Raw genomic sequence first — 72,089 nt, 5'->3', positions numbered from 1 at the left:
CAGTGTTCTACTAATATCACCTCTACAGCTATTCTACTAATCACAGTGTTCTACTAATATCACCCCTTTACAGCTATTCTACTAATCACAGTGCTCTACTAATATCACCTCTACAGCTATTCTACTAATCACAGTGCTCTACTAATATCACCTCTACAGCTATTCTACTAATCACAGTGTTCTACTAATATCACCTCTACAGCTATTCTACTAATCACAGTGTTCTACTAATATCACCTCTACAGCTATTCTACTAATCACAGTGTTCTACTAATATCACCTCTACAGCTATTCTACTCATCACAGTGCTCTACTAATATCACCTCTACAGCTATTCTACTAATCACAGTGTTCTACTAATATCACCTCTACAGCTATTCTACTAATCACAGTGTTCTACTAATATCACCTCTACAGCTATTCTACTAATCACAGTGTTCTACTAATATCACCTTTACAGCTATTCTACTAATCACAGTGCTCTACTAATATCACCTCTACAGCTATTCTACTAATCACAGTGCTCTACTAATATCACCTCTACAGATATTCTACTAATCACTGTGTTCTACTAATATCACCTCTACAGCTATTCTACTAATCACAGTGTTCTACTAATATCACCTCTACAGCTATTCTACTAATCACAGTGTTCTACTAATATCACCTCTACAGCTATTCTACTAATCACAGTGTTCTACTAATTTCACCTTTACAGCTATTCTACTAATCAAAGTGTTCTACTAATATCACCTCTACAGCTATTCTACTAATCACAGTGTTCTACTAATATCACCTTTACAGCTATTCTACTAATCACAGTGTTCTACTAATATCACCTTTACAGCTATTCTACTAATCACAGTGCTCTACTAATATCACCTCTACAGCTATTCTACTAATCACAGTGTTCTACTAATATCACCTTTATAGCTATTCTACTAATCACAGTGCTCTACTAATATCACCTCTACAGCTATTCTACTAATCACAGTGCTCTACTAATATCACCTCTACAGCTATTCTACTAATCACAGTGTTCTACTAATATCACCTCTACAGCTATTCTACTAATCACAGTGTTCTACTAATATCACCTCTACAGCTATTCTACTAATCACAGTGTTCTACTAATATCACCTCTACAGCTATTCTACTAATCACAGTGCTCTACTAATATCACCTCTACAGCTATTCTACTAATCACAGTGTTCTGCTAATATCACCTCTACAGCTATTCTACTAATCACAGTGTTCTACTAATATCACCTCTACAGCTATTCTACTAATCACAGTGTTCTACTAATATCACCTTTACAGCTATTCTACTAATCACAGTGCTCTACTAATATCACCTCTACAGCTATTCTACTAATCACAGTGCTCTACTAATATCACCTCTACAGCTATTCTACTAATCACAGTGCTCTACTAATATCACCTCTACAGCTATTCTACTAATCACAGTGTTCTACTAATATCACCTCTACATTTATTCTACTAATCACAGTGTTCTACTAATATCACCTCTACAGCTATTCTACTAATCACAGTGTTCTACTAATATCACCTCTACAGCTATTCTACTAATCACAGTGCTCTACTAATATCACCTCTACAGCTATTCTACTAATCACAGTGTTCTACTAATATCACCTCTACAGCTATTCTACTAATCACAGTGTTCTACTAATATCACCTCTACAGCTATTCTACTAATCACAGTGTTCTACTAATATCACCTCTACAGCTATTCTACTAATCACAGTGTTCTACTAATATCACCTTTACAGCTATTCTACTAATCACAGTGCTCTACTAATATCACCTCTACAGCTATTCTACTAATCACAGTGCTCTACTAATATCACCTCTACAGCTATTCTACCAATCACAGTGTTCTACTAATATCACCTCTACAGCTATTCTACTAATCACAGTGTTCTACTAATATCACCTCTACAGCTATTCTACTAATCACAGTGCTCTACTAATATCATCCCTACAGCTATTCTACTAATCACAGTGCTCTACTAATATCACCTCTACAGCTATTCCTACTAATCACAGTGTTCTATTAATGTAATATTATGTCCAGACTAAGGACTTTGCCAGACTAAGGACTTTGAATAGCCCACATGGAATTGGTTTGGTTCCCACTGTCTCCCCATCAAAGCTCTATCATTGCTGATGTACATGTTCATAGAGAAAGGGGTTCGTATGTCTGCTTCAAAAGGTCACGGTGACAATTCAACTGGCTGGGAGTTTACAGAGGAGCCCGATACGCTCCCATTACCATGACAAACATGTAGTCCGAGTGTGTGTGTTATTCATTAAAGATATGGGCCTCGGATGTATTTCCCTTTGTATTTGACATTCAGTGCGTAGAGCAGCACAACAAAAGAGAATCTGGAATGGCCATAGAGTGAATGTGTGATGATGCGTCAACGTAGACAGGGTCAATGCAAGGTTAGAGAGATGAATTCCATTCTGGAACAGAACTTATTCTCTGTGTGTCTCACCTTAGACTGACCCATAGTTTGTACGCATCATCATTATCAGCCTCCTCATCATCGCACACACACACACACACACACACACACACACAGCACACACACACACACACAAACAAATTCCTTGGAGTGGTGTAACTGAATTTCCATTGATCCAAAATAGTAACAGTAATCCAAAATAGTTTTACAGTAATCAAAATAGTTTAACAGTAATCCAAAGCATGAAGTGAATTACCCTTTTCTAATCACCAGACTTTTCTAAACATAGAGAACTTTGAGAAGTGGGGGGGGGTTGATAGCAAACCAGTAAATTATACATTTAAAAAATCTAATTTTCCAAAGTAAATTTGACTAAATGTCTTATCGGTTTAGTTGTTTATTAGCCAGAAGTCAGGATTCAGGAATGTTTGTGTGAGCGGATCTTCTTCCCGCTTAACGCTGCTAAAACAGGAGTTTTCGTCAGTGATGACTATTCCTACATGGAAGGGAAGGAGGCTCCTGTTGTCTGTTGTTAGACTTTAACGTCTTCCTGTGTTATGGAATTTCTGTATATTTTTTTTACCATCTTTGATCCAGCCGATGATGCCTCTGCGTTTGGTATTTTTCCAACACACTAGCTGTCTCCTGGTCCTATTTTAGGGTTAATTGCCAAGGTCAAGTTTCTCACTCTGTGAACAAGAACAGACAAAGCATTCACTGATCTACGTAGACTGCTTCCTCTGACAAACGTGCATAATTACTCTATTCTAACGTTGCTTTGACCTTTTAGGGGGAGAATTTTTATACAGACGCAGATCTCTGAGTTTGGATACTATACTGGCTGCTTCCCCTGACTTCGTTTCGATATGACAGCTGCACACCTAAAATCTACAACACTAACATTAACAATAGCCTAGTCAGCAGAACAGGCCTCTGGGACAGTGTTATAGTACAGTCAGTGACTCACGGTAGAGTTTACCCACAGACACTGTTCAACATTGTCTTCAACCCTAAAGAAGGCACTGCACCGAAAACGTGGGTTTGAGGTTTACCCATTAAATTGTTGGGAGGATATATAGTGTCCTTATTTTTAAATACAACATGGTCCTCAACAACATTTGAACAGGTCTCTCTAGCGAAATATGTTTTTTATCTCAAAGTAACAAAACAATAAATTGTCTTTGATTCCTCCCTCAATGGAAACTAACCTACTGTACTGACATTGTATTCAAGAAGCATTTAATGCATGTCTGCTGTTCCTTTTTCTCCATGTAAACGAACCTACTGAACAGACTTACAGCATTCCAAAGCCAAGGCGCAAACATGACCGAGACTTTATCACCCATAATGTGGAGTTTGAATGTTCATGTTGTGTCGAGACCGTCCCTGTATGTCTAACCCGAGTCATGGTGTGTGTTTTCTCCTTTGATGTAATCTGTTCTAACTATAGATAGCAAAGGAGGGTGTGTCTCTGTTCTGTAGTTCACAGTCTACTCAGGACACATGACTCAGTCTAACCCTGTCTGGCAGAAGTAAATTACACACAGCTGGGAGAGACGTTGAAGTGCTGAAGAGAGCAACTATGAAGCACACAGGTGAACCCTGTACTGAAAGTTTCACACAAGAGCTAAGAACATGATTATGAATGAACTCGCAAAACTGAAAATGCAGATTTGTCTGTGTTAGTTTTGAAATGTATTGAATTACTTTGTAACACAACATTAATACAATCCATGCATTTTCAACACATTTTTTAAACGTATATAGTCTTACAGTAGGCCTAGGTGAGGACAAGGGAGTCCTTAGTATTAGGGGTGTCAGGTAGCCTAGCGGTTGAGAGCGTAACCGAAGGTTACTGGTTTGAATCCCGTGCCGACTAGGTGAAATATTGTCAATGTGCCCTTGAGCAAGGCACTAAATGTAAAATGATTAGGATTCATCTGTGGATGATTGTTCTCGTCAGGGTGCGCTATAATCACCAGAGACTGTATGGAGGGGGGATGAACACAATGTGAAAGGAACTAGGACAAGAGTGGCTCCCTCTCACCGGAGCATAGTGAAATATCACACGTTGGTACGGTTACTAAGCCAGTAATGAGAGGTTATTAATATCATCAGTGTGTTTCCTGTGTCTTGTCAGGGCCACTGGGAGTGGGAGAGAGCTGGCTGGCTCACCTGTCTGCCTGCTAGAAAGCATGGGATCCCACAGGGTGGAGGCAAAGCCAGCATATGCAGTCAGACAAGTATCTCTGACAACACTTCTATTCAACGTGAAACAATAATGCACATACTGTCTAGTACAGACTCTTACCTGTTTGTTATAGAACTATATTTTGATCAATTCAACTGGAGAAAAAAAACTGAAACTGAAAACCGAAACCAACTACTAATCACTTTTTTTCAACATCTATAAAGATATGGTTCATGATCTGTCACAAAGAGGCAAATGACTCCATAGGGGTTACAGTGAAGCTAATGACAGACTATTAATCAATATTTCAAGGCTCTCAAATGCTTGAGATCATTTTGAAGTGGTAAAGGATGGAAGTGCTGGAAGTGTCGCGAAACAGTCAATGAAGAAAGGGGCTTTCAAGAAAACAGCCCAGACAAGGTGACATCATTCATTTGGAATCAGAATGGAGGTATTCCCTCTTGGCTTGTCTGGGAAGAATTGAATCATTGGGCAGTAGGCAGCACTACAGATGTTAGGGGAATGTTAGGGATATTCAGCACAGCCCCGGGTTTAAATAAAGTTCAGGCATTGGATTTGCAGGAGGAGGATTCACATTTTTTATATTTTTTTCATTCATTGCTAAGGCCACCGTCGCAAAGTCCAAATATCCCTATTCTGGAGGAAGATCAAGACAACCTTGTTATCACATTAAAAGCAGTTTCTCTCAAACGATTACACGAGGCTTCTATCTAAAGTCCTCCTGTCCTAGCAAATGTGTTAATTTTAGCACTGAGTAGGAGATCTGCGTTTTTTCTAGCCATGAAGTTCAAAGCCCTCTGATGTCATCATCCTGCATCCAAGCCCCATAGAGAAAAACCACCGAGTCAGTCAGGAGTCCTTTGATGAGTGGCTGGGCCTGTTATTAAAACTGATCTTCAATGTTTAACTGTCTTCAATGCACTTCCTGACTGTGTAAAAATGTCTGTTGTGTACACTGCTGTAGTTTGGGATGTTTACAGTGTACCGAATGGACTTGAATCCTATACACTTTATAAGGCCTTATTATACGGAAGAGTCCTTTTTTATCTCACACGCGGCATCAAATAGTGAAGGGGGACTTCCAACCAACTCACCCCTCCGCCACGCCAAACCTCAATAACGACAGGCCACGAACCCTCAGACTATTAACACAATGGCATTCCCATCCACAGAACACATAATGTACCTTTACCCGGACAGACCTAGCAACTACGGCAGGGAGCGCCTTGACACACACGTATCAATCTTCATCACTCATCATCCTCAGTTAAAATAATCTCTCTCTACCATGGGGAATCTTCTCAAGATGAGAAATTCCACTTTGTAAGTTTAGACGAACAAGAACAAATATTTTCCCTTTTGCTTTTGATTAGCTGCATATGGATTTTATTTATTTAGCGAATGCAAATTCCCTAAATCAAGTCCTTTAAATTGCTTCGGTCCTGCTGGAGAATGTGGAATCACACACACATAACAGACAACAAAACTTTGTTTTGCTCTTGTTGTTTCTAAATGGATAAAATAGCATATACAGTGCATTCAGAAAGTATTCACACTCGTTGAATTTTCCACATTTTGTTGTGTTACAGTGCGGGATTAAAATGGATTGATGTAATTGTATTTTTTTGTAACGATCTACGCAAAATACTCTGTAATGTCAAAGTGGAAGAACAATTCTAACATTTGTAAAAAAATACATGCATAAAAAATACAACATTAATATATCTTGATTAGCAGTGGTGTAAAGTACTTAAGCTAAAATATTTGCTTTCTTAAGTTGTTTTCTGGAGTATCTGTACTTTACTATTTATAGTTTTGACTACTTTTACTTTACTACATTCCTAAAAGAAAATAATATACTTTTTACTCCATACATTTTCCCTGACACCCAAAAGTACATGTTACATTTTGAATGCTTAGAGGTCAGGAAAATTGTCCAGATTCACACACTTATCAAGAGAACATCCCCGGTCATCCCTACTGCCTCTGATCTGATGGAATCACTAAACACAAATGCTTAGTCTGTAAATTATTTCTAAATGTTAGTGTGCCGTTTGGTTATCCGTAAATAAATACAAAATAATGCATAATTGTGCCTTCTTTTTGCTTAATATAAGCAATTTGAAATTATTTATACTTTTACTTTGATACTTAAGTATATTTTAGCAATTACATTTACTTTTGATACTTGGTAATATTTAAAACCTAAATACTTTTAGACTTTTTACTCCAAAGTAATATTTTACTGGGTGACTTTCACTTTTACTTGAATCATTTTCTATATACAGTGGGGAAAAAGAAGTATTTAGTCAGCCACCAATTGATTGCAAGTTCTCCCACTTCTAAAAAGATGAGAGAGGCCTGTAATGCTTTCATCATAGGTACACGTCTACTATGACAGACAAAATGAGATTTTTTTCTCCAGAAAATCACATTGTAGATTTTTTATGAATTTATTTGCAAATTATGGTGGAAAATAAGTATTTGGTCAATAACAAAAAAGTTTCTCAATACTTTGTTATATACCCTTTATTGACAATGACACAGGTCAAACGTTTTCATTAAGTCTTCCGTGTTTCACACACTGTTGCTGGTAATTTTTTGGCCCATTCCTCCATGCAGATCTCCTCTAGAGCAGTGATGTTTTTGGGGCTGTCGCTAAGCAACACAGACTTTTTCAACTCCCTCCAAAGATTTTCTATGGGTTGAGATCTGGAGACTCTTCAGGCCACTCCAGGACCTTGAAATGCTTCTTCAAGCCACTCCCTTCGTTGCGGCGGTGTGTTTGGGATCATTGTCATGCTGAAAGACCAGGCCACTTTCATCTTCATCTGCCGCCTGATGGAAGGAGGTTTTCACTAAAAATGTCCAACGATACATGGCCCCATTCATTTATTTCCTTTACACGGATCAGTCGTCCTGTCCCTTTGCAGAAAAACAGCCCCAAAGCATGATGTTTCCACCCCCATGCTTCACAGTAGTATGGTGTTCTTTGGATGCAACTCCAAGCATTCTTTGTCCCTCCAAATACGTCACGAGTTGAGTTTTTACCAAAGAGTTTATTTGGTTTCATCTGACCATATGACATTCTCCCAATCCTCTTCTGGATCATCCGAATGCACTCTAGCAAACTTCAGACGGGCCTGGACATGTACTGGCTTAAGCAGGGGGATACGTCTTGCACTGCAGGATTTGAGTCCCTGGCGGCGTAGTGTGTTACTGATGGTAGGCTTTGTTACTTTGGTCCCAGCTCTCTGCAGGTCATTCACTAGGTCCCCGTGTGGTTCTGGGATTTTTGCTCACCGTTCTTGTGATCATTTTGACCCCACGGGGTGAGATCTGCGTGGAGCCCCAGATCGAGGGAGATTATCAGTGGTCTTGTATGTCTTCCATTTCCTAATAATTGCTCCACAGTTGATTTCTTCAAACCAAAGCTGCTTACCCTATTGCAGATTCAGTCTTCCCAGCCTGGTGCAGGTCTACAATTTTGTTTCTGGTGTCCTTTGACAGCTCTTTGGTCTTGGCCATAGTGGAGTTTGGAGTGTGGCTGTTTGAGGTTGTGGACAGGTGTTTTTTATACTGATAACAAGTTCAAACAGGTGCCATTAATACAGGTAATGAGTGGAGGACAGAGGAGCCTCTTAAAGAAGAAGTTACAGGTCTGTGAGAGCCAGAAATCTTGCTTGTTTGTAGGTGACCAAATACTGTATTTTCCACCATAATTTGCAAATAATTTCATAAAAAAATCCTACAATGTGATTTTCTGGATTTTTTTTTCCTCAATTTGTCTGTCATAGTTGACGTGTTCCTATGATGAAAATTACAGGCCTCTCTCATCTTTTAAGTGGAGCTTGCACAATTGGTGGCTGACTAAATACTTTTTCCCCCACTGTAGGTACAGTGAGGGAAAAAAGTATTTGATCCCTGCTGATTTTGTTACGTTTGCCCACTGACAAATAAATGATCAGTCTATAATTTTAATGGTAGGTTTATTTGAATAGTGAGAGACAGAATAACAACAAAAAATCCAGAAAAACGCATGTCAAAAATGTTATAAATTGATTTGCATTTTAATGAGGGAAATAAGTATTTGACCCCCCTCTCAATCAGAAAGATTTCTGGCTCAGGTATCTTTTATACAGGTAACGAGCTGAGATTAGAGCACACTCTTAAAGGGAGTGCTCTTAATCTCAGTTTGTTACCTGTATAAAAGACACCTGTCCACAGAAGCAATCAATCAATCAGATTCCAAACTCTTCACCATGGCCAAGACCAAAGAGCTCTCCAAAGATGTCAGGGACAAGATTGTAGACCTACACAAGGCTGGAATGGGCTACAAGACCATCGCCAAGCAGCTTGGTGAGAAGGATGACAACAGTTGGTCGCGATTATTCGCAAATGGAAGAAACACAAAATAACTGTCAATCTCCCTCAGCCTGGGGGCTCCATGCAAGATCTCTACCTGTGGAGTTGCAATGATCATGAGAACGGTGAGAATCAGCACAGAACTACACGGGAGGATCTTGTCAATGATCTCAAGGCAGCTGGGACCATAGTCACCAAGAAAACAATTGGTAACACACTACGCCGTGAAGGACTGAAATCCTGCAGCGCCCGCAAGGTCCCCCTGCTCAAGAAAGCACATATATGCCCGTCTGAAGTTTGCCAATGAACATCTGAATGATTCAGAGGAGAACTGGGTGGAAGTGTTGTGGTCAGATGAGACCAAATGGAGCTCTTTGGCATCAACTCAACTCGCCGTGTTTGGAGGAGGAGGAATGCTGCCTATGACCCCAAGAACACCATCCCCACCGTCAAACATGGAGGTGGAAACATGCTTTGGGGGTGTTTTTCTGCTAAGGGGACAGGACACTTCACCGCATCAAAGGGACGATGGAGGGGGCCATGTACCGTCAAATCTTGGGTGAGAACCTCCTTCCTCAGCCAGGGCATTGAAAATGGGTCGTGGATGGGTATTCCAGCATGACAATGACCAAAAACACACGGCCAAGGCAACAAAGGAGTGGCTCAAGAAGAAGCACATTAAGGTCCTGGAGTGGCCTAGCCAGTCTCCAGACCTTAATCCCAAGTAGAAAATCTGTGGAGGGAGCTGAAGGTTCGAGTTACCAACGTTAGCCTCGAAACCTTAATGACTTGGAGAAGATCTGCAAAGAGGAGTGGGACAAAATCCTCCTGAGATGTATGCAAACCTGGTGGCCAACTACAAGAATCGTCTGACCTCTGTGATTGCCAACAAGGGTTTTGCCACCAAGTACTAAGTCATGTTTTGCAGAGGGTCAAATACTTATTTCCCAGATTAAAATGCAAATCAATTTATAACATTTTTTGGACATGCGTTTTCTGGATTTTTGTTTTGTTTTTTTGTTTCTCACTGTTCAAATAAACCTACCATTAAAATATAGACTGATAATTTCTTTGTCAGTGGGCAAACATACATCATCAGCAGGGGATCAAATACTTTTTCCCTCACTGTATTCTCTACCATAAACTGCCTCCAACATCAAGAATTTGGCAGTATGTCCAACCCGGCCTCACAACCGCAGACCCTGTGGGTAACCACGCCAGCCCAGGACAGACTCCACATCCGGCTTACGTCTAAGACCACCCACCCGGACAGCTGATGAAACTGAGGAGTATTTCTGTCTGTAATAAAGCCCTTTTGTGGGGAAAAATTCATTCTGATTGGCTGGACCTTGCTCCCAGTGGGTGGGCCAGTCTCCCAAGTGGGAGGGCCTATGCCCTCTCAGGCCCACCCATGGCTGCGCCCCTGCCCAGTCATGTGAAATCCATAGATTAGGGCCTAATGAATTTATTTCAATTGACTGATTTCCTTATATGAACTGTAACTCAGTAAAATCGTAGAAATTGTTGCATGTTGCATTTCTATTTTTGTTCAGTATATTTTACTTTTTGTATTGAAAAATGTATGAAGGCACCTTTGAAGAAATATATAAAATAGTTTGAAAATCGTTTATGTTAGATCAAATGCAGTTAGTCTGAGTCAGTCTCATGGTTTCTTTGTCATACATGTTCCTATTCCTTGTGTCGCTTGAACTACACTGAACCAAAATATGAAATGCAGCATGAAAGTGTTGATCCCATGTTTCATGAGCTGAAGAAAAAAACACAGACATTTTCCATGCCACAAACAGCTTATTTCTCTCAAATGGGGGGGGCAGGGCAGTATGAAACATAAAAAAATAATGTATGTACTCACTAACTGTAAGTCCCACCCATGGCCTGCACCCCCTGCCCAGTCAAGTGAAATCCATAGATTAGGGCCTAATACGAATTTATTTCAATTTCCTTATATGATCTGTAACTCCGTAAAAACGTTTAAATTGTTGCATGTTGCGTTTTTATTTTTTGTTCAGTATATAACGTGCATAATTTATTTAGCCACATTATTGAATACACCAATAGGTGGATAGAAAACGGACATTTTCCTCAATAGTATTGATATTGAGGCTATAGGTCTACAGACAGAAAGCAGCAGAGTTGTCCAGGCTCTGTCGCAGCCGGCCGCGACCGGGAGACCCATGGGCGGCGCACAATTGGTCCAGCGTCGTCCAAGGTAGGGGGAGGGTTTGCCCGGCAGGGATGTGGGTTTGTTTCCAACGGGGGCCAGTATGAAAAAAAAAAAAAAACATGTATGCATTCACTAACTGTAAAGTCGCTCTGGATAAGAGCGTCTGCCTAAAGGTGACTAAAATGTAAATATGTCATGTAAATGAGTTATATGGTGATTGCCACCTGCTGTGTCATAATGCGGGTGTAACCAGCAGGCTGTACTATCGGGAGCGTGTAGAGAGGCACGCGCTGCAATAATATCTGCCCGAGACGGTGATACATTGTAGCAGTAGCATGCCGCGCATACAGTTCTTTTGTTACAACAAATGTGGCGACATTGTAGCAGCCTAGTTTTCATATTGATATCCAACAGCTCGTATTCAACACACGTTGATTTTAGACGATTTGACGAACCATTTGTCCCGAACTGTTTTTAAACTGTAAACTCTAAAGAGTCAACAACCTCGCTCTCTTCCTGGTGCTGTGTTCTTAAAGCTTAAAAAGAAAGCATGCGTGTGACATGGGGTTAGCTCTGCTGCGGAATGACGTCAACACTTCAAAACACAGGCAAGTCCAGCACACACTACCGTCCGATTCTGTCGGGTACGATGTACGCTTTAATTTATTCTTAGCCAACTAACTGAGGATATTTCTATCACGTTGCATGCGAATGAAGCTGGAAATTTGAAACGTTAACGACTGTTTTGGATATTTTCGAAGGAATATAATTTTTGCGCAATTGTCCTGGACATTGACATTGTGAACCTAACGTCATAGAATCTAGGGTCTGTACTTGTTGTTGACACGACGCCGATGGGGTTATTTCTGTTCTTTACATGCCCCGAGGATGACTTAGCCTTGAGCAGCCGCGATCATCGGCAACACCGATCGTGTTAAAATTCTATTACAAAGCGGAGTGGACGTCAACGGTGTAAACTGCTTTGGACGGACACCCCTGCAGGTTGTTCTGCGCTACGCTATATCGTCGTGCTAATATTGGAAGACTGTGCCGTGATTATTGTAAAAGAGGAGCCACTGTTCAACGATGCCACCAATGACTTTAGCGTTGCAGATGGCCTTTGTTCAAAAAAAAATACATCGACTGTGTTTATTGAAACCGTAAACCTTAAACCAATAGCATACTGTGAAGAATTGGCATGGGATCTATAGATACCTTGTTATATATGCTATATGTTTTAACGTGCTTTATTTACGTTATAGCTTAGTCTGTTGAGCTCAGCACCGAGTGCGCATGATGGGTTGCAGCAATTGCAAGCGTGGCTTCTGTAGGCCTTCCATTACGTTTTTATCAAGTCCAAATTGATACTTCTATTGTTGGAAATATTTCCATTAGTTTGCCTTTCAAATAAACATAGAACACCTGATATTATACTCTATCAAAATGGTCCATGGCATTACCAATGTAGGCTATATAGGGCAAATGAAGGATGCATGCGAGTTCACCAAATGCACCTAATGTTCCAAACTCAAAAATGATCTCCCCAAAAATGGCCAAAGTTATCCATAACATGATCTATTTTTGTAAAGGAATGTGTTCATATTTAATGACCTAATTAAAACCCTAATTTTGGGCTTATCAAAATGTCTTAGCTGACTCTTCATATTTTGCCTTTAACACTTTGAGTAGAACTGCATTGCGATGCTCTTTAGGTTTAGCTAGCATTACAAATATGTGGCCTACAATTAAAATAAGTAACTAACTAATTGGTAAGATTAATTGTAGGTGACTTATACCTATAAATAAAGTAGTAGCATCAGTTGGGCCTAATTACTTTTTTTTTTTATGTGGATACATTATTATATTGTTATTAGCAAATTGTTAAGTGAATTAAGCAGCACAGATATTTTTGATAATTAAAAACACTTTTCGCAATCCGAAACGAAAAGCATGCGCTTTTTATGGTCTGACAGAACTTTATAGACAAACTGTATTATTTAGTGGTTACTCTGAAATAACTTATTATACACCTATGGCAACATTATTTGCTTGCAACCATAGGCATAATTATTGAATATCCTGTAGCAGAAGGTTTGCAAGTAAAATCAACTGCATTTGTATTTCAGGTGATGATGATGGCAGCTCACCGTTGGCGCAGTTGTTACTAACCGCAAGGAGCGGATCCTAATATCGCAGACCGACACTCCGGGACCACGTTACACGATGCCGCCAGATGGGCTTTTTGGACACGGTAGAAGATCCTTGTCCAATTTCCTCGCTGGACCGGCCAGCCGGGACGGTGAGGAACTGCCGGCCAATCGATTTGGCAAAAGAAAGTGGACACCAGAAATGTCGTTGCGTTTCTGCAGGCTTTATGAATTCAAAGATGCGTTGTATTTATTTGTTTGACGATTTTATTGTATGAACACGACGTATATCCTAGACCCGTTAAGTTCTTAAATACTTTTTTAATCGATAAAAAAATGCTTTATTTATGCTTCTTCTCTATAGACATTGCACACTTTATGCACTTAATCAACGGTTTGTTAATTAGGCTTAAGAGTGCTACAGGTACAATTTTTAATTTTTAGGTGTTAAGTTGTAATTAGGCTATTTATTGTTTTTTAAAATATTAACTCAGTGTGAATAAATCACAGATAGACTGGTTTAGCGTTGCTATAGGAAAATATATACTCTGACGGATGCAGTATTGATAAGGTAAGGAATTTACTGAAAAAAAATAAAAGCAACAAGGTACTGTATGCCTTCCAATACACCCGTTTGAACTTTTGATTAAATGAATAATTGTTTTTATCAGATTGCATTAGCCTTTAAGATGAGTTATTAGAAATCTAAAAGTAAACATTTAGGTAGGGTAAGGGATTTGGTGTATTTTGGATACTAATCTATGCATCGTTTATATTAAGACAATGTTATTGTGGAAATGGGTCTTGGACTTCCTGCATATAAAGCTGACATGATTTGTAGAGTTTTGTATTTTGAATAACTCCCGAGAAAATGGCTGCAATAATGTCAACCCAAGTTGGTCACTTCGATTCTGGAATTATTACTTAAGTACCTACCTACTTAAATATGTATTAATTTAGGCTATACTGGAGCATTTATGGAGCCCAATTTGAAAAACATGCTTCTGCTACAATGTGACGACATTGAATTCAAATGTTTAACTTTTGCTGGCAGGAAATAATCTTAAATAATGGAAGGATCTAGACCACAAATGAATTAGCGTTCCAGTTTGTGAGAAGTAAGGTGATCCCCTTCAGCTCGATAAACTATTGATCTTAATTATTTTTACAACTTAAACATACCTTTTTATTTAGGCCTTTAACTATAATGGGAACATACTTTTTCTGTTGAAACGAATGTTTGGATAGGCTGCAAGACCTAGCTGTGTTTCCTTAACATAGCCCACACACCTAAAACTCAACTAGGGACCCCATTGTTGCCCTCTAATCAGGGACTGGTTTATACCTGGGACACCATGGGTGCGATTAATTTAATACCAGGTAAATAGAAAACCAGCAGGCTCTTTGGACCTCGTAGGGTAAGAGTTGAACGCCCCTGGCCCTACACAATATTCCAAAATCATATATCATTAAACGTATTGGCTTTTCACTGTGGAACAAACACTCACCAGACTGCGTGTAACTTACTGTACAAGAGAAGGCAGCAAGCGGGGCGTTCCTTGAAAATCTCAAATAGTACATTGCGTGAGAACGAATGATCAAGATTTTGGTTCAGTGGGAGTTCAATAGGCCCACGTTGTTAAAACGAATATAAATGTTGTTGTTAACTCAGTCATTCCGCCATTTTGCTTCATATTTATTTGGAAATGACTCAAACTAGACCACTGTAATATTAATTGGTGAATTTTATATACATATATATATATACATATATCTATTTGGGGTCAAAACACACTTGTACTTTGTATAAGGAGAGATGCCTAAAGCATAGATGCGACGTTTGACGCTTGTAAGTTTCTCTTATCATTTCGCACCAGGCCAGCTGGAAGCCACAAACACAACTATTGGAACGCTGGTGCAAAATCATTGCAAATGCACGATCAACAAGGCAGGAATGAATGCAAGAACCCCACACTTGTCCTCCGAGTCCGGAAATGACTCGAGGCATGTATTAGGCTATTGGAACTGTCAACACTAAGCAGTCATTACAATGTATCCATTTTGTCTTAAGGATACATTTTTAGTAGTGGCAATTTATTATTGGAAATGTTTAGTAGACAATCAACATGAGGGAGCCAATGCAAATATTTGAAGAAGCCTAATAATTAAATGGAAAAAATATATCATTTGTGTATTTTGAAAGTAGGCTATATTTAAACCATGGTGTACTTCTTGAAGCTTGTTACGCTTTGTAATTTCAAAGTCCATTTACTTGCAGAAATGCTGCATCATGTTTTCGACTTCCAGACAGTATGCTTTTCCGGAAAGCCTCATGTTTCTCTAACTCAAACGTATTTGAATGGTGTACACAACTTGTCACTAAAGTGCACAGTACAGTAGCGTAGATGTAGCGATAAATGGAGAATATTGATTAGCATCTGGCATAGATGGCACACGCACTTTGCGAAGGGCACTGTCACTGTCACTGAGCAACAGAAGTGAGCACACATTATGCAGAAACAGAAATGATAGGAAGTCCAATGTTGAGCACATGGTGCAGTTGTCACTTCACAAACAAGTGTTAGGTTAAGATTCTAGCTAACTTCCTGATTTTTTAAAATGAAAAGCACATTTCAAATCTACAAACTTTATTGATTTTGTCACACTTGCAAACACATTTGACATGTACATGCAGTCAAACACATAATCATAACAGAATATCAACCATCATGTTGACAGTTAGGCCTACTTACTGAAGTGAACCCTTTAGGATCCCATTGATAATACTGTAGCTCTGAATCCATGTAAGAAGAAATGCTTCGTTAAAATGAAGGAAGTAATTTTGAAGATAGTTTGAGATTATGTCACATGATATGGTACAGATCGATCATGCTCTCGGTGGGAAGTTTCTTAATGAAACAAGGCATTTTATTGAATGGAAAATATATTTATGAGCTATGAATCCAACTATTCCCCATTAACTCACTAACCCAATACTTAGAAGTAAAGAGCCTGGAATCTATCAACAATGTAGTTTGACCTTTGTTTCTGGGCATAAACACAGTGGATTAACAGAGTAGGGTAAAGTTAACCCTAGTCACTGATCTTGGGTCAGTTTTGCATTTTCCCCACTATGAATGGTTATGGTTAGGATTGTGGGAGGAAGCTGATCCCAGATCTGTACCTAGGTGAAACTTCACCCCCTGAGCCGGATAAACAGGACTGAGGCTTTATGAACGAGTGGCAGCTGCTTTTGATTGAATGTCCTGTTCCAAATATACTGCAAAAAGTCTAGGGTTCGTCACATAGACCTACATGTATCAGATCATATGGGCTACAAAACAATCCCTGAAAACAACCCGACTAACTCATTTTCTTTTCAGAAGACATTAGAGACATACCAAAATGTGTGTAATTACTCATTAAAGTATCTACAGTATGAAAACAATGGCTGAAATCAACAGCATATAAAACCACGGTAAAATACTGACAGTTAATGTATATATATAAAAAACATATTTGACCCCCAATCTTATCAGGGATCTTTGAAGTGACCAGAGTCTGACACCCATTTAATGTCCCATCTGGAAAGACGGCACCCTACACAGGCGCAATTTCTCCCAATCACTGCCCTGGGGCATTGGGAACTTTTTTACCTAGAAGAAAGAATGCCTCCTATTCGCCCCCAACCCCCAGCAGCAAGATCTGGTTTCCTATCTGGGGACCCCACCCTAAGCGAGATGCAAAAGCAAGCCAGCAGTGGGATGCAGTGGTGGTATGTTGCTGGCAAACGATGTAATGTTACTCAAATGTGTTGTGAAATCCTGGCGAATGTACAGTACTGAAAAACATGCAGATCAGAGCACTTCGGTGATTCACTGATGAGGAATCGAGAGAGAGATTAATCCATTGTCCGTATTGGTGGCTGGTGTAAGTTGCAAGTCATTCTCTGTTCTACGGGGGTGAAGAGGGCTGGCTTCGTGGTTCTCAGTGTTTCTGGTAGCATTATTAGAGGATTGCGCTGTTGTCTGGAAAAAGAAACCAAACACCAAAACACACACTAAATAGTAAAGCAGAGGTACTAAAAAAAACAGTTTTTGGAAAATACACATATTGCTAATCTGTTAGTAAAACAAACATAATATGTTAGTTTTTAGCGTTTGCGCGCATGAAGTCATGTGCCATACTGGAATTTCTGTTTAGCATCGCCAAATTGCAGTCCCACTCTCATTGACTGGAAGTGTCGCTGAGGGATGAATAGTGAAGAGAATGTAAGACTAAGGGCCTTCACATTATGGCTCATTGGGTTCAGAGCCAGGTGTCCTGGAGGAGAGGGAAATCACCTTGAACACCAGACCTAGGTTCAAATATAATTGATTTCTTTATCACTTTTGGGACTATTCCATTAGTTCTTATATAAGCAGGATTCAGTATGTTCAGAGCTAGAACGTCCTGAAAGACATCACCTTTAACACCACGCTTATATACAGACCAGAAGCCTGACATGTTTTGAGAAGCATCAGACAGGTCATCATTTTATCACCCAATAACTATCCAATGTTAATGCACCGACTCACCGCACTCAGTGAGAATCAGCATCTGAGAATGAGCAGCGAGTAACTTGAGTGAGAATGTGCTAACTGAGCTCCAGACCTGATAGAAAGTGCTACATACTGAACAGCACCCAGCTCTCCTACGTGTCTTACATACCCATGCAAAGGTGACACGCTAATGTATGTTGTACATTGCCATGTTAGTCTGGGAGGTTGATATTTAGTAAGATTGAAAAAAATAAGTACTAAATTGCCCGAGATGATAAATAAAGTTGAATTATACTATTCTATTCAAACCCACCTGCAGAGATTAATCCTGGTCACATTACAATGGCAAGCCCTACCTTCAGAGCCTTTATGGGGTGGGTCCAGTCCTCCTGGGTGCAGATCAGGGGGAATACAGTGAGCAGGATACTGCTGGCCTTATGTTGGTATTCTCCTTCATGGTCTTCAGACGCTTGTCGACGCACACCTGGGACAAGCAGGAATTACATTTAATGGAGAAAACGGATACGTATTTTTTTTGTGGGATTGAGGTGTTTATTTTGTGAATTACGCCTCCAAAGACGGAGAAAGATGCCGGACAGACAGCCTTAAAACACTCTGCGAGACCAAAGGACGTGCCTTTCACAAGGGGGAGACTCAAACACTTATAAAATACCGTCTCAAACAAGTGTTAGGTTTTTAATAAATGAGTACATGCTGCTGTAAATATTCTCGTAAGCACCATTTTTTTCACACACCATTTTTTTCGCTTCATTTTTAGAAGAGTAATAGTACCATTCAAAGTTTGTTTTTACAGTATAACCAAGTCTGTTTGAAGCGGTGGCGGTTCATACAGATAAATACTTCTCGTGGAAACGGACAACAAACACGCCCTCCTTGTTGATGTGTAATTACATGCGTTTACCCATATTATCGCCCATTGTTATTGTGGATGCAATCCACACTCTCAGGTAATCTGACAGAGTCACGCCAATGACAGATCGTAGTGCCACTGCCTGGACAGTCAGCAGAGCCAGTTTGACACGTTAACACATTGCGCTACGTCAATAGCATTCCTTTCTACCTTCCTTTCTTTTTTTACCCGTCTTGTGATTGTCCCCAGGCAACGGCATTCAAACGTCAACATTTTGAATTTGAGCGCAACTAATGTTTTTCTCAATCAAGCCTCAATTGAAATATTGTGAGAAACAAAATAAGCAAACACGCCAGTGAATCAAAGCTCCTCTCTTCTTGCCAGTTCACACAGGACATTCCTACACTGTACTGTGAGCCTATAGGTTCAGTTTGAGCTTGAGCTTGAGTTTGAGTGCTCAATGCACATGGCTTAATTGTTCAACAGCAGGGCATTTGTTTCCATACTAAGTTTCTAAGTGTGTTGTGTGTATTAATGCGTTTTAGGCCTTACATCTTGCAGGGGTTGAAAACTGGGTGCTGGAAAGCTGGGCCCATCTTGTAAAACATATGGCAGCTAGCCCGGGGAGTGATTTCTATACGAACCGTTTGCTTACACTATAAAATAACACACCTGTTCTCCTGATGTACGGTAACACAACAGCCCAAGTCAAAGGGAGTATTAAATGCACTAAAGATAATCTAATAGTCTGTTATATCACGATAATCCTTGTTTGTTGTGTAATAATTACCTTCGATTACGATTTAACAGACATTACTGCCTATTGTTATCAGTGGTCATGACAACACGAAACAATAACTGAAACACATTAGAGAGAGCGTATATCTATCTGATCACGGGAGGGGACTCTGTCAGACAGACAGACAGTGATGTGGCCATGGAGACTTTGGCCACAGGAGCTCCAACGACATCAACTCTGCGTCCCAAATGGCACCCTGTCACCTATTTAGTGCCCTACTTTTGACCAAGCAAGGGCTGCATGAAGATGTGATAAATATTGATCCTTACAATACAGTAGATTCAGTAACTGATGATAGAAACCTATTATAAAACTTAAGGCTATAAAGCCATGATAACCATGTTGATCTTATCCAATGGAAAGGCAATGCAGGTAATAAGGCAATCCTTTTTCACTATTAACAACATCTAGGATGGAGCTAAACTTGTAAACAATTTGATCTAATCATACATTTATGATGGGTATGTATTTTATTGGCTACATTGAGATAACTTAATTACAATGATGAAATCAGACAAATTGTTCTACACTCAATGTCAACTAGGCTAAATGCCATGCAGCTCCAGATAGCATGCCGTTTATAACAAGACGATACAATCTTGGGTGGCCCACCCCAACTGTATGTTACCATGGTACTCCTCAAGGGACATTAACTGATATAACCTTCTAATGTCATGTTGATACACTACGACATGAGACCAGGTTCGTTTCTGAAATGGAGCACAGTGACCACAACATGTGACCAGCAAAACATGAATTTATTGTTGTGTGCCCTAATGAACACACCCCTGAACTGAGGGGCTGTTGTGTTGTGATCTCTTCCCAGGCCCCGTGGACAACTGTATACCGGTGACTCCACCTCTGCTGGCAGGATTCACACCGGAGGCTGGCAGGCTCACAGCGGAGGCTGGCACGCTCACAGCGAGGAGGGCGGGAGCCAGGGAGGGAGGGTGTAGAGCAGCCGGAAGGATGTGGCGAGAGGGTGTGCAACAGGAGGGGAAGGAGGGGGAGGCGGCCAGGAGGTCAGCTGCAAGAACTAGGAAGGGGGATGTCGGGTAAGGGCACGGAAGCCGAGCTCCCCAGACATAATATATCAACTGGATAGTGGGTGGCAGTCACTCACTCGGAAGCTGGTGTGTGTGTGTGTGTGTGTGTGTGTGTGTGTGTGTGTGTGTGTGGGAGGTACTTCAGAGCGATATAATAATCAGGCGAAAGAATTGGAAACGTCAAACAGTTGCCTGTAAAATGCTGACGGGGAGGAAATTTACACTGGACAAATGTCATTGTGCAATTTCAAATCCCTAAAATACTATTTGAAAGAAGTTACATTTGTTTTGCTACAGCTTTGTGACAGAGGCATATTACTATTTAGTTATTATTAACTGGATAGACACATTTTGAATTCCTGCTTTGATTATGTAAGAATATAAATGCATTTATTCAAATTGAGTTGACCTCTAGGTCAGTGTGACAGCTGGAGTACACTTTGGGAGCCATTTCCAGAAACGGAATGGTCACTTCAACCCTCATGTCACGGACATTTTAGACACCACTAAACAATGGCTCCTAATGATGGGGAAGTGACTAACCTTCGCACACAGGATATAAAAAAAATCAATTTCATAATTCAATTACCTTATACTACGAACTTTCTTGATAAATCTTTCTTTCACCCCTAACCTATTAGGATTTAGTTTTTCCTAAAGACAGTGACGGTGACAACACTCACCACGAGTGGGGGGAAATATTCTCTCACCGCCCCCAGAATGAAGTGGGAGAGACTGGAGCTCTGAATCGAAGTGGTAAAATAAAAAGCTCTGACGCATTTCAGTTCTTATTTTTGCTTAATATTGCAGTTGGACATGTCCAACCGCTGTGAAAGCGGATGCAAGACATATGACCAAGTAACCACATGCAGTACATGAATGTGCCATCTTAGTGAAACGGGCTCATTTGCATAACATAATTTTCCAGATAGCCTGTGTTGTGGTTCAACTGAAACTTGGGGACATTCCTAAACACATCACTCCTCGAAACAGTTACAGACCCTTTCACACACTTGTGTAAACGCCTCTTCCCTGTTGCCTGGGTTGCTGTCTAGAGGTTCCACGCCACTGCCGGCGTGGGTGTCGATGCGCATCCGTCCCACTGCGTGTTTGACACGCTCTCCTCCTGTCTTCCCTGTCCTGTCTACTAACTTTCCTATCAATAAAACATGTAACGTAATGAAGTCTCCGCACACTCAGGATCAATGCACACATTTCATTGAATAAGGCTAAGCTTTCGGTCGCAAGACCTTCATCAGAGCATACAATCAATAAAAATATAAAAATATACGATAGTGGAGGGAATTTCCACACAAAAAAATAACTCACCGCCTCCTCATGCTCCTTCCAGCAGTCGTAGTCGGTGGCCATGGCGATGCTGGCGTAGCAAAGACCCGCCTCCTTGGCGAGGACCACCTCGGGCACGCTGGTCATGTTAATGACGTCGGCGCCCCACTGGCGGAACATCAGGCTCTCGGCGCGCGATGAGAAGCGAGGGCCCTCGATGGTGAGCACCGTACCCTGCGGGTGGCACTTCACCCCCAGGCCCCGCGCCACCTCCAGCAGCACCTGGGCATGGGGGAGGGAGAGGCGTGACTTCATTTTCTGGGAGAGAGTGGTCAGTGTTTTTGTCAATGCCCATGTTTTTGTGTTTTATGAACACTTGGAAAGAAGAAAATAATTGTAACTATGCAAAGCCTCATTACACACCAACAACCAAAAAGTTCAAATACACAGGTGGCTGGTAGCACCTTAATTTGGGAGGACAGGCTCATAGTAACGGCTGGAACGGAAGGAATGAAACAGTATCAAACACAAACACATTGTTTCCAGGTATTTGATACCATTCCATTGATTATTATGAGCCGTCCTCCCCTCACGAGAATCCTGTGTTCCAATGCCATAACATTCACTCTCTCCCCAACAGGCAACACTTGATGTACATTACAATAACATTTATAATGTAGTGGCGGGGGTTGATTTGGAACCAGGCCCCAGACACCAGTCTAGGTGCTAGTGGTTGATTTGGAACGGAGCCGTGGACACTGACCTCCCTGGTCCGGGTGCAGAAGGGCTCAGCCATGGGGATGTGAGACACGCCTGGGGGACTGGTGGGCCTCCCGTCGTACAGCGTCTGGGCTCTCTTTGTTGTCCTGGGAGGGAGGGAGGGAGGACACACAGGAAATGACAGGTCAGTGACAAGGGTTGGGTTCAACAACTCTGTTACCATGGTTCGTCTCACTCAGGGTCCAAAACAAGAGGAACATGCACCTGCTGGCAGTTATTCTGGAGAATTTCTCTCTTCCGTTTAACACGTCAATTCTTGTCTGACTTTGTTTCCTCGCAGTGCAAAAAAATACTTTATCAAAAACATTCTAAGATATTATAAATAGGCTACATTCTTAAAGGGTGGGCTCAGAGTGACTACATTCTAGGTCAAATATTGGTATTCTTTTCTCTTTTAAGGTTTGAGTTGGTGTCTGAATGTGAAAGGCATTCATCCTGTCACTGTAGGGAAAACAAAGTGTTTCTAATCCACAGCCACAAGTAGTCATCATTGCAATGACTAATACATGCTGAATGGATCAGGGTATTTTAATAACAATCCTGGGCTTTGCAACAGCTGGCCCTCACAATACAATGACAAACAGATCCCCATAGTCACTGAGGAGAAGAAAAAAAAGAACTTAAAATATTTCATGGCTGGATACATAGAAACGAGCCACAAACTGTTAAGCAATGTGGACTAAATCTGGGAATTACGGCATGGAATCCCCCAAAACCTTTATAGGAGGAGGAGGAGGCTAGCTATTAACCCTTTACACTCGCACCCGTATACAGATTGGAAATGGCAGATTTGGCCACTGATAAAAGCCTAAATTGGAACGGAGTGGCTGTATAAGTAACATACTATAAATGACAGAGCTCAGCACTGTATGTTTTGGACTGACAGCTGTTCTGAACTTGGGCACCGCACGCGACAAGAAGTTGCCCCCATTCCTCCTGCTAATTGGGCAACTTTTGCACATTTTTGTTGTCTTGAGTGAGGGAAATGCTGTAAATAAAGAGGACTCTATGTGTTTTGAAAGACGTTGAGGATTATAATAAATACCGCTTTGATGTCATGCAAGCAAGCCAAACACACGTCCAAATATGCACTTCACATTTCCATATCATACAACTAATGTCATATACAGGGTCAATGTTTATGGTCACTAGGTTTGATGTACAGTTACAAGATGTCGTCATACCCTGGGTTGTTATGAACAGAATGAGCCGGTTTGTTTATTGTGAAGAAAAGTCACCTCGGACCACGCATCTGAATGTACTCATGACTCCTTTCTATGCACATCAAAATTACGATTTGTTTCTCTGAATTGCCTTGTGAAAGCCTAACACTGTAAGATCATATTTTATAACTTAGCTAGTCATGTTGGCAATAGAACAAGCTTTTAAATGATGCCCACCTGACCCAGATTGCGATTTATAATGGGCTGTTTTATGATTGCGTAAACAACAGCAGTAACTGTGTGATGGTGGGGATGCAGGGTTGTGTTCCATACAAAACAACTACACGTCTTCTTGCTCTAGTAGTTCCTCAACAGCACAGCTAGGAGAGATTTTAAAAAAGCACTGTATAGTTGAAGGCTCTTCTTTGTGTCATAAAGTGCATTGAAATTACATAGGAATTGTGCACACTTTGGAGAGGTGTGGCGCCACTTGGAGACACCAGTAAATAGAGATGGCCTGGGACATTTCTTACTAAGGCTTGAAGTCACACAACACAGACAACAACCCATTTCTGCTTTGGGTGTCACAGTGAGAGCTCAGCGAAGCTCTGCTAACAGGTCTCTCTGTGCCCACATCATCAACAGAGGAAATCAGCTGTTATACAGATCATTGAGAGCAGGACCGATACATAGTCAAGTCAGAGGTCAGTGAGTGCATGCGCCGACTACAGAGTGACCTTGGATTCCATACAGAGTGACCTTGGATTCCATACAGGTGTGACCTTGTACTCCCCCAGGGTGCTTGGTTAAAGGCACTGGGACCGCAGTGCACCCAGCTTACCAGAGTGACCTTGGACTCCAGGTGGACGAGTGGCCTTGGCTCCAGTATAGAGCATGGCCTTGGCTCCGTACGGCAGTGACCGTTGTATCTACAGAGTAAAACTGATCGTGCTCTGGATAGGCTCCTAAGAGTCGCTTGACTAAAATGTAAATGTAATACTCCATACAGAGTGACCTTGGATTCCAGAAATGCTGAGGCAACATGGCATTCCAAGACATTTACATTTTTACATTTTAGTCATTTAGCAGACGCTCTTATCCAGAGCGACTTACAGGAGCAATTAGGGTTAAGTGCCTTGCTCAAGGGCACAGACAGATTTTTCACCTAGTCGGCTCGGGGATTAGAACCAGCGACCTCTCGGTTACTGGCACAACGCTCTTAACCACTCAGCTACCTGCCGCCCCATTCTATAAAGGAAATGTATAGTGACCCACCCCTCCCTCCATGCCGTCCCCCACCAAACTAAAACTAAGTGTGCGAGTAGAATATTCCAGAAATGCCACGACTGAGAAATAACCTACTGTTGTCAATGTCAACAAGACTCCCGAGGAGGAACATTGGCTACTGTCAGCGAAAGCAGAGACTATAATTAGGCTATGTATTGTATTGCTCACTCATAGTAGTTTGGAAAATATACCTCATCTTAGCACTAGACACACACATCCTGTCCAGTACCACATACTGTAAAGTGATGCAAAGCTCCAGTGAGTGAGTGAGAACTGGGGAGACCAGAGACCAGAGTTAATGCTCGCAGCAGGCGAGCAGAGAGAAATCCTAGCTAACCTAGACAACAGGCCAGCAGTGTTTGGAACAGGAGCAGGGGGCAAAACAAATGACTCACTGATGTTGTAAGATAATCATAAAAGTAAACCCTTCAGAAATATGCTGGATGGGTCACATGCTGCGCAGTGGGACAAGACTGAACAAGTCCTAACATGTTAGCTTCCCTATTCTGTCCAACAGAGCCTGCCTCTGCTTGTTGTAACAGTAGGCTATCAATAGAATCAGAGTTTACAACACATATGGGTGGATTGGCGGTGATGAGGCATAGCTTCTCTGAGAGCTGCACAGAGGGGAGGACGTGGAGTCAAAGTCAGACGGCAAACCCGAGGGAGGATTGCAGAAATGATCTGCTATTTCTCATTCAATGCACTACGTTTTGACTTCTTGACGACGGACAGAGCTTGGAGACAAAGGTTTTTGTGTGCACTGCATTCTAAATCAACAAGACTGCCTCATGAACACATTCTCAATTTACGGTCCATTGCATAGAATTCTACTGACAATTCAATTCAATGCAGCAACACAGCCTCAGGACAATGAGAGGAGTTGTGTTCCACTCTGATAGAATAATGGGTAGAGTTGTGTGTGGTGACTTGGAATAGGTGTTTCTTCAAGGTTGAGGCAACACACAGGCAAACACATTGGATAATCGTCCTAAAAATACCATCCAATCAAAACATTGGATGCCTGGGCACTTTAGAAAGAATAGCCTATTACTAGTAGAGAAAAATTCAAATTCAGCATGTTTTATCAGTACTACAACTGATGGCCATCACATCTGTTTTGGGCTGCAACATTTCTAGATAGAGTTCTTCTGAAATCCTGGTTGGATCATCCCCTAAACCAGGAGGGAACAAGCCACGGAGGGAATTCTTCAACTGGGAATCATCCCACAGGGATATCTGACAAACTTACTGAGAACTGAAGTTCTGAAGAACTTGCTGCATCTAATTTCTGTTTCATTTTGACACACTAGCCTATATTAATGAATCTGAGAACAGCCAGAGAGGACACACTTGTGAAAGGTGTGTTGATTCCTAGGTGTGGTGTAGGTCTGCTTACGTACAGTAACAAGATGCCATTCCACCAGCTCAGGGAATTCGTCCGGAAGAAGGAACCTTGATTAGGTATTACATGTTCCACTACTTCCTCTGTCAGAGGTATCTTGGGCTCATCTGGTTCTCATCCCGTAGTTTACTTCAGGTCACACGGTCATAATATTACCAAACAATGCTGCTCAACTGAAGGTTGTACAGAGGTCTAGGCCTAACCGTGGGAAACATGACTCATGCTGAAGTACTATTTTACTGATGTTACTGAAATGCATTCCCATAGACAGACCGAGACAAAGGTGATAACATTCAAAACTGAACAGTCATTTGTGATGCAAATACCTTACACCTAGGCCTATTTCTCGAGTTCATCCCTTTCACTGAAACACAATCGAACCTTATACACAGCTACGACATGGAGGATAGACCCACTGAACTTCCGGTATGTCACAATTCACGCCCTAAGCACATTCCACAACGCATCAGCTAACACAACCACTTCCTACAAAACAACCTCATCAGATCCTAGGTCTCAGTTCATTCAAAACCTGTTACAGTCCTCCTCATTCACAAGAAATTAGAAGACCACATATTGAAGTAAAAAAACGGGAAACCCCTGTTTCAAACCAGCGGCCCTTAAAACCCTACGAGTCCTGTCTGTTCTTTAAAAAAAAAGTGTTGGTTTCCTCTCATGATGCAGATCTAGCCACGATGGGACACATGTGGCACCTGTACTCTGCCACACAGACAAGTCCCGGGCCCACAGTGCAGTCAGTTTCAGAGCATCGCCTATCAACCAATCATCAGACACAATCTCATTCCTTCTCTTAGGGAATGAGGAAATGAGAGATACACAGCGGTTGGCCGTGGGATGATAGTCGGAGTCGCTGACTATAAGAAATACCAGTCAGAGAATGTGGTCTTCAGAGATAAGTCATGTGAGCCAGGATGCCACCGTCTGTTCCTGTTTTACTCCATTGCCTTTGTTGTTGCCTTTCTCCAGGCTGGAATACTGTACACACACTCAGCATTAGCCACTGTTTGTAAGGGGAAAAAATGGACAACTTGCAAGTTCTTTTGAATGTTATCAGTTGAGATAGACGTCGCACTGTCTGAACTCGCTAGACATAAGAAAGATGTTTGAGAGATTAAGGAATCCTTGTCCGAGCCAGACCGGCCCATTTGAGAGATAGTGACTTGGGAAAAAAATCTCAGTTATTTGAAGAATTACTCTTGATGACTTCTCATTCCTACTGTAATTCTACCACCATCGCTTTACAAACCTTCTGTTTTGCCATGACACATGTACCGTTCCATGTATACTCCACCAGGTATGTAGTAGGTAGAAACCTAAACAATATCCAGACGTATCAATTGCTAGCATTTACAGATAGGCTATGTTTGACTTTTACTCCATAGCTATAATGAACTAAAATAAATGGTACAGCCATAGGTGGGCCTTGGAGGGCATAGGCCCACCCACTTGGCAGCCAGGCCCAGCCAATCAGAATTAGTTTCCCCCCACAAAATGGCTTTATTAACAACAGAAAGGTGAAGAAGCCAGATGTGGAGGTCCTGGGCTGGCGTGGTTACATGTGGTCTGCGGTTGTGAGGCCGATTGGATGTATTGCCAAATTCTTATGGTAGAGAAATGAACATTACATTCTCTGGCTCCCTCAAAACTTGAGACATCTCTGGCATTGTGTTGTGTGACAAAACTTTAAAGTGGCCTTTTATTGTCCCCAGCACAAGGTGCACCTGTGTAATGATCATGCTGTTTAATCAGCTTCTTGATATGCCACACCTGTCAGGTGGATGGATTATCTTAGCAAAGGAGAAATGCTGACTAAAAAAGATGTAAACAAATTTGTGCACAAAATTTGAGCGACATAAGCTTTTTGTTGCGTATGGAACATTTCAGGGACACTTTATATGTTGCGTTTATATTTTTGTTAATGTACATAACTGTACATATACCAGAGAATAATTGGATTTGGACTCAATCAATAGACAACAACAATTGCACTAACCTCTGGCAACCACCATGTCCAACAGACTGCTTTCATTCTCATTACAATGGTGGATTCAACCTTAGGTTAGCCCTGGGTTCCAGGCCTAGGAAACTCTGGCACTCACCGGTCTATGAACTGGTCGATGATGACGATGTCTCCTGGTTGGATCTCTTCCCGGAGGGAACCACAGGCTGTGGTGGCCAGGAGATGTGTGCAGCCCTCCTCTCGCAACGCCCAGATGTTAGCCTGGTAGTTGACGTTTGTTGGCATGATGGTGTGCTGTCTCCCATGCCTAGGGACCAGTAAAATGGGGAGTGTGAATAGTTTTCAGTGCTTGCCGCAGGAAAGAGAAAGGCTGAAAAGGAATCGCTAAATTGACTCTTATAGCACGTAATCCCCTAGGACACGTTTGTAGCTCTGAAAGGATTTGTTTGTGTTGGCTAAGCAATATGGCTACAAGCTCCACTTGTAAAAAGGGCAAGCTGTTTTTTTTGCCATTCTACTTATACCTATCTGATTATTTTACATCTACATCAGTTTGCTAGATGGCTAGTGGTGGATTTGGTATTGGGGAATGTTTAGCCTATTGGAGAAGAGAGATCAGGTCAAATTTGTTTTACAATTGCAACGCACAGCCACTAGATGGCGCAAATGCATAAGATACAGAAGTGGAGTTCATTTGGCTCAGTACACTTAGGATCTCTCCACAGGAGAATCTCAATTGCATACTCCTCGCATCCTTCTCTAAACCCATTGGATGAGAAAGCCAGAGGAGAGAGGACACGAAAAGAACGCAATGGAGATTCTCCAATTCATGCCACTGCTTACCTTGCAAGTAGCACACATTCAACATTTTTGATCTTCCCTATTACAAGGGCATCTGAAGGCTGTTTGGGTTGTAGGGGGAAAACAGAGAAAATATGTAATTAGGTAGAATCTAAGGCACAGTCTTCAGCTGGTAAAAGATTGGCATTACACTGGCACAGTGGAACACAGAGATTGGTGTTGCCTAATAAACCAGACTGTGATACCAATTCTTGGTATCCACCTCATTTTCTAAATGTTGCTACGGACACAGCCAAACAACGGTAGTGATGGAGTCGACTTCCGCTTTACCTCCCTACGGCAGCGTGCCAGTGGCAAACTTGACAGAGTAAATTATTTGAAGGAGTCAAATTATAAAGTATAAAAGTCAAGTAAACAAGTATAAGTTTAAAGATGCACTATGCGGAAATCATCCCCCCCCCCAATTCCTGGTTGCTAAAATTCAAATAATTTGCGTAATTTTAGTTTGTGACAAAACAAGCAAATACAAGAATCATTGTACCATCTAAACCGCTGTGAAATATATTTTCCAGAATCCTACCGGTTATCTGTGCGGTTGGTCCTTCAGCTGGTCAAAATGTTATACCCGGGTATTGCCGTTGAAATTTATATCACCTGGCACATGCGCAAAACCACGTAAACACCTGCAAGACTTTGGTTACTTTTGCATCGCATGCATGTACTTTCGTCTTGTGCACTTGCCTTAGGTCATGAGCAAACATCTTGATTGCCGCACACAGAGACCCCCGTTTTGAAGCCTGTTTAAGAATACTTTCCAGTGGATACTTTGTCTAAAATTTCAACCAGCTGAAGGCCCAACCCCACGGACAAATCGGCAGAGTAAGTTCAAATATAATTTTTTATTCAACATTCGTGAGACAAGAGACATTTTGTTTTTGTTCTATGTAAATGTGCGTAGGTACAGTGGGGAAAAAAAGTATTTAGTCAGCCACCAATTGTGCAAGTTCTCCCACTTAAAAAGATGAGAGAGGCCTGTAATTTTCATCATAGGAACACGTCAACTATGACAGACAAATTGAGGAAATAAAAACCAGAAAATCACATTGTAGGATTTTTAATGAATTTATTTGCAAATTATGGTGGAAAATAAGTATTTGGTCAATAACAAAAGTTTCTCAATACTTTGTTATATACCCTTTGTTGGCAATGACACAGGTCAAACGTTTTCTGTAAGTCTTCTCAAGGTTTTCACACAGTTGCTGGTATTTTGGCCCATTCCTCCATGCAGATCTCCTCTAGAGCAGTGATGTTTTGGGGCTGTCGCTGGGCAACACGGACTTTCAACTCCCTCCAAAGATTTTCTATGGGGTTGAGATCTGGAGACTGGCTAGGCCACTCCAGGACCTTGAAATGCTTCTTACGAAGCCACTCCTTCGTTGCCCGGGCGGTGTGTTTGGGATCATTGTCATGCTGAAAGACCCAGCCACGTTTCATCTTCAATGCCCTTGCTGATGGAAGGAGGTTTTCACTCAAAATCTCACGATACATGGCCCCATTCATTCTTTCCTTTACACGGATCAGTCGTCCTGGTCCCTTTGCAGAAAAACAGCCCCAAAGCATGATGTTTCCGCCCCATGCTTCACAGTAGGTATGGTGTTCTTTGGATGCAACTCAGCATTCTTTGTCCTCCAAACACGACGAGTTGAGTTTTTACCAAAAAGTTATATTGGTTTCATCTGACATTCTCCCAATCTTCTTCTGGATCATCCAAATGCACTCTAGCAAACTTCAGACGGGCCTGGACATGTACTGGCCTAAACAGGGGGACACGTCTGGCACTGCAGGATTTGAGTCCCTGGCGGCGTAGTGTGTTACTGATGGTAGGCTTTGTTACTTTGAGGTCCCCCCGTGTGGTTCTGGGATTTTTGCTCACCGTTCTTGTGATCATTTTGACCCCACGGGGTGAGATCTTGCGTGGAGCCCCAGATAGAGGGAGATTATCAGTGGTCTTGTCTATGTCTTCCATTTCCTAATAATTGCTCCCACAGTTGATTTCTTCAAACCAAGCTGCTTACCTATTGCAGAGTCAGTCTTCCCAGCCTGGTGCAGGTCTACAATTTTGTTTCTGGTGTCCTTTGACAGCTCTTTGGTCTTGGCCATAGTGGAGTTTGGAGTGTGACTGTTTGAGGTTGTGGACAGGTGTCTTTTATACTGATAACAAGTTCAAACAGGTGCCATTAATACCGATTAACTAGTGGAGGACAGAGGAGCCTCTTAAAGAAGAAGTTACAGGTCTGTGAGAGCCAGAAATCTTGCTTGTTTGTAGGTGACCAAATACTTATTTTCCACCATAATTTGCAAATAAATTCATTAAAAATCCTACAATGTGATTTTCCGGAGAAAAAAATTCTCAATTTGTCTGTCATAGTTGACGTGTACCTATGATGAAAATTACAGGCCTCTCTCATCTTTTTAAGTGGGAGACCTTGCACAATTGGTGGCTGACTAAATACTTTTTTTCCCCCACTGTATGTAGCCCTGGAAAACCCTTCACCTTATGTAGGGTTTTCAGTGGTTACATTCGCCCACATTTGGCTCCATGTCAACTACAATTGCTGTGTTTTAACGTTAAGAAAAGTAAATAATCATCACTTTCAAACCGGTTTTCAAAACCTATGCCGATGTGCCCATCATCTTTCATATCAGCGAGAAAGAATCTTTCAAATAAAAAATATTCACTTACTGTAGCAGTTTTGCACAGATCCACAAACTGTGTGTGCCTCCAGTTGACAAACTACACTTCCTCCCCAGTTACGCTTACACACAGGTGTTCAGAGCACGTTAGATAGCCAATGTCTTCCATAAACAATTGCTGTAACATGGAGATATGGCCTTGTGGGAACACTAACCCTACCCCTATAAAGATGTGTGTAGTAATTTAAGATTGTGTTTTTAGACAATTATTTCTTGCTAATATGAAAGATACGTACTGCAAGCAATGCTGATATGAAAGACACATTTCCAAAAACGTACCGCAAGCGATGCGTGTTAATGTTTAGAGCAAGCGTCGGAGCTCTTAACAAAACTACCCCGGTCAGACGATACTATTGTCAATAGGCGCTAAAGCAGTTAGCAACTATGAATGGGGTAGTGGCTTAGCCCTTGATCATGCCTCTCAGTTCCATTACATTACGCATAAGAGTCATTGGACGACGGCGTCTTCTGTAGGGGGGAGTTTTGTTAAGAGCCACGACGCTCGGTCTGAACATTCGCTTGCGGTACGGTTTTGGAAGCGTAAAACGAAAGGTTAAATTGATACACACTCTTATAGGGTTAGGGTTCCCACCCGGCCATATTTCCACGTTACAGCGCTTGTTTACTGAAAACAGACGGAAGACAGAGTGGACTACCTGTGCTAATTAGCTATCGGTGTCTCCGAACACCTGTGTGTAAACGGAAGACAGACGCCACAAACGTGTTTGTCACTGAAAAATACTGTCTGCTGCAACTGTGTTAAAACCAGTTAAAACAGTAAGTGTATATTTTGATGTGACATGAAAGTAGAGGGATTTATGTTTCTAGAACCATACTGCAATTGAGCCTCCCGAGTGCCGCAGCAATATAGGACTCAGAAGGCTCAATTGGGGTACGGTTCTAAAACATAAAGCCCTCTACTCCCATATCACATCAAAATTATTTCACAAATGCTAAATATACACTTACTGTACACTGTTTTAACCGCCACTACAACCTGGGGTTCGATCCCAGGCTGTGTCACAGCCGGCTGTGACCGGGAGCCCATAGGGCGGCGCACAGTTGGCCCAGCGCCGTCCGGGTTAGGGGGAGGGTTTGGCCGGGGGCTTTCCTTAGCTCATCGCGCTCTAGCGACTCCTTGGGCCGGACACCTGCAAGCTGACTTCGGTCGTCAGTCGAACAGTGTTTCCTCCGATACATTGGTGCGGCTGGCTTCTGGGTTAAGCAAGCAGTGTGAGTAGGAAATTCACATTTAGATGGAGTATTTGGCTGTTTTTGCTTCCAGGGCTAATTTGCCCTTTAAACAGAACATGTAAATCAGGGACCATCAACTAGATTAAGCTGCTGGCTGATTTTTTCTTTAGCTGTTGGTCAGGGGGCCAGAACATAACCGCGGCAGGTAGACTAGCGGTTAAGAGCGTTGGACCAGTAACCAAAAGGTCGCTGGTTCTAATCCCCGAGCCAGCAAGGTGGAAAAATCTGCCGTTCCGCCCTTGAGCAAGGCAGTTAACCCTCAACAACAAAAAATTCCCTGGGTGCCGATGAAGTGGACACCTGATTCAAAGGGATTGGGTTAAATGAGGAAGACATTTCGGTTGAATGCATTCAGTTGTGCAACTGACTAAGCATCTCCTTTCCCTTTAATTACAAATAATTTGTAGACTGCAAATTGAGCGCAAGAAGCCCAAACATATAACATTTGACTAAAACATAATCATTTCAAAACGTGCTTACATTTGTATACAATCACATATATCTCTCTATTATGCATGGTAATGCTTTGGAACAGATTTCCAAGATTACAAATCACTTGGTGCTGATTTGCTGGTGTTTTTACAGTCTTTTATGACCCAAAAAAATACACATTTTTCTTTTTTTTGCTCAGAAAACTTGGGGGTCCAAATAAAATCACCCAAGGGCTAGATTCGGCCTGCCAGTTGAGGAACCCTGACATAAGGTCCTTGGCCTACGCCCTACAGTGTAATGTTAGGCTCCTTTAGTCCAATATTAGGCTAGTAATGACTATGCTGTACACAATGGAAAGCATTGCCACATTCGGGACTAAGATTGGTGGCACTTGTCATTTTAAAGCTGCAATATGTAACTTTTGGGCTACCCAACCAAATTCACATATAAAAAGATCTGTCATTCTCATTGAAAGCAAGACTAAGAAGCGGTAAATCTGTTCTATTTCTATGCTTACCGTGCTTAATTTTAGTTTGTGAGTCTTTTACTTTCGGTTTTGTATGCCAGCTTCAAACAGCTGAAAATACAATATTTTTGGTTATGGAAAATATATTTCACAGCGGTTTAGATGGTAAAATGATTCTCTACACTATACTTGCTTGTTTTGTCACAAACTGTCACATAAACTGAAATTAGAAGAACTATTTGAATTTTAGCAACCAGGAAATGGCGGAGAGATTTCGGTATAGTGCAACTTTAAAAAGGTGCACATGATTGGTTTTTACTTAGAATTTGAACTTACCTTTCCATAAGGTGTGTCAACATATTTCTCGGTCCTTCCCTCCAATATGTCTGGGTCATCAAGGCCAGAGCCTCCAATGATTCCAATCTAACAAGAATATACATGTCATTACTCACACACTTCACTATGGCCTGTCACATAAACTAATAGCTAGGTGCATTGGAGTGGAGTAATGTCAATGAGCATTCTACAGTAGCTAGCTATGGTGAAATACGTGGTAACGTTACAGTTTGACTGCAAGCGGATGCCTACTAGCATGATGTTAGCTAGCTGCTAGTGCACTGACTAGTTCTGCAAGCTGTAAAGTTTATACTTGAGATATTTGAGTTTGACTGTCCATGTAGATTTAGTTAGCTAGCGAACTAGCTTTCTCCTCGGTAGCTAATTGCTAGCCAGCTAGCATAATGTGACACGTGGATCCCTGTAGAATTGTAACGTTCTAGCTAGTGCATAATGCATTGGTCAGTTTGTCACGAGAAGTCAAACATTTTAACAAGAGAACGTTATTACCTTAATTTGCATGCTTGCTGCCATAGCCTCTCCTCTGATAAAAAAATATATATCTGAGATTAGCTAGCTAACGTTACTGTATCTTGCAAACTGCTGCCTTCACTTCCTACTATGTCATACGATGACTTGTACTGTATGTGTACTAAAGTGCACCGTTAGTCTCGTATCAGAACAATCCTCTCACTCAAACAATGTGGGGAACTTTTTAGAGGCTAATTTGATATGGATTGTAGATTCATTACATTCAATTCATAAAACAAACTTTATTTGTCCCATTGGGGCAATTAGTAGGTTAACGTCAATTATTTATATAAACACTAGATGACTGATAGGGGGCGCTGTGTTGAAACCATGCCTCCATCTTGGCACTCCCCCACGGTTGTAAAACATATTTTGGAGGCTATAGAAATGCGCCAGGGGAACAGTGGGTTAACTATTAATGTCTACATTCGTTTTTCCCACGTTTTTTCTATTACAGACACCTTAATGCATACTTTTTAATTATATTATCATAAGTTAAACATAAAAATAAGTTAAACATAAAAATAAAACATGACAAAATATATAAAAACATTAGATTGCTAATGTTACTGTCTCCACTACAACAACAAACGTATTAAATACATGTAATTTTGTCCTTGAAACATTTAATTGAAACACTGTAGAATGCCATTCATTCCTATGGAGGACTGCTCCTACTGGGGAGTGCCAATATGGCCGACTGGTGGCTTCAAAGCCTCTCAATGGCCAATACATAACATTAGCAATCCAGGGTCTATATACAGTGGGGAGAACAAGTATTTGATACACTGCCGATTTTGCAGGTTTTCCTACTTACAAAGCATGTAGAGGTCTGTCATTTTTATCATAGGTACACTTCAACTGTGCGAGACGGAATCTAAAACAAAAATCCAGAAAATCACATTGTATGATTTTTAAGTAATTAATTTGCATTTTATTGCATGACATAAGTATTTGATCACCTGCTGCTCGATCATCCTACTTTTCCAAATTAATCGAGGAAAATAAGAACAATCCAAAATTTCTTTTTGATACTGTTGCAAAGCTAACTAAAAAGCAGCATTCCCCAAGAGAGGATGGTTTTCACTTCAGCAGTGATAAATTCATGAACTTCTTTGAGGAAAAGATCATGACCATTAGAAAGCAAATTACGGACTCCTCTTTGAATCTGCGTATTCCTCCAGGGCTTAGCTGTCCTGGATCTGCACAGCTCTGCGAGGGCCTGGGATCGGGAGAGACACTTAAGTGTTTTAGTACTATATCTCTTGACACAATGATGAAAATAATCATGGCCTCTAAACCTTCAAGCTGCATACTGGATCCTATTCCTACTAAACTGCTGAAGGAGCTGCTTCCCGTGCTTGGCCCTCCTATGTTGAACATAATAAACAGCTCTCTATCCACCGGATGTGTACCAAACTCACTAAAAGTGGCAGTGATAAAGCCTCTCTTGAAAAAGCCAAACCTTGACCCGGAAAATATAAAAAACTATCGGCCTATATCGAATCTTCCATTCCTCTCAAAAATTTTAGAAAAAGCTGTTGCGCAGCAACTCACTGCCTTTCTGAAGACAAACAATGTATACGAAATGCTTCAGTCTGGTTTTAGACCCCATCATAGCACTGAGACTGCACTTGTGAAGGTGGTAAATGACCTTTTAATGGCGTCAGACCGAGGCTCTGCATCTGTCCTCGTGCTACTAGACCTTAGTGCTGCCTTTGACACCATCGATCACCACATTCTTTTGGAGAGACTGGAAACCCAAATTGGTCTACACGGACAAGTTAGATCCTACCTGTCGGAAAGATATCAGTTTGTCTCTGTGAATGGTCTGTCCTCCGACAAATCAACTGTACATTTCGGTGTTCCTCAAGGTTCCGTTTTAGGACCACTATTGTTTTCACTATATATTTTACCTCTTGGGGATGTTATTCGAAAACATAATGTTAACTTTCACTGCTATGCGGATGACACACAGCTGTACATTTCAATGAAGCATGGTGAAGCCCCAAAATTGCCCTCGCTAGAAGCCTGTGTTTCAGACATAAGGAAGTGGATGGCTGAAAACTTTTTACTTTTAAACTCGGACAAAACAGAGATGCTTGTACTAGGTCCCAAGAAACAAAGAGATCTTCTGTTAAATCTGACAATTCATCTTGATGGTTGTAAAGTCGTCTCAAATAAAACTGTGAAGGACCTAGGCGTTACTCTTGACCCTGATCTCTCTTTTGACGAACATATCAAGACTGTTTCAAGGACAGCTTTTTTCCATCTACGTAACATTGCAAAAATCAGAAATTTTCTGTCCAAAAATGATGCAGAAAAATTAATCCATGCATTTGTTACTTCTAGATTAGACTACTGCAATGCTCTATTTTCCGGCTACCCGGATAAAGCACTAAATAAACTTCAGTTAGTGCTAAATACGGCTGCTAGAATCCTGACTAGAACCAAGAAATTTGATCATATTACTCCAGTGCTAGCTTCCCTACACTGGCTTCCTGTTAAGGCAAGGGCTGATTTCAAGGTTTTACTGTTAACCTATAAAGCGTTACATGGGCTTGCTCCTACCTATCTTTCCGAGTTGGTCCTGCCGTACATACCAATACGTACGCTACGGTCACAAGACGCAGGCCTCCTAATTGTCCCTAGAATTTCTAAGCAAACAGCGGGAGGCAGGGCTTTCTCCTATAGATCTCCATTTTTATGGAACAGTCTGCCTACCCATGTGAGAGACGCAGACTCGGTCTCAACCTTTAAGTCTTTACTGAAGACTTATCTCTTCAGTAGGTCATATGATTGAGTGTAGTCTGGCCCAGGAGTGTGAAGGTGAACGGAAAGGCTGGAGCAACGAACAGCCCTTGCTGTCTCTGCCGGGCCGGTTCCCCTCTCCACTGGGGTTCTCTGCCTCTAACCCTGTTGCAGGGGCTGAGTCACTGGCTTGCTGGTGCTCTTTCATGCCGTCCCTGGGAGGGGTGCGTCACTTGAGTGGGTTGAGTTACTGACGTGATCTTCCTGTCTGGGTTGGCGCCCCCCCTTGGTTTGTGCTGTGGTGGAGACCTCTGTGGGCTATACTCGGCCTTGTCTCAGGATTGTAAGTTGGTGGTTGGGGATATCCCTCTAGTGGTGCGGGGGCTGTGCTTTGGCGGAGTGGGTGGGGTTATATCCTTCCTGTTTGGCCCTGTCCGGGGGTTTCTTCGGATGGGGCCACAGTGTCTCCGGACCGCTCCTGTCTCAGCCTCCAGTATTTATGCTGCAGTAGTTTATGTGTCGGGGGCTGGGGTTAGTTGGTTATACCTGGAGTACTTCTCCTGTCTTATCCAGTGTCCTGTGTGAATTTAAGTATGCTCTCTCTAATTCTCTCGTTCTCTCTTTCTCTCTGAGAACCTGAGCCCTAGGACCATACGTCAGGACTACCGGGCATGATGACACCTTGCTGTCCCCAGTCCGCCTGGCCTTGCTGCTATTCCAGTTTCAACTGTTCTGCCTGCGGCTACGAAACCCCTACCTGTCCCAGACCTGCTGTTTTCAACTCTAAATGATCGGCTATGAAAAGCCAACTGAGAGACCTGAGCCCTAGGACCATACGTCGGGACTACCGGCCGTGGTGACTCCTTGCTGTCCCCAGTCCGCCTGGCCTTGCTGCTATTCCAGTTTAAACTGTTCTGCCTGCGGTTATGGAACCCCTACCTGTCCCAGACCTGCTGTTTTAAACTCCTAATGATCGGCTATGAAAAGCCAACTGAGATTTATTCCTGATTATTATTTGACCATGCTTGTCACTTATGAACATTTTTGAACATCTTGGCATGGTTCTGTTATAACCTCCACCCGGCACAGCCAGAAGAGGACTGGCCACCCCTCATAGCCTGGTTCCTCTCTAGGTTTCTTCCTAGGTTTTGCCTTTCTAGGGAGTTTTTCCTAGCCACCGTGCTTCTACACCTGCATTACTAGCTGTTTGGGGTTTTAGGCTGGGTTTCTGTACAGCACTTCGAGATATTAGCTGATGTAAGAAGGGCTATATAAAATAAAATTGATTGATTGATTGATCACCTACCAACCAGTAAGAATTCCGGCTCTCACAGACCTGTTAGTTTTTTCTTTAAGAAGCCCTCCTGTTCTCCACTCATTACCTGTATTAACTGCACCTGTTTGAACTCGTTACCTGTATAAAAGACACCTGTCCACACACTCAATCAAACAGACTCCAACCTCTCCACAATGGCCAAGACCAGAGAGCTGTGTAAGGACATCAGGGATAAAATTGTAGACCTGCACAAGGCTGGGGGTGGGCTACAGGACAATAGGCAAGCAGTTTGGTGAGAAGGCAACAACTGTTGGCGCAATTATTAGAAAATTGAAGAAGTTCAAGATGACGGTCAATCACCCTCGGTCTGGGGCTCCATGCAAGATCTCACCTCGTGGGGCATCAATGATCATGAGGAAGGTGAGGGATCAGCCCAGAACTACACGGCAGGACCTGGTCAATGACCTGATGAGAGCTGGGACCACAGTCTCAAAGAAAACCATTAGTAACACACTACGCCGTCATGGATTAAAATCCTGCAGCGCACGCAAGGTCCCCCTGCTCAAGCCAGCGCATGTCCAGACCCGTCTGAAGTTTGCCAATGACCATCTGGATGATCCAGAGGAGGAATGGGAGAAGGTCATGTGGTCTGATAAGACAAAAATTGAGCTTTTTTGGTCTAAACTCCACTTGCCGTGTTTGGAGGAAGAAGAAGGATGAGTACAACCCCAAGAACACCATCCCAACCGTGAAGCTTGGAGGTGGAAACATCATTCTTTGGGGATGCTTTTCTGCAAAGGGGACAGGACGACTGCACCGTATTGAGGGGAGGATGGATGGGGCCATGTATCGCGAGATCTTGGGCATTGAAGATGGGTCGTGGCTGGGTCTTCCAGCATGACAACGACCCGAAACACACAGCCAGGGCAACTAAGGAGTGGCTCCGTAAGAAGCATCTCAAGGTCCTGGAGTGGCCTAGCCAGTCTCCAGACCTGAACCCAATAGAAAATCTTTGGAGGGAGCTGAAAGTCCGTATTGCCCAGCGACAGCCCCGAAACCTGAAGGATCTGGAGAAGGTCTGTATGGAGGAGTGGGCCAAAATCCCTGCTGCAGTGTGTGCAAACCTGGTCAAGACCTTCAGGAAACGTATGATCTCTGTAATTGCAAACAAAGGTTTCTGTACCAAATATTAAGTTCTGCTTTTCTGATGTATCAAATACTTATGTCATGCCATAAAATGCAAATTAATTACTTAAAAATCATACAATGTGATTTTCTGGATTTTTGTTTTAGATTCAGTCTCTCACAGTTGAAGTGTATCTATGATAAAAATGACAGACCTCTACATGCTTTGTAAGTAGGAAAACCTACAAAATTGGCAGTGTATCAAATACTTGTTCTCCCCACTGTACATAATTGGTTAACACTCACAAGGCAGCTGGGATAGACTGAATACCAGGGCGCATTTACAGAGCATGCTCAGACCAGCTGGCATGTTTCAAGCGGACCACCATTGTCCCTGTTCCTGAGAACTCAAAAGCAGCCTGCCTAAACAACTATCGTCCCATAGCACTCACATCTGTAAACATGAACTGCTTTGAAAGGCTGGTAATGGTGCACATCAACACCATCATCTCAGACACCCTGGACCCACTCCAATTCGCATACCGCCCCAACAGATCCACAGATGACACAATCTCTATTGCACTCCATACCGCTCTCTCCCACCTGGACAAGAGGAATACCTATGTGAGTGCTGTTCATTCACTACAGCTCAACATTCAACACCATAGTCCCCTCTAACTGGGAGGGGGGCAAGAGGTCGCTGGTTTGGGTCCCCAGTTCGACTTGGTGGGGGATCTGCTGGAGGACTGAATGTAATGTAAATGTTGAGCGGCTTCACTGCAGGTAGATTGTATGTTTTAAATTACAACCCATCTGCCACGCTGACCCTCAACACGGGGCCCCTCAGGGGTGTCTGCTTAATCCCCTCCTGTACACCCTGTTCACCCACAACGGTGAGGCCACGCACAACTCAAACAACATCATCAAGTTAGCTGACGACACTACCGTGAAGTGTAGTACCAGGACAGCAACCTCTCCCTCAACATCAGCAAGACAAAGCACCTGATCCTGGATTACAGGAAACGGAGGGGGAAAAAGCTATATTTTTAGCTACTTTATTAACGGGGTCGTGAAGGTGTCTGTCTGTGAGTTATGAGGGGAGAACGAGATAGCAACCAAATCAACTCAAGCTGGTAGACTAATTTATTGCTAGTAATTTATCATCTCATCTGATTACATAGTACCGGTCTTTTTATTGATATTTAACCTTTATTTAACTAGGCAAGTCAGTTAAGAACAAATTCTTATTTACAATGATGGCCTACCAAAAGACAAAAAGGCCTCCCTCGGGATGGGAGCTGGGATTAAAAATAAAAATATATGACAAAACACACATCCCGACAAGAGAGACACCACAACACTACATAAAGAGAGACATAAGACAACAACATAGCATGGCAGCAACACATGACAACACAGCATGGTAGCAACACAACATGGTAGAAGCACAAAACATTGTACAAACATTATTGGGCAGACAACAGCACAAAGGCAAGAAGGTAGAGACAACAATACATCACGCGAAGCAGCCACAACTGTCAGTATGACTGTCCATGATTGAGTCTTTGAATGAAGAGATGGAGACACTCTTGACTTCATCAAACAAGGAGAAGCTAGTTAAACTCAGCTAGGTAACGTTAGCTAGGCTAATTGAGTCTACATAACTTTATCTGTTCGCGTTCTCCCCTTCCATTTAGATGATTAAGTAGCAGCCTACCTGTTGGCTCTTGGTGTTGTAGCCGGTCCTCATCATTTAACTTTTATACTAAAAAAATATTTTTTAAAACGCAACATGCAACAATTTCAAAGATTTTACTGAGTTACAGTTCATATAAGGAAATCAGTCAATTGAAATAAATTCATTAGGCCCTAATCTATGGATTTCACATGACTGGAAATACATGTCTGGTGAGTATGTAGGCCATGGAAGAACTGGGACATTTTCAGCTTCGAGGAATTGTGTACAGATCCTTGCGCAAATGGGCTGTGCATTATTATGCTGAAACATGAGATGATGACTGCGGGTGAATGGCACGACAATGGGCCTCAGGTTCTCGTCACGGTATCTCTGTGCATTCAAATTGCCATCGATAAAATGCAAATTGTGTTCGTTTTCTGTAGTTTATGGCTGCCCATAGCATAACCCCACCGCCACATTGGGGCACTCTGTCCACAACGTTGACATCAGCAACCCGCTCGCCCATTAACGCCATACACGTGGTCTGCGGTTGTGAGGCCGGTTGGACCTACTGCCAAATTCTCTAAAATGATGTTGGAGGCGGCTTATGGCAGAGAAATGAACATTGAATTCGCTGGCAACAGCTCTGGTGTACATTCCTGCAGTCAGCATACAAATTTCACACTCCCTCAAAACTTCAGACATCTGTGGCATTGTGTTGTGTGACAAAACTGCACATTTTAGAGTGGCCTTTGTTAACATATAGACTAATATGCTATAAATTGTGTTCTTACACTGGTACAGTTATGCCCTATGAGAGATGTACAACTGCGCATGTGCGAAAATAAACAAAGGGCATTTTTTCCCGCGTTCTGGTTGAAACACCAACGATGAACATGTGTGTTTATTCCTCCGTTAAGTAAGCCGGTATTCCTGTCCTGAAGATGACCGCACCAACAGGTTATGGGCCCAGGAGGGAACATGGAAGCCGATGGAATAGATTATGTTTCGACGGAGATGAAAAAAACTACGAGTTATGGGAGACGAAGTTTTTGGGACACTTGCGTTTGCTAGGGCTAAAGGCCACCATATTGAGCGTGGATGAAGATGAAGAAGACGGAGAGAAAAATGAAGAAGCCTACGCCCGAATTGATACAGGTTTTGGATGATAAAAGTCTTTCCCTGATAATGAGAGAAGCAGCAGATGATGGGAGAAAAGCGTTGAAGATATTGAGGGAACATTATGCAGGTAAAGGGAAGCCACGTGTGATTAGCCTCTACACTGAGCTAACTTCTCTTCAGAAAGCCAGTGACGAAAGTGTTACGGATTATATCATTCGTGCTGAGACGGCTATTACAGCACTGAGGAATGCTGAAGAGACTTTAAGTGACGGGCTGTTGATTGCAATGATTCTGAAAGGTTTGCCCGAATCATTTAAGCCGTTTGCCATCCACATAACGCAGAGTGACGAGCCAACAACTTATGGCAAGTTCAAAACCAAGTTGAGGAGCTATGAAAGCACCGAGAAGTTTAGCGCCATTTCCACTGACGACAACGTGATGAAGGCAAGTAACAATAAAGTTAGCTGGCCAAGAGGAAGAGATAAAGGGACCGAGATAACCTGCTTCAACTGTGGCCAGAAAGGGCACAAGGCCGGGGAATGTACTGTTACTGGAGAGCACAGAGAACGGAGACAGTGGTGTAGTTTTTGCAAGCGCTCCACTCATACTGACGCAAATTGCAGACCGAAAAGGAAGAGACAATGTGAAACAAGCAACAGATGCTGAAGGCCACACATTTGCATTCAAAATAAGTGACTGTCAGCTTCGTGGACTGAAACATAAAGGGCTGATGGTTGATACGGGAGCAACGTCACATATAGTCACGGACATCGGGAAGTTTAAGGAGTTTGACGAGACTTTCAAACCGGAAAAACATTCCGTGGAGCTGGCTGATGGAACAAGAACGAATGGTGTCGCGGAGAGGAGAGGTGCAGCGGAGGTTTACCTGAGAGACAACACGGGTCGTCGGGTGAAAACAACGCTGACGAAGGCGCTGTCGTGCCGTCGTTTTCCACAGGACATTTTCTCTGTTAAAGCAGCGACAGCCAACGGAGCTTCAGTCAACTTTCGACAGGGGTGTAACAAGCTCATCCACAAGAACGGTACCACTTTTGACATCGAGGAGTACGATAGACTTTACTATCTTAACACTGTAAGTGATGAAAATGATGATGGATGTCATGGGTGCTATGATATTCACACATGGCACAAAATTCTTGGCCACTGTAATTTTGAGGATGTGTCAAAGTTAGAAAATGTGACAGAGGGAATGAAAATCACAGGTAAGATTGACAAATCTACCCTCAACTGTGAAATCTGCACACAGGGAAAATTTGTTCAAAGCAGAAACAGAGAGCCTGATGAAAAGGCAAAAGCAGCTCTTGAGCTTGTGCACACTGATTTGGCTGGCCCTATTGAGCCAGAGGCGAAAGATGGGTTCAGATATACTCTAGCATTTACGGATGATTATTCAGGGGCAGTTTTTGTGTATTTCCTAAAAGCAAAAAGTGATACTGTAAAAGCTACTGAGAAGTTTATTGCTGATGTGGCCCCTTATGGAAAAATAAAGTGTGTCAGGTCAGATAATGGCACAGAGTACACAGCCAAAGAGTTCCAGTCACTACTCAGTAAGAATGCCATAAGACATGAAACTTCAGCCCCTTACTCACCCCATCAAAATGGGACCGCTGAGAGAAATTGGAGAACACTGTTTGAAATGGCAAGATGCATGCTACTTGAGAGCAACCTACCAAAGAAATTGTGGACATATGCTGTAATGACTGCTGCAGTAATTCGCAATAGGTGTTACAATAAGCGTGTAGGACAGACTCCACACTACATGTTTACTGGGAGAAAGCCTGATCTTTCAAAGATGAAAGAATTTGGATCTGTTTGCTATGCATACAGACAGAACAAGAAAAAGTTGGACTCAAGATGTGAAAAGGGTATTTTTGTCGGGTATGATAAAAATAGTCCAGCATACCTAGTCTACTACCCAGACACTGGAAAAGTTCTTAAAAACAGATTAGTCAAGTTCGTTACAAAGGTGTAGTCGAACGCCAAACTCAGACAGATTTGGAAATGAGTGATGATCTTCGTGGGGAGAGATTTCAATCCCCCATGCCAAAAGCCAAGATGGCAGATCAAAATTCCGAAGAGACACAAGATGTGCAAATCGAGACTTCAGATAGTCAGAGTCCACGCTATCCAGACAGAGAGAGGAAGAAGCCACAGTACTTAAAAGACTATGAGTGTAAAGTGAAGTGTGATGACCAGATACCACCTAGTGTTGACTACTGCTACAGAGTAATGTGCAATGCACCACAAACCTTCAAAGAAGCAATGATTTCACCAAAATCAGAGATTTGGGCTACTGCTATGAAGGAGGAGATGGATTCCCTTAGGGAAAATGATACATTCACATTGACCACACTGCCAGAGGGTTTTGAAGTCAGGTCAGATACAGGTGAGCAACTAGTCTGCAAACTGAACAAGTCACTGTACGGCCTGAAACAGTCAGGAAAGAACTGGAACAAAATGTTGCATGATCACCTTAGTGAAAATGGTTTTACACAGAACCCAGCTGATCACTGTGTTTACAACAAACAAACTGCAACAGAAAGGATCATTTTGATAATTTGGGTCGATGATCTAATTATCGCTGCTAGTGATAGTGACTCACTCACAAGTGTAAAAGAAATGTTAAGTGAAAAATTTAAGATGAAAGATCTTGGGAGGCTTAGACATTTCCTAGGCATTGATTTTACACAAAGTGAAGGGAAAATAAAGATGAGCCAAACAAGGTACATAACCAAGATACTGGAAAGGTTTGGTATGTCAGACTGTAAAACAAGGTCAACACCATGTGAACAAAAAACAAACTTTGATGGTGATGGTGAACCTATTGATTCAAAAAGGTATCGTGAAGTGATAGGCAGCTTGATATATGTTATGACATGTACAAGACCGGATATCAGCTGGATTGTCAGCAAGCTGTCACAATACCTATCAGAACCAAAAGAGCAACACTGGATAACAGCTAAACATGTGTTGAGGTACTTGAAGGGGACAATGAATCAGGAGTTGTGTTACAAAAAGGGGGTGGAAAAACTCAACCTCGTAGCATATAGTGATGCTGATTGGGCAGCAGATCAAAGTGACAGACGAAGCATAACAGGGTATTGTTTTAGTTTAACTAAATGTGGACCTGTTATTTCATGGAGGTCTAAGAAGCAGCCAACAGTAGCTTTATCTACATGTGAAGCAGAGTACATGGCACTGGCTGCTACTACACAAGAAAGTTTGTACCTTGTACAGTTATTGGGCCAGATGGATAGTGAGTGCCAATATGCACCAGTAACAATCTTTGAAGATAACCAAGGTGCAATTGCTCTGTCAAAGAACCCAGTATGTCGTCAGAGATGTAAACATGTTGACATCAGATATTATTTCATTCGATCTGCGCTCAGTGATGGCAAAATAAGTATTGAATATTGTCCAACGGCAGACATGGTTGCAGATGTTTTGACTAAACCTGTAACGAAGTTCAAAAATGAAAAATTCTTGGGTTATATGTTTGGAATGTAAACTGACATTTGTGAGATGTATAACTGTAAGCTAAATGTGTTGATAGTTAGGTTGAATACGACTTGTACAGTATAAGAGCAAGTGGGGGTGTTAACATATAGACTAATATGCTATAAATTGTGTTCTTACACTGGTACAGTTATGCCCTATGAGAGATGTACAACTGCGCATGTGCGAAAATAAACAAAGGGCATTTTTTCCCGCGTTCTGGTTGAAACACCAACGATGAACATGTGTGTTTATTCCTCCGTTAAGTAAGCCGGTATTCCTGTCCTGAAGATGACCGCACCAACAGCCTTTTACACTTGTGTAATGATCATGCTGTTTAATCACACCTGTCAGGTGGATGGATTATTTTGGCAAAGGAGAAATGCTCACTAACAGGAATGTAAACAAATTTGTGCACAAAATCTGAGAGAAATAAGCTTTTTGTGCAGTATGGAACATTTCTGGGATCTTTTATTTCAGCTCATGAAATATGGGACTAACACTTTGCATGTTTCATTTATATTTTTGTATTATTATTATAATTCCACAAGGAAGCTCTAGTTCCGGTGTGGCGAGATATCTCGATCCGTTGGAATACGGCGATTCAAGCGCTTATTTCAAAGAGCGCTCCGTAAACCATGCCCCAGTGGGCAGAGCCATGCATGTTGCACTGGGACATGTTTTAATACAGAAAAAGCCTCATTTTACAATGGGTCCTCCGCGGTTCTGTGTAGCCTAGTTATGCTAATATTTTTGAGACCAGTATATTTAAGTTCATTTCGTCTTTGACTTAATAAGTAAAAGTATATTTGAGTAGTAAACAGGGAAACAACGAGTCCTAAACAGTTCGCAATGTAAATACCAGAGGGGGGCATCGTTTACTACCTAAATTATCGGGATCATCTGGTTACCACCAGTGTTTGGAATAAATTGAGCTCCTTGACAAAACAGACCATGGGACGCCTTTTCACACAGAGATTACTTTTGCAAAGGTCCGCGGTGGGTCTGTGTAAATTATGCGGTTGTATTGGAGACAGGTTTATAGCAGCGACAGTCTATTCATTTACTGTTACAGTATTTCTAAGTAGCAGCCAGGAAAACTAATTGTTCTCACTTTATGATAGAACAGTCAGATTTTTCTGCCTGACTGTGGCGTTCTTTAACTGAATTATTATGATTTTATTATGATTTTGCTCAAATAGAACATTCCGTTTTCTGCCTGAGTGTGGCGATGTTTACCGCAATTTTCCGGATTATCTTGTTACCTGAACAAAACCACTTATTTTACTCAACTAGAGATTGAAATAAATGGTGTTTCTTTTAAAAGATGGGCCTGGCTGACATAAAAAATAAATTAAGGGAAAGGGGATCCACAGACACAGGCTGATTATCTTTCTGCACATCTCTTTATTTACAATGCTGGCTGTCATGGTTAACACAAACGCAGGACATTGAATGCTACCTGAATTGACTCAGAAAAGTAACATAAGTAGTCCTACAGTATCACAGCGAGGTCAAACAAGTGTGTGTGTGTTAGTCAGATTATCCAGTGTCCACAGCAACACCATTGATTATTCTCTACCCCCAGTGCATGTGATGTGTAGTATGGTTTTAGCCATGCTCTCACTAACCCTCATATCTTCTCTTTCTCCCTTTACGGAGGCTCTTGGACCACAACTGAGGACACCCTGGCCTGATTCCTAGACATGCCTGGCCCAATCCCACCTGGTCCCCTTCTACCTGCTTGTTGCTGCCTCCACTGGTTCTTTCTCCCCCTCAAGTCACTGATCCCACTCCGCACACACCCAGAAACCTGGATTCCATTATTTACCATGTGTCTTTATGAAAAGCCATCGGACCGTAGGGTCTTGAAGTGTTACTACTTTCTCTATAGTCATTGTGGATATCGTCTGAGCTTGTCAGTTATCAGTTCTTCCATACCAAGGCTAGATGAGGCTGAATGGCAACACCACCACACACAACCGTAACGTAACTAATTAATCTCATTGGTACATCCAATTTGTAAGTCGCTCTGGATAAGAGCGTCTGCTAAATGATGTAAATGTACATGACTGTTCAGTCTGTTGAATATTCCATCTATGAAAATATGGATTTCTTGGCTGAATTAAGGTTTTACTAAAACTTTAAAACGGGACACACATACACAATAAAGGAAGTTTATCAAATAAAGTAATTGACAGGAAAAGTCATTCACTACATTAATTATAGTCACAGCCTCTCCTCTACATTTGCTTAACTGGAGGAATGGGCTGAAGAAACGGTTTACAATAAGCAGTTTGGGGTTCAACAGGCGGAATGCATCCCAAAGGGTGGCATATTCTCTAACTTTACCATGTATAATGCTCTACTTTTGACCAGAGCCTTGGTCAGATGGTCAAATGGCTTTTCATAAAGACACATGGTAAGTAATGGAATCCAGGTTTCTGGGTGTGTGCGGAGTGGGATCAGTGACTTGAGGGGGAAAAGAACCAGTGGAGGCAGCACTGGTGGTAAAGCACAGATGATCCCAATAATATAGGTAGTAAACGATGCCACCCCCCTCTGGTATGTTCTATTGCGAACTGTCTGGGACGCGTTGTTGTTTCCCTGTTTACTACTCAAATATATTTTACCTATTAAGTCAAAGACTAAATTCGCTGCAATACACTGGTCTCAAATATAATAGCATAGCTACGCTACACAGAACCACGATGGACCCATGGTAAAATTAGAGGCTTTTATCTGTATTAAAACGTGTCCCAGTGCAACGTGCCTAGGTCTGCCCACTGGGGCGTGGCTTTGAAATAAGCGCTGGTGTCACCATATTCCAACGGATCGAGATATCTCACCGCACCAGTTTGAAGACAACAAGCTAATACATGCACCACTATCGTGAAAACAAATAGCAGCAGCAGGGTTTTTCCTGCATAGAAAAGTATTGGGTGGGAGGCCTAAGTGTTTTTTCGGGCCGCCTATGTCCAAACAGTAAAAAAAAAAGAAAAAGATATCTATCTATCATACATCTACCGGTGCCCAGCCCACATGGGCTTACAAGACACTACAGAACAAAGTAACATTTTACAAATTATACGCATGCAATAACCATGGCCAGTACAGCTACCATCTAGCCACACTACACAAACAGTTCATTTCTCCTTCTCCTCCAGGCATTGTGAACAAACTGAGCAATCTCAAACACGCCCTGTCTGAAACAGAATTCAAGCCTCTGCTTGTCCCCTAACCAGAATACTTCAGGGTTATCGTCACCATTTTGACAAAAAACAACATGTCTCAGATCGACATACAGAGGGCAATTTCGTTTTCCCCAAGATCACACAGTAGACACATTGTCTCCTCGTCAGGCACTGTTAAATCTACCCGTCTCTATAGCCAGAGCAAGGGTGCCGGATCTGAGTTGTGCACAAACTGATCTTTGACTTTTCCTTAGGTTCAGCCGGGCGTAATGGTTTAGGGGTGTAGTTCTCTTTGATAAAAGTGTACGTTCTAAGTTTAGGTTTACACCAAACATTAACTGCCCATTTTTCCAAGCTTGTCCTTGATTTGGTTAACACCACATGGTTTCACAAAAAATAGATAACAATTTTCTAGCCCAAGGATAGTTATGAGTAAGGTCCCAGTCTAACACTTTTTTGTGATTCTGTGTTCTGGCATATTTATCAGTCTGTTCCATAGACGTACCATATCCCCTTTTTGCTGAACGACACATGGTTCCCAACCCGTATCTCCACAGACTGCCAGGTTTGGAGTCAGTTTGTGCACTCCAAGAAAGCAGATGGCTCTGTTTTGAACATTGTTACAATTAGTACACACCTTGGATCCCCATAACCCCAGCATCATAGTCCATCACTGGACACACACAACATGTATACAGCTGAGAATAAGCACAGTAACCAAGATCCTTACATACCTTCATTTTGTTTAACACTGACCCCAAGGCTCGATCTGCAGAATCTGCCAGAGATCTAATGCCCTCTTCAACGGTCATGTGTTCATCCAGAGTGAAACCAAGGTATTTATAGAGCCCAGTGTAGAATAATGTGATTGGACCAAAACAAAAGTTGTGTACACTTCTCTGCACGCCCTTCTTTCTGAAATGAACAATCTGGGTCTTCTCTGGATTTATCACTAGTGTCCATTTAGTACACCATAAATTAACAATATTCAACATATTCTGGAGGCAAGGACAACTATGACATCAGCATACAACAAGATGCCCAGGAATATAGCCACAGCTTCAACACCAAGTTTAGCATGTTTGATTTGTATGGCTAAATCATTAGCATATATTGCAAATAAAGTGGGAAAGAGCATGTCTCCCTGCTTTACACCTTAAGGGGTTGGAAACCAGCCAGTCCTGAGGTTACTGACCTGAATACTGGCAACTGGAGCCAGATAAAGAGCTTTGACAGCATCAAAGAATCATCCATCAATTCCTGTTTTAATTTGTCTAAAAGCAAGGAGGTCTCTATTCACCCAATCAAAAGCCTTCTGAAAATCAATAAAACAGGCAGAAGTTGGTTTTTTCTCTTGAATTCTAGACAGTATAGAACAGTAGAGGCTGCTGGGGGGAGGACAGCTCATAATAATGTATGGGACAGAGCTAATGGAATGGCATCAAACCCATGGAAACCATGTGTTTGATGTAATTGATACCTTTCCACTAATTCCGCTCCAGCCTTTATGAGCCCGTCCTCCCCAATTACGGTGCCACCCTTCCTCCTGTGGTATAGATATGGTCTATACATGCTCTGGCTTTCCTAAAGCTATGTTCATCAGCAAGCTGGCCAGATAGTTCTAGATAGTGAGAGAGCCTGTTATTTAGAATGCAGTGTTATAAAGTACTTACGTAAAAATACTTTAAAAGTACTAGTTAAGTAGTTTTTTGAGTATTTGTACTTTACTTTATTATTAATATTTGTTACAACTTTTACTTCACTACATTCCTAAAGAAAATAATGTACTACTCCATACATTTTCCCTGACAACCCAAAGTCGCCTTATTTACCATTATATTTTGAATGCTTAGCAGGACAGGAAAATGGTCAAATTCACCCACTTATCAAGAGAACTTCCCTGGTCATCCCTACTGCCTCTGATCTGGTGGATTCACAAAACATACATACAAAGAAATAAATGATGAAGTGCAACACTGGAGAGATGAGAGGTGCAACTCAATGTTAGGAAGGTGTCCTTAAGGTTTTGTACACTCAGTGTATATCATTAGGCCTATTTCCAAAAAATCGTGGATGTACCAATCCAGGATATCCCCTTTAATCAATATTTGGTATTTGCAGCACAATATGGACTGTAAACTATGACCGTTTATGGTAATAATAGTGCTTAATTTGTAAATCGGGAGGTGCCGGAACAAAAAGTGAGCGCTGGAGTGGGTTGTTCTGAGGTACCGGAACGCATGAAAAAAAAAAGAATCACCTTTATAATAAAGCATTGCATATCATCGCATTTGCTAGTGGCATAGAGCAGTAGAGTAGAGGCACTTACAGAAGTTGCACACATGGAGAACATTTTTAGTAGCCTAGGGTCCATTACCATTATGAATGCATTTCGTGCAATTCTACTTCATTTTACATGACTGGAGACTTTGGCAAAATCTTTTTTAATACCGCACAAATGATCGAAATGGCAGGTAACTTTGACACTGACAAACTGAGAATCTGTGATCAATAAAAACTACTTTGTGTTGAATCCATCAATAGCCTAGGCCTAGGTGTGTGGAGACATATTGTAGGCTACAATATGAGAAGGAAATTATAGTCCTTAAAATGCTTTCCAGTTTCACTGACTCACTCAATGATGCGCAGCTCACTTGCTAGTGATGGCCGACGCGCTCATGCCAAAATCCTATCTCTCTCTCTCTCTCTCTTTTGTAAAACAATATTTGGAACTTGATCAAATATTTTGGTAGCCTACAGCAGACATATTAGAGTCTTCTCTTTTCAGCAGGAGAAATTTGCTTTACAACCTGTGTTTTTCCTCGATTTTATTTTAAATATTGCGAAAGGCCTGTTTGGCTGCATGCTGTTTTTTCCACTGAAACATTGTCTGCGCGTTCCGGACTGTAGGGCTATTCCGTGTTATTGGGCTACAATCCACAGCTAGGCTATTTAAAAAAGAAGAAGAAGCTATTGATCCTCTGGGGCTAAATTATAGGCCTTCGCATTGTGTAGTAGGCTATTCTGAATTATTTAATTTATTTCTTAACAGTCATTCTACAACTTTGGCAAATGTATTTCAATTTATCAGGGGTGCTGCAGTTCCTTCAGAACCCTTCGCGCGGCTATGAAACAAATGATGAAGTGCAACGCTGGAGAGATGAGAGTTTAGGCACATGTCTATCAGAGCAGAGAGGGATCCTAGAAAGATAATCTCATTTTAGTTATGTGAGAGATACTGGCGCGCTTCTCACACAGCCACGACCACGCGTTGGTCTCAAATGTTGCAGGTTACAATGTTGCGCAAACCATAAACCCGGGCCAGCCCAAACCAAATCAACTCTTAGAATACATGACGTTTTTTTTGTGGGGGCAGGAGAATTAACGAAGAGGCAACTCGAATGAACTTTGATATATTCTGTGAAAAATAATTGTTCATGCCACGAGAGGTACCGGATCCGGCCAAATAGGTTCCGGAACAAAACAGTCAAAACGGAGAGGTGCCGGATCCTGTTCCGGCAGGATCCGGCTCAAATTAAGCACTGGGTAATGGCGATTGAATATTGCAGATTGTACCTTTAATCGTTTTTTGTCTTCTCTCCACCGGAGCGGACAGTGGAGACTAGCAGGTTTCATTCCGATGTGGATCAGTAGACACTTCCTGAGCAAGTGGAGTATAACCAAGCCATCTGCGTTGTTAGGGGTAGCCTTCCCGGGCAGCAGCCCTGAATGTTTTTGGTCCAGCCCCGAACCTTTTGATAGGTCGAATAATTGGGCGAAAATAAACCCTGCAAAGGTGTGCTTTAGGACCATGCGAACTAAGGATGTGGCATTACGCTTGCTGCAGAGAGTGAGAGAGAAATTGTGCTTCTACCCAGGGTTTTTCCGGATCAAAATTTAGGTCGGGGGCGTGGTCATGAGCGTTGCCAATGGTGCGGTTTCCGACCTAAAAGGTTTTGTTGGCCATTGTGACAAAATGTAGCTGTTGTAAAGATAATGTCCTCCAATACTACACAATTTGCCATGTGCTGGAAATAAAATGTTGCAGTTTTAAAGCACATTTCCTGCAATTCTGCACATTTTGCCATGGGGCTGAGAGAAAATGTGCAGTTTTAAAACAAATTTCCTGAAATCCTACACATTTTGCCATGGTGTATGCTATCTGAGTAATAATAATATGCCATTTAGCAGATGCCTTTATCCAAAGCGACTTACAGTCATGCGTGCATACATTTTTACGTATGGGTGGTCCCGGGGATCGAACCCACTACCTTGGCGTTACAAGTGCCGTGCTCTACCAGCTGAGCTACAGAGGACCACAAACATTAAAACAAAATCAATGGGCCCCATGCCATAACAAATATACTCCTGAATGCATAATTTTGGAAATTTTAGATTCTCCCTGACTGTCTAGCTTTTATTTTGGTGATTGTTAGTTCTCAAAGATGATATTATTAAAAAATATAGGTCCATTATCTTTTGTACATACTTTTTATGTGATTTTAAGTCGTTTAATTTTAAAATGAAAGTTTTTTTCATCCTGAAAATTATTATTTTTAAAATTATAATATACTGTGCAAAATGTGTCTCCAAACACCTAGGCCTAGGCTATCGATTGATTCAACACAAAGTTGTTTTTATTGATCTCAGATTTTCAGTTTGTCAGTGTCAAAGTAGCCTGTCATTTCGATCACTTGTCCAGTCATCTAAAATATGTAGAATTGCATGAAATGCGTTTATAAAAGGCCACATTTTTCCCAGACCCTAGGCTACAAAAAATGTGCCCCATGTGTTTAACTTCTGCAAACGCCTCTACTCTGCTGCTCTATGCCAGTACGCCATTGAGTTTGTTGACAAAACAGACCATGGGACACCTTTTCACACAGAGATGTACAGTATTTGTTAAAGGTCTGCTGAGAATAGAACATTCCTGTTTTCTGCCTGAGTGAGGCGATGTTTACTGCTACTTTTTGGATTATCTTGTGACCAGAACAAAACTACTTATTTTACTCAACTAGAGATTTAATTAAATGGTATTTATTTGAAAAGATGGGCCTGGCTGACATGAAAAATAAATTAGGGGAAAGGATCCACAGACACAGAGGATGATTATCTTTCTGCACAGCTCTTTATTTACAATGCTGGTTGCCATGGTTAACACAAACGCAGGACATTGAATGCTACCTGAATTGACTCAGAAAAGTAACATAAGTAGGCCTACAGTATCACAGCGAGGTCAAAGAAGTGTGTGTGTGTTAGTCAGATTATCCAGTGTCCACAGCAACACCATTGATTATTCTCTACCCCCAGTGCATGTGATGTGTACTATGGTTTTAGCCATGCTCTCACTAACCCTCATATCTTCTCTTTCTCCCTTTACGGAGGCTTTTGGACCACAACTGAGGACACCCTGGCCTGATTCCTAGACATGCCTGGCCCAATCCCACCTGCCCCCCCCTTATACCTGCCCGTTGCTGCCTCCACTGGTTCTTTCTCCCCCTCAAGGCAAATGAACTCCCTCATCTGTTCTCTGTCTCCTCTTCCAGAGGGTCTGAGGCTCAAGGACCGCGACTGAGGACACCATGGCTAGAGCCCTGGACGTGTTGTCTTGTTGTTCCATGATACATGGCGTCGATGTGTCTATACTCAGGGACGACTTTACTCTTATGATGGCTGTTTTTACATCTGTAAGACGATTGCTGAAATGTAAGATATTGCATTCGTAGGTAGGATACATTATTTGTAATAGAAGGCAAATTATTTACATGTTTCTTGAAAAGAGTGTGTTGTTTGTCTGCTTTTTGTAGAATTCATCACCAAATGGAATCACTGCTCTACTGTGAAGTTGTCATGTACCACCCCCATACCATCATAGATAACGACAATACATATGGTTTGCAATGCATTTCAACAGTCTTTCATACTTACAAGTACTCTCCAGTTATCTCCATGACGTCAATGACTTTCATTCTCTTTGAGTCGTAGACACAGTCCGCCTCTTCCATGCCAACCTCAGGTGGTACCCAGGCAGTGCCATAGCCATGCACAGTGTGCCAGGTCTTCTTCTTAATCAACTCTGTTGTGGTGCCTTGGAACATCACATGTTCTGTCTGATCTTCAGGAAGTGTGTTGCTGTCTAGATAGTTGATGTAGTATGGGGAGTTAGCCATAAGCTAGTGACCAACTGCAGCTGAATAGACATCTGCTGAGATGAGCTGTAATATAAGTCAAAACAATGCACAATTACACTTTGTAATAGCAGGCCATAATTAAATAGTCCTTTAACTGAAACTGTTACACAAAATAGTTATGTTTATACAATAACAATATGCTGAATCACTATTGTTACAGTAATATTACAATAGTGTTGTTGTAACATTATTATGAATAACATTTTATACTTACTTTATAAAGAGGGATTGTTTGATATATATCAGTGAAGTGGTCAATAGCAAAACTGTTAATTTGTCTAGAATTACAGAAGATTGTTCTTACCTGCTATTGCTAGACAAATGCAGGATTATTAAACTGTATTCTTAGGAAACCTACTGTAGTACTTCTTACAGTGCTTTAGTGCTTTAATTTCCTGGTTTGAACTCGTCTCTACACAAAGATTGATAAGGCACATAGAGTAGGGTTCTCCAACTGGTGGGCCAGTTCAATTGTTGGACATAAAAGACTAGAAAAACACCAACACATCAGCTCCAAGTGATTTTCATTTTGGGAAATCTGTTCCAAAGTATTCCCACACATAATAGAGGTTTGAAACTATGTTTTAGTCTAATATTATATTTGTTTGGGCTTCTTGCGATCAATTTGCAGTCTACAAATTATTTGTAATTACATTGAGGGAAAAAAGTATTTGATCCCCTGCTGATTCTTTACGTTTGGCCACTGACAAAGAAATGATCAGTCTATAATTTTAATGGTAGGTTTATCTGAACAGTGAGAGACAGAATAACAACAAAAATATCCAGAAAAACGCATGTCAAAAATGTTATAAATTGATTTGCATTTTAATGAGGGAAATAAGTATTTGACCCCCTCTCAATCAGAAAGATTTCTGACTCCCAGGTGTCTTTTATACAGGTAACGAGCTGAGATTAGGAGCACACTCTTAAAGGGAGTGCTCCTAATCTCAGTTTGTTACCTGTATAAAAGACACCTGTCCACAGAAGCAATCAATCAATCAGATTCCAAACTCTCCACTATGGCCAAGACCAAAGAGCTCTCCAAGGATGTCAGGGACAAGATTGTAGACCTACACAAGGCTGGAATGGGCTACCAGACCATCGCCAAGCAGCTTGGTGAGAAGGTGACAGTTGGTGCGATTATTCGCAAATGGAAGAAACACAAAAGAACTGTCAATCTCCCTCGGCCTGGGGCTCCATGCAAGATCTCACCTCGTGGAGTTGGAATGATCATGAGAACGGTGAGGAATCAGCCCAGAACTACACGGGAGGATCTTGTCAATGATCTCAAGGCAGCTGGGACCATAGTCACCAAGAAAACAATTGGTAACACACTACGACGTAAAGGAATGAAATCCTGCAGCGTCCCGCAAGGTCCCCCTTCTCAAGAAAGCACATATACAGGGCCGTCTGAAGTTTGCCAATGAACATCTGAATGATTCAGAGGAGAACTGGGTGAAAGTGTTGTGGTCAGATGAGACCAAAATCGAGCTCTTTGGCATCAACTCAACTCGCCATGTTTGGAGGAGGAGGAATGCTGCCTATGACCTCAAGAACACCATCCCCACCGTCAAACATTGAGGTGGAAACATTATGCTTTGGGGGTGTTTTTCTGCTAAGGGGACAGGACAAATTCACAGCATCAAAGGGACGATGGACGGGGCCATGTACCATCAAATCTTGGGTGAGAACCTCCTTCCCTCAGCAAGGGCATTGAAAATGGGTCGTGGATGGGTATTCCAGCATGACAATGACCCAAAACACATGGCCAAGGCAACAAAGGAGTGGCTCAAGAAGAAGCATATTAAGGTCCTGGAGTGGCCTAGCCAGTCTCCAGACCTTAATCCCATAGAAAATCTGTGGAGGGAGCTGAAGGTTCGAGTTGCCAAACGTCAGCCTCGAAACCTTAATGACTTGGAGAAGATCTGCAAAGAGGAGTGGGACAAAATCCCTCCTGAGATGTGTGCAAACCTGGTGGCCAACTACAAGAAACGTCTGACCTCTGTGATTGCCAACAAGGGTTTTGCCACCAAGTACTAAGTCATGTTTTGCAGAGGGGTCAAATACTTATTTCCCTCATTAAAATGCAAATCAATTCATAACATTTTTGACCTGCGTTTTTCTGGATTTTTTTGTTGTTATTCTGTCTCTCACTGTTCAAATAATAGACGGATAATTTTTTGTCAGTGGGCAAACGTACAAAATCAGCAGGGGATCAAATACTTTTTTCCCTCACTGTATGTTCCGGCCCCCTGACCATCCGTTCAAGAAACAAAATCGGCCCTGCGCCTGAATCTAGTGGATGATCGCTGTCCTAGAGCATAGTCCATCAGAATATATAACCGTGATCAAATCACTTTCTATTGGTCACATACACGTGTTTAGCAGATGTTATTGTGGGTGTAGCGAAATGCTTGTACAAAAAAATAAATAGTCCTTTAACTGAAACTGTTACACAAAATGGTGATGTTTATACAATAACAATATGTCCCCTGTAGCTCAGTTGGTAGAGCATGGTGCTTGCAACGCCAGGGTTGTGGGTTCGTTTCCCACGGGGGGCCAGTATGAAAATGTATGCACTCACTAACTGTAAGTCGCTCTGGATAAGAGTGTCTGCTAAATGACTAAAATGTAATGCTGAATCACTATTGTTACAGTAATATTACAAGTGTTGTAACAGGATCATGCTTAACATAGAAATGTACTTTGTAAACAGGGATGGTTTGATATATCTCAGTTAAGTGTCCAATAACAAGACAGTTTAATAAAGACAGTGTTGTTTATTATACTGTGTATGCTTAGTGCTTCTTACTGATCTCCCTGCTGTGGTTTCCACTAGTTACCACGGCCACAAAAAAAATTATGTAAACTAAAATTAGCTTTTTGGTTTTAATTTAAGGTTAGGGTTAGGCATAAGGGTTAGCAGTGTGGTTACGGTTAGGGTTAAGCTTAGGGTTAGGTTAAAAATCACATTTTAATAAGAAATAGGCGCGGTTTAAGACTTTGTGGCTGAGGTAACTAGTGACGACCCTCTACTGTGCTTAGGTTTCATTTCCTGGCTTCCACTCGTCACTAGACATAGAGATGGATAGAGGGCACACCTGCCACAAATAGCTATCTCTCTATGTCTCTAGAGAGCATACTATTCCATCAGAATGTAGAACCCTGATACCTCTATGTAAGGGAAACGCAACCACGCCAACACAGATAGTAAATGAGGTAGTCAAATAAATTCATAACCATAAACATAAAGTATTCCACCAAGCTGACATTGACAACTGCTGACACCTTTGGCAAACAGTAGTGAGCACTCCGCTGCCACCAGAGGCAAACTGGAAGACACCTTATAAACCTATGGCAGACACACAACATTGACTAAATATTGTTAATATTTCCACACAAAGATGCTTTAGATGAAATAATTTTTGAGAGGGGAAAACACACTCAAACAATGGGTAACTTTTAGAGGTTTACATGATATTTATTATAGGAAGAAAATTATTTTGAACAATTATGATCATTGATACACGCCTCATTTACATAAAGTGAATATCATTGATTAGATTTTTGAAATGTGATATGGTTATATTGATTGCATATACAGTACGTAGATTGCCAATAATCAGTAAACCTATTGCAAAATATAGCTTCTTCCTATGCAATATTGAATGTCTAGCTATAACAGCATGCTATATCCTCTTATCCAGATGAACATGAAATGTAATGCTCCTTGAATGCAGAACACCTTCAAACCTCCACCTCCAGTGACGGGTTTAACCTGAGGACAGAGAAACAAATACAAAACGTATCTTTTAAAACCTGCAAGTAGTGGGGTTTATATTTCAAGTGCGAGCCTTCTAGGAAAATAAAAACGTCCATCTAGTGATTTGTGAGAGTAGTTCAATATTCCATACTTTTTCAAGATGGCCACTTTCAGCAATGCCATGACTTTGATTCTCGATGGGTCGTAGACACAGTTCTCCTGTTGGTTGCTCCGCACCATGTAAACACCAGGTGGAACCCAGGCAGTGTCATACCCATGCTTAGTATGCCAGTTGTATTGCATGTCGTGACCCTGCACATCAATGATCTTAACCCTGCCAACATCCACCTTCACTTTCAGAACCATCCTGTCTGAGTCATCAGCACCAATGGGGTATTTAATGGCTTTTCTGATGTCTCGACTGACATAGACACCCGCACCAAGCATGCCATCTGTGGATGGTTTGAATCCATTTCTCTGTATTTCTACTGCAGCCTGTTTTGATGTTCCATGATACATCACATAGACGTGGCTGTCCTCAGGGTTGACTCCACTCTGAAGATGACGGTGTCTAGATCTGTTAGACAGGGAGACAGTCTGCAGAATTGTGATAAAAGTACAACCTTCTATAGTTGCAGTATTTTAAGTTTGAGGCAAAATATCTCAAACTAATTTGTAAGCCCTCCACAAATAGGCTATAAAACAATTAAAACAATTAAAACAATTAAAATAAAACAATTCCAGTGGAAAGCCACAATAACACAATTGACTGCTGTGAAGTTGTCCAACACCATGACAGGTAAAACCAAGAGAGAGTTAGCAGTGCTTTATCAACAGTTTATTTTATACTTACATGTTGTTTTCTTTTACTTTCATGACCTGCATGACTTTGATTCTCTTTGGGTCGTAGACACAGTTCCCCTGTTCATTGCTCAGCATCATACTGGCCCCTGGTGGAACCCAGGCGGTGTCATATCCATGCTCGGTGTGCCAGGTCTTCTGCATGGGGTGACCCTGCTGGTCTATGATCTTCACCTTCCCTACATCCACTCTGACTTTTAGTACTCTTCTCTTAGAGTTGGAAACACCAAGGGGGTATTTCATTGCTTTTCCGAAATCTCGACTTACATACACACCAAGCCCAAGTTCTTCTGTTGATGGTGTGAAACCATTCTTCTTAATCAACTCTGTAGCCTCTTTTGTGGTGCCATGGAACATCACATATTCTCTGTGATCCTCGGGATGCTCATTAGTCTCAAGAATGTTTTCTAAGTAGTATGGTGAATTTGTTTTGTTCTTCTGCTTGGTGTACCCCTTCAAAGCCATAGTGATCAAACTGCAGCTGAATACACCTCTGACAAATGAGCTGTAATCCCAAAAATAATTAGTAAGGACTAGCCATCTTGAAAATTATTTAGGCTGAAACTGTTAAACTAAATTGTAATGTTTAAATAACTATTCAAAGTATCCAGAATCAATGATCCAATAGTATTAGAATAGCATTATAACGTTCTCAAGTACAGACTAGTAAACAAAACAGTATTTTACATTTTTGTCATTTAGCAGACGCTCTTATCCAGAGCGACTTACAGTTAGTACATACATTTTTCATACTGGCCCCCCGTGGGAAATGAACCCACAACCCTGTCGTTGCAAGCGCCATGCTCTACCAACTGAGCTACAGGGGACATATATAAAATGTTCAATATTAAGATAGGTAGCTTGTCTAGTGTTTCAAATAAGATTATTCTCACCCGCTATACTGACAGACGAATGCAGGATTATACCGTATGTGAGTGTTTCACTCTACTCAAGTTTCATTTCCTGGTTCTTGAGTAAAACTTCTTCTTCTTCTTCTTCAATGAGGTTTAACGGTGGTTGGCATCCAATTTGTTGCATTACCGCCACCTACTAGACTGGACTACAACTCCCTTATATTTGCTTGAAAATTAAACCAAAATAAAGAAATACCCTACCATCTAACACTACACTCACAGATTCAAAATTATTATTAACAATTAGCACCACCCTTCTCCACTATTTAAATATATTAATTTCTACCTTTTGCCCTCAACCTGAAATGATGGGACATCACCACTTAACACTCCCTGTAACTCTTCTGATGTCAAATCTCGCACACCCAAATACCTCTCTGCAGCTGCTACCACAACCTCAATTTTCTTCGACTTACGTTCCATCCCTGCAGTACAATTAATAACCATTGCTATTAACGCTAAAAATCCCATCTTACTGAAACATATATCACTTGTTGGCCTATCCCTCTGTACTGGTACAGATCTACTACTCTCACCACTCCTCCCCCTTGACCCATCTTCCTCTACTTTCTTCACTGCCTCAGCATGACAACTTCTTCACTACTCTCACCCTGGAAACCTCAACCTGCTTCTCTCGTACGGGACATTTCTGATCCCCTGCCCCATGGGCACCCCTACAATTAGCACATACCACTACTTCCCCCAATGCTACACATTCCTTTGTTTCATGCCCTTCTGCACACTTCTCACACCTAAGAACCTCCCTCCTACATACTGCTGCCACATGCCCATAAGTTTGACACCTGTAACATCGTAATGTATTTGGCACATAAGCTCGTACAGGATAACTTATATATCATAACTTCACTTTGTCAGGCAAAGACTCAACTTCGAAACTCAAAAGAACAGACAATGACGCTTCTGTTTCACCACTCTCACCACCCTGTCTGCGTCGCACCAAACGACGAGCATCACAAACACCGGGAATCTTCCCCTTCAGTTGGTCAACTTTTACACAGTAATCACTCCTTTCAATGACACCCTTTTCTTGAGTGCGAAACAACTCACAATTCTTTCCCCCATTTGTTTAACTCTGAGCGCCTTCTCCCTCTGACCAGCAGAAACACAAACAATTATCACTAGACCACTTCTGGTTACCCTCACCGATTCCACTAAACCCAACGCTTTTTTCACCCATCCTGAAACCACAAATGGATCAGCCAAAAGGCAAGGGTCCACTTTTTCCAAAAACTTCACTCCTACTGTCACAGACTCATCTTTATGCAAGCCTCGGGCTCCGAGTACTTCACCACACCTACCACCTCCGATACTTCATCCTCACTCACTTCCATTTCTCCTCCTGTCTTCAGCTCACTTTGCTTACATTTCCTACCATTCTTCTTTACCAAACCTTATCCCTTTTCCCCGCTATTTTCCCCCGACTCAAGCTCACAATCTTCCTCCCTCTCTCTCTTAGACCTCCTCTGCCTCTCTTTTTCCTTCCATTCCTCCTCCGCCATCCAAGTATACGTCTCCTTATCCCACAGCTGTCTGTTAGACATCATTTTTCCTCCACCGCCAAAACTTCCTCAACAAGCGGAAGTCCATACAGTACTCGCCTTCGGCCACCTCGGCGGTCTCTTGAGTAAAACGTTTGGCTTCCTGTTTCTTTGTAAGTAAAAAGCATGCCCACTCACATTAGAATCTAGTCTAATGGGTGCATGACCATAAACACGTGATAGGTCAAGCCGTATCTCTGGAGCATTTTAAAATTGCAATGCTGACACCTTTGACAAATCCTTTGATGTTCTTAGTCTTTATATATCAGACTAGGATCAGAATGAGTAATGTGTTGTGTCAATCTGAACAGCGATCACACAACTGTTGTCTGCGACTAACAGGAAGACACCATTAATACGTCTATGGAAGACACAACATTGACCAATATTGGCAAAATATTTCTGCACCATAGACGCTGTAGATTAATAATGCCTGATTGGATTTTGTGGAGGGGAAAATATTCAAACAGTATGGGGAACCTCTACAGTTTATTTGAGATGTATTATAGGAAGAGAATATTTACTTATTGACATCAAGTAAATATGATTGATTATATTTCCAAAATATGTGATATGATAAGGTTATATGATTGATTGCACATAGATTGCCATGTCAAATCATCAGCCTATTGTGTCATTGATAGATTAATTATTAATGACTAATTATTACACCCTGAAACTGTGTATAATGTGTTAGAAATGTGTGAGTGTAGGACCAGTAAAGACTCAGCAATGTGAGTAAGAGTTAGGCCAGACAACAAAGGACAAGGAGAACTGTCTACAGACAACTGAGAAACTAAGATAAAGAGGCCTCCCAATTTAGGGAGGGGAGAAACTGTTATGAAAACATGGTGCAGAATATTGTGAGAACGGCAATAACTGAGTAATGCAGGGAGTAGGCTATGTGTGTGTGTGTGTGTGTGTGTGTGTGTGTGTGTGTGTGAACTGATGGTCAGTAGAGCAGTTTTAGAGTGGAAAACTACAGCCCGCCTACAGAGGGGAGGGATTTTTTTTTGTATGACGTATGAGTATAAAAGATGGACTCTGAAATTGTGATGGCAGAATTCTCAATGAATAAATATCTCTGACTATGCAGACCGGGACTCTGTCCGTTACTTAAATCCCAAAAGACTTACAACCTTTTGGGAGACGCACAGAGACACTGAAATAGTTTGTTAAATAATTCACGTAACAGTCATATAGCGTTTTCTTACTGTGAACTGTTACTGCATCATGCTGGACTGTCTGATTCGAACCATCCACTTCTGACACCGAAAATCCAGTAGAAACCCTCTTGGTGTTCTAGACACTAAGAAAAGAGTACTTAAAGGGACATTTCAAAATGTTTAAAGTTCATATTCATCATCACCAGCACCACACCAACGTCAACAAATGTGAAAATGGCGCGCTTCTATGTTTTGTAGTAAAAAAGGAAGATGTGTTTACAATGACATCATCAGTCAATTAGTAGTCATTTAGTGCACAATTAGTAGACAATGAGTAGGCAATTAGTATACAATTAATAGGCATTTAGTATACAATTAGTAGACAATGTCTACTCATAAATCTCACAATGCACACCGATGATGTAATCTTTTTTACTACGAAACATACAAACGCTCTGTTTTCACATATGTTGATGTTGGGGATGATGAATATGAAGTTGGAACATTTTGAAATTGCCCATTAGAGTACGGGAAACACTTAAGTAAATGAGGGATACAAAGTATATTGAAAGCAGGTGCTTCCACACAGGTGTGGTTCCTGAGATAATTAATCAATTAAATGCTGGGCAGGCCATTATTTTGGCTACCATTTCTATGACCCCATAGGATGTCAATGCCCCCATCCACAGGAATGGTTTGATGAGCATGAAAACGATGTAAACCATATGCCATGGCATTCTGTCACCAGATCTCAACCCAATTGAACACTTATGGCAGATTCTGGAGCGTTTTCCACTAACACAAAATGATGGAATTTTTTGTGGAAGAATGGTGTCGCATCCCTCCAATAGAGTTCCAGACACTTATAGAATTTATGCCAAGGTGCATTGAAGCTGTTCTGGTGGCGCAATGCCCTATTAAGACACTTAATGTTGGTGTTTCCTTTATTTTGGCAGTTATCTGTACAATACTGCACTCGGGGACGAGTGGCGCAGTGGTCTAAGGCACTGCATCACAGTGCTAGAGGCGTCACTACAGACCCGGGTTTGATCCCGGGCTGTATCACATCTGGCGGTGATCGGGAGTCCCATAGGGACTTAACTGACTTACCTAGTTAAATAATGTACCTACTGAACAAAATATATAATATTAATCAATGTGTGTCTTCTATAGACTAATAGTGTCTTCCATTTAGTCGCAAATGACAGCTGTGTGCTCACTGTTCAGAATGACACAACAACTGATCTTAGTCTGATGTATAAAGACTACGGACATCAATTTACTGGTCAAAGGTGTCAGCATTGCAATTTCAAAATGCTCCAGAGATCTCGCAATATTAAGATGTATCATACATGTTTATGTACCCATTAAAATAGGCTTCTTTCTCATCTGAGTGGGTGTGGTAGCTTTTCAATAGCAAAGAGATGTCGTGGTCATAAATATGGATGGACTTTGCTCTCTCTCTCTCTCAAATTAGAATTTGAGAGAGAGAGAGGGGAGGGAGAGAGCGAGGGAGAGGAAACAGAGGAGAAACGAGACCTAAACTCTCTCCTATAATCCTGAATTAGTCTGACTGGTTGGTTGAATCTGATTCCACAGTAGCAGGTAAGGATGACCAAATTATATTCTGACTTTTTAGAAAGTTGCTTATTAGCTACTTCATGTATGTTAACATCGCATTGAAAAAGTTTAAATCACAAGCCGGAGGAATGTAATCCAAGATATTGTATTTTCTATAAAAGTGAATGATGCAATAGAGATTATCTGAATTATAATGTATTTATAACATTACAAACAAGTTTCAATAATGGCTTGTAAAATACCACTATTGACGTATTCTTCATGTGAGTCAAATAAATATCCTAAGGCAACACAATAGTTGGCAATAGCATTTGCAATTTCTGAATTAATAGCCTGGATAAGGTCTATTTGTGATCGACATTTACATTTACATTTTAGTCATTTAGCAGACTCTCTTATCCAGAGCGACTTACATGAGCAATTAGGGTTAAGTGCCTTGCTTAAGGGCACATTGTCAGATTTTTCACCTAGTCGGCTCGGGGGATTAGAACCAGCGACCTTTCGGTTACTGGCGTTAATATTTAATTGGCAAATATTTACAATGTGCAGGCGGAGTCCCATTTTATTACACTTCAGTTTCCTTCCACATGTACAGTGCCTTCAGAAAGTATTCATACCTCTTGACTTATTCCACATTTTGTTGTGTTACAGCCTGAATCTTAGTCTTAAATTCCATTCCTTACTAGTTTTGTGTGTATTGGGTATATGTTGTGAAATTGTTAGATATTACTTGTTAGATATTACTGCATTGTCGGAGCTAGAAGCACAAGCATTTCGCTACACCCACTATAACATCTGCTAAACACGTGTATGTGACAAATAACATTTTATTTTTATTTTATTTTATTTGATCAGCTTTGCACATCTGGATTTGGGGATTTTCTCCCAGTCTTCCTTGCTGATTTTCTCAAGCTCTGCTAAGTTAGATAGGGAGCGGCGGTGAACAGCGATCTTCAAGTCTTTCCACAGATATTCAATGGGATTCAAGTTTGGGCTTTGTCTGGGCCACTCAAGGACTTTCACAATCTTGTTCTGCAGCCATTCCAGTGTTGCTTTGGCTTTATGCTTGGGGTCATTGTCCTGTTGGAACGTGAATTTTCGCTCCAGTCTAAGGTTGTTTTCAATCTGAAGCAGGTTCTCATCAAGGATTTGCCTATATTTGGCTCCACTCTATCCTTACCAGTCTCCCAGTCCCTGCCACCCATAGCATGATGCTGCCCCCACCATGCTTCACGGTAGGGATGGTGTTAGACAGGTGATGATCTGTGCCTGGTTTTCTCCAGACATAGTGCTTTGCATTCAGGCCAAAGAGTAAAATGTTGGTCTCATTAGACCACAGAATCTTTTACCTTATGCTCTGTCTTTCATGTGCCCTTTTGTAAACTACAGTCGTGCTATCATGTGCCTTTTTCTCAGGAGTGGCTTCAATCAGGTCACTCTCCCATAAAGCCCAGATTGGTGAAGTGCTGTAGAGACTGTTGTCCTTCTGGCAGGTTCTCCCATCTCAGCCAAGGAACTCTGTAGTTCTGTCAGTGGTCATTGGGTTCTTGGTCACCTCCCTGACCAAGGTCCTTCTTGCCCAATTTGGTCGGACGGACAGTTCTAGGCAGAGTCTGGGTAGTTCCATATTTTTTCAATTTCCCAATGATGTAGACCACTGTGCTCTTGGAAACTTTCAACACTCTAGAAATTGTTTTATACCCTCTCTCAGATATATGCCTCATCACAATTATATATCAGAGATCTACAGACAGTTTCTTGGACTTCATGGTATAGTTTCTGCTCTGACATCCACCGTCAACTGTGGTACCTTATATAGGCAGGTGTTTCTTTCTAAATAATTTCCAAACAATTGAATTGGCCACAGGTGGACTCCAATCAAGTTGTAGTGACATCAAGGATGATCAAAGGAAATTGGATGCACCTGAGCTCAATTTGGAGTGTCATAGCAAAGGGGTGTGAATACTTATGTAAATGAGATATTTCTGTATTTCATTTTCAATACATTTGCTAACATTTCTAAAAACATGTTTTCACTTTGTCATAATGGTATATAATGTGTGTAGATGGGTGATAAAAAAAAACAATTGAATCCCTTTTGAATTCAGGCTGTAACACAACCAAATGTGGAATAAGTCAAGAGGTATGAATGCTTTCTGAAGGCACAGTAGGATATCTAAATCGTTACTACAGGATTGCAGAAGTTTGTCTATTCATAAAAGCATATTTTGCCACAGGTTTTCACAGCTAGAATCATCATATAGACTAGGGCTTACCTGAGGAAAATGAAACCAAACTCTCCATACTTAGACAACTTTCTTGACACTGGTGAACATCCCGAGGATCAAAGAACATATGTGATGTTCCATGGCACCTCAATAGAGGCTGCAGAGCTGATTAAGAAGAATGGCTTCATACCATCAAGAGCAGATATCAGCATGCTTGGTGCTGGTGTTTATGTTACACGGGACATTCAAAAAGCCTGTAAATACCCTCCTGGTGTTTCCAAATCTAAGAGAAGAGTACTAAAAGTCAGAGTGGATGTAGGGAAGGTGAAGATCATAGACCAGCAGGATCACCCCATGCAGAAGACCTGGCACACCGAGCATGGATATGACACCGCATGGGTTCCACCTGGGGTCAATATGGTAGAAAGCAACCAACAGGAGAACTGTGTCTACGACCCAAAGAGAATCACAGTAATGGAGGTTATGAAAGTAAACAAAAATACTATGTAAGTAGGAAAGAGACTGTTGTAGTGCAAACCCTCTGATTGGTTTTACCTACGATGATGCAACAGATACATTCTAGAGCTTTCCAACTGATTTGTTTTTAGAGCCTAGTTTGGGAGGTCAGATGACCAGGAATTCCAAAAATCTAAATTTCCATAATGGCCTTAAAATCAAGTCTCTTTTAACAAATCATTATTTTAAATAAACTATGTAGCGAATAGAAGCTAATATAATATCATATTGAAGCAGAAACTGTCTCCCTGTCTTACAGATCTAGATACCGTCATCTTCAAAGTGGAGTCACCCCTGAGGACAGCCACGTCTATGTGATGTATCATGGAACATCAAAACAGGCTGCAGTAGAAATACAGAGATATGGCCTCAAACCATCCACAGATGGCATGCTTGGTGCGGGTGTCTATGTCAGTCGAGACATCAGAAAAGCCATTAAATACCCCATTGGTGCTGATGACTCAGACAGGATGGTTCTGAAAGTGAAGGTGGATGTTGGCAGGGTTAAGATCATTGATGTGCAGGGTCACGACATGCAATACAACTGGCATACTAAGCATGGGTATGACACTGCCTGGGTTCCACCTGGTGTTGACATGGTGACGAGCAACCAAGAGGAAGAATGTGTCTACGACCCAAAGAGAATCAAAGTGTTGGCAATGCTGAAAGTGTCCACCATGAAAATGTGAGTGATATTGAGCCACAGTCAGTACCTTATCACAACAATGGAAGTACCCCTACAGTAGAAGGGTTTAAGGGCACTTGATGTGAGCCCCACTATACATACATGCAGGTTTTAATTTAGACATGTTGTATTCTATCCTCTTTCCTGCAGGTTAAACCCGTCACTGTAGAACTGATGGCGTTCTGCATTCAGAGGGAGCATCCAGCATCAACTCATGGTCATCAGAAGAGGATGGTTAGAATCAGACGGTCCCCCATAAAGCAGTTCATAGGAAGAGGATGCTATATTTTGCAGGCCCACAAGATGATTTCACATGGCAATCTATATGCAATCAATCATATAACCTTATCATATCAAATATGTGTCATATTTACTTCATGTAAATAATGCATGTGTATCAATGATCCTTGTTCCTATAATAAATCTCAAATAAACACGTTTCCCACATTGTTTCTTGTGTTTCCCCCCCTCCGAATTTCAATCAGTTAATCTGTTGAAGTATCTGTGTTGCGGAAATATATGAACTAATTTAGACAATGTTGTGTGTCTTCCATAGACTTATAATAATGGTGTCTTCCAGTTTCCAACTGGTGGCAGCTGAGTTCTCACTGTTTGTGAAAGGCGTCAGCAGTTTTGAAATGCTCAGATTGGGAAACCATATATGTTTATGGTTATGAACGTGTTAGACTACCTCTACTATCTGAGTGGGTGTGGTTGCTTTTCCCTTACATAGAGGTACATTTTTTGTACAAGCATTTCGCTACACCCGCAATAACATCTGCTAAACATGTGTATGTGACCAATAGAACGTGATTTGATCATGGTTATACATTCTGATGGACTATGCTCTAGGTCAGCGATCATCCACTAGATTCAGGCGCATGGCCGATTTTGTTTCTTGAACGGATGGTCAGGGGGCCGGAACATAATTACAAATAATTTGTAGACTGCAAATTGACCGCAAGAAGCGCAAACAAATATAATATTAGACTAAAACATAATTTCAAACCTCTATTATGTGTGGGAATACTTTGGAACAGATTTCCCAAAATTAAAATCACTTGGAGCTGATGTGCTGATGTTTTTATAGTCTTTTATGTCCAACAATTGAACTGGCCCACCAGTTGGAGAACCCTACTCTATGTGCCTTATCAATCTTTGTGTAGAGACGAGTTCAAACCAGGAAATTAAAGCACTAAAGCACTCTGTAAGAAGCACTACTGTAGGTTTCCTAAGAATACAGTTTAATAATCCTGCATTTGTCTAGCAATAGCAGGTAAGAACAATCTTCTGTAATTCTAGACAAATTAACAGTTTTGCTATTGACCACTTCACTGATATATATCAAACAATCCCTCTTTATAAAGTATAAAATGTTATTCATAATAATGTTACAACAACACTATTGTAATATTACTGTAACAATAGTGATTCAGCATATTGTTATTGTATACATATCACTATTTTGTGTAACAGTTTCAGTTAAAGGACTATTTAATTATGGCCTGCTATTACAAAGTGTAATTGTGCATTGTTTTGACTTATATTACAGCTCATCTCAGCAGAGGTGTATTCAGCTGCAGTTGGTTACTAGCTTATGGCTAACTCCCCATACTACATCAACTATCTAGACAGCAACACACTTCCTGAAGATCAGACAGAACATGTGATGTTCCAAGGCACCACAACAGAGTTAATTAAGAAGAATGGTTTCACACCAAGTGCAGACTACAGTGTTCTTGGAGCTGGTGTCTTTGTCAGTCGGGACATTCTAGAAGCCATTGAATACTCTCTGGTGTCCCTACTGGAAGAAAATAGTACTTCAAGTCAGAGTGGATGTGGGGAAGGTTATTATTATAGAAGAGAAGAACCACCCCAAGCAGAAGACCTGGCACACTGTGCATGGCTATGACACTGCCTGGGTACCACCTGAGGTTGGCATGGAAGAGAAGGACTGTCTTGGCAGCAGCTAATCGGGATCCTTAATAAATACAAATAGAAAAACATTGTACACCTGAACTGCATCATACTGATTTTGCCATTCTCTTTTGATGAGCATGAAGCTGAAGTGATGCTTCCTGAATACAGAAGGCCTTCAATTCAGTGACGGGTTTTTAACCTGGGGAAAGAAAAACATACAAAACGTAAATCAAAACTTGAATGTATCGTAGTGGGACTGACAATGTATCAAGAGCTCTTTCACACTTGAAATTCAATGGTGCTTTGATCTTCAGTAGTTGTGATTTGTGACTCCTTATCGCTTACCTTTTTAACCGCCTAGTGTCTAAGCCTCTAGATGGTGCCATCTACTAAGATGGCATATGGAATTGTTTTAAAAGGTCCAATGCAGACGTTTTTTAATTTCAAAATCTAACAATTTATCGGTGACATTTAAGTACCTTACAGTGATTGTTATCAATTAAAATGGTCAAAAATAAATAAAGAGCATTTTCTCAAGAAATAATTTAGCTAGGACTGTCTGGGAAGGGTCTGAGTGGGAAGGGGAAAACAGAAAATGTGATGTTATTGGCAGACAGTTTTGGAACCCCCTTTCTTATTGGTCTATTAACTAATTAACCGCATGGTGATGTCACCATGGAAAGCCAAAACTCCATCCCATCAAAACAGTATTTTCAAACAGCTCTTAAAATGCACAGAGATACCTTGACGAGATCCTGATGGCCATTGTCGGGCCATTCATCCGCCGCCATCATCTCATGTTTCAGCATGATAATGCACGGCCCCATGTCGCAAGGATCTGTACACAATTCCTGGAAACATGAAAATTCCCCAGTTCTTCCATGGCCTGCAAACTCACCAGACATGTC

General features: G+C 41.5%; 2 protein-coding genes across 2 annotated transcripts; both read right to left on the bottom strand.

The window, feature by feature from the left end:
* Positions 1 to 17,575: 17,575 nt before the first annotated feature.
* Positions 17,576 to 53,639, bottom strand: LOC123484426 (S-methyl-5'-thioadenosine phosphorylase-like). Its single transcript, XM_045214775.1, has 11 exons — positions 53,374 to 53,639; positions 34,605 to 34,691; positions 29,405 to 29,463; positions 28,701 to 28,868; positions 22,709 to 22,811; positions 21,984 to 22,227; positions 21,698 to 21,814; positions 20,460 to 20,648; positions 18,299 to 18,426; positions 17,979 to 18,000; positions 17,576 to 17,724 (listed from the first exon to the last, which is right to left on the bottom strand). Exons 1-11 carry the CDS (start codon positions 53,608 to 53,610, stop codon positions 17,576 to 17,578), a joined length of 1,503 nt encoding a protein of 500 aa, XP_045070710.1. The 5' UTR covers positions 53,611 to 53,639.
* Positions 53,640 to 59,446: 5,807 nt separating this feature from the next.
* Positions 59,447 to 61,593, bottom strand: LOC121557056. Its single transcript, XM_041870936.2, has 4 exons — positions 61,506 to 61,593; positions 60,605 to 61,117; positions 59,903 to 60,328; positions 59,447 to 59,766 (listed from the first exon to the last, which is right to left on the bottom strand). Exons 2-4 carry the CDS (start codon positions 61,075 to 61,077, stop codon positions 59,736 to 59,738), a joined length of 930 nt encoding a protein of 309 aa, XP_041726870.2. The 5' UTR covers positions 61,078 to 61,117; positions 61,506 to 61,593; the 3' UTR covers positions 59,447 to 59,735.
* Positions 61,594 to 72,089: the final 10,496 nt, after the last annotated feature.

Source organism: Coregonus clupeaformis, unplaced genomic scaffold, assembly GCF_020615455.1.
Source record: "Coregonus clupeaformis isolate EN_2021a unplaced genomic scaffold, ASM2061545v1 scaf0311, whole genome shotgun sequence".
NCBI lineage: Eukaryota > Metazoa > Chordata > Actinopteri > Salmoniformes > Salmonidae > Coregonus > Coregonus clupeaformis.
Note: the sequence above shows the minus strand (reverse complement) of the source record. Positions and strands in the feature narration are given on the sequence as shown.

Excerpts from the sequence above, each read along its gene's own strand:
- LOC123484426 (XM_045214775.1), bottom strand. The coding sequence starts at position 53,610 with ATGGTCCTAAAGCACACCTTTGCAGGGTTTATTTTCGCCCAATTATTC. Across the intron at positions 34,692-53,373 it reads AAGACAAAAAACGATTAAAG|ATTGGAATCATTGGAGGCTC; the intron begins GTACAATCTGCA and ends TATTCTTGTTAG. Across the intron at positions 28,869-29,404 it reads GAATGTGTGCTACTTGCAAG|GCATGGGAGACAGCACACCA; the intron begins GTAAGCAGTGGC and ends ACTGGTCCCTAG.
- LOC121557056 (XM_041870936.2), bottom strand. The coding sequence starts at position 61,077 with ATGGCTTTGAAGGGGTACACCAAGCAGAAGAACAAAACAAATTCACCA. Across the intron at positions 60,329-60,604 it reads AAAGTAAAAGAAAACAACAT|ATCTAGACACCGTCATCTTC; the intron begins GTAAGTATAAAA and ends CCTGTCTAACAG. Across the intron at positions 59,767-59,902 it reads AAAGTGGCCATCTTGAAAAA|GTTAAACCCGTCACTGGAGG; the intron begins GTATGGAATATT and ends CTCTGTCCTCAG.